General features: G+C 37.4%; 1 protein-coding gene across 1 annotated transcript; it reads right to left on the bottom strand.

Moving 5' to 3' along the window:
* Window positions 1–7,353: 7,353 nt before the first annotated feature.
* On the bottom strand, window positions 7,354–58,262 carry LOC150082907 (peptidyl-prolyl cis-trans isomerase B-like). The gene is made up of 4 exons (XM_090377667.1): window positions 58,140–58,262; window positions 38,906–39,110; window positions 17,875–17,997; window positions 7,354–8,007 (listed from the first exon to the last, which is right to left on the bottom strand). The coding sequence occupies exons 1-4, from the start codon at window positions 58,191–58,193 to the stop codon at window positions 7,784–7,786; spliced, it is 606 nt and encodes a 201-aa protein (XP_090233793.1). The 5' UTR covers window positions 58,194–58,262; the 3' UTR covers window positions 7,354–7,783.
* Between the last annotated feature and the right edge of the window lie 13,827 nt (window positions 58,263–72,089).

Consider the following 72,089-nt stretch of genomic DNA (forward strand, 5'->3'; position numbering starts at 1 on the left):
TTTATCTGTGGGTTGAGAAGGAGCTGATTGTTTTGTGACCACTTGTGGTTGAAGTTTTCTCCATGCAATCTGGATATGTTATAGGCTTTTATAGGTGGGGAGGGATTATAATTTAAATATGGAAATAGTCTTTTAGTAAAATAGCTTGCGCTAAATATGATAATTAATATTTACTTTCCCTTCACTCACCGTTAAGTGTATTGTATTATATGAATTCAAGTTGCTCATACTGTATTCCAAAATATTAACGTAAAAATGTACTCTTGAGTATAAAACATTTTATTTGGCACTAAGTTAATGAGTTACAAATTGTATTCAGGAATGCTATGTCATTAAAAAATTCTTAAATATACACTATACAATGCTTAAATTCATACAGACATTCCAAAGAAGGGGAAGTACGTACTCTAACATTTAAAGAAGCTCAAAAATTTTGGCTTATGTAAAAAAATAAATGATTTAGTGCAATTAAGAAATGGTAAAAAAATAAATGGAAATTATTCAAGGATCCTACCCGAAACTTTGGTTTCATGTACACTAGATTATCAATTCTGCAATAGATTTCGAGATTATTAATGCATTCTTGCAGAATATCACAAATATTTTTAACATGATTCACATCAGTTTTGGGAAAACAAAAATAAGAAAAACATTTTTTGGGTTTCACTCATTACTTTCAAGATGCAGGTCATGGGAATAAACATTGCATTACAACCCAGTTTTCATTGCTACAGCATGATTATTATTTAATTAATATCTCTGTCACTGTCTAAAGCTATAAAACTAAACATTAAACAAAAATCTTCATGAGTTTAAGTTATACATTGTGATACTGAAAGTTATTTTTTTTTACAGAATTCATTTAATGTCAGCATTATTGTTCAAGAATCAGAAAATATAATTATCCATATTTGGAATGTTAAAACTCCAAAAACTTCTCAAGTACTGCTTACTTTAACAAGAATGTCTTCAGTTTATGTTAGCTATCTCAAAACTGCTCCTGCATTCCTACATACTAATGCAAGTATAGTTCCTGCACAATGGTACTGTTCAAGGTAAAATCACTAGTACAAAAAACAATCTTATAAATGGAAAAATATATAGCAAAACAGGCATTTACAGTATTTCTTAAGAACCTGTTGTTTTTTATATATAGCTGCACACTTACAGACATAGGAATGATATGTGTCCATAATTTTTTTTTTTCATAAGAATAAATTCCTTTTTTGTATATGTATACAAATTTTCAACCTCATTTAAGATTTTTTCTAATCTACATTATGTAATTGCAAAATATTATTTACATTTTGCTTTTGTAATTGCAAGTATTTATTAACTATTCAGAACTTTCTAACGATGCCCTGCCTAAAATATTACCAATTTTCTGCATGTGTGAAAAAAAAGAAAGTGAAGGTACTCTTGGTTAATTGAGCTTTTCTGTATTTCTAGATTTCTTTTTTTAAAATATTTATTATTACAAAGCATTCTACAGAACCAAATAAGGAAATAAGATTGCAAAAATAAGTATAAAGTTTCTTTTCAGTAATGGAGCAATTACAATAATAATTGTACTCTGTGTTTATTAAAATCAAAAACATCAATATCTAAAAACTAAGATTTAACTTTTAACTAAGGTTAACTAGCAAGGATTACATAAAAGCGAATAAAAGCTTAATATAAAATCTCAATTAATACACCCTTTTTATTTTTGCTTGGGTTCTTGTTCAAAGATGTAGAAGAGTGGTCATTTTTTATAGTTAGAAGCAGAAAGAAGTTAGTTAGTTATTTGGTTTTTAGGAGCATTAGCAACTAAGGCCATATTGCTCCGGGATATGCGGTGGTCATTTCCTGACCTTTCCGCATCCTCCATATTTGGTCGTGACGGGCTCAAACCCCAGTCTAATCAAGAAGCGTGTGCTACGCACTGCTGCTCCTTCCCACCTGGCTACAGAGGCGCGGAAAAAAATAGTCTGTACTACTGTGCAGTAATTATAGGTAATTACAAAATCCATAGCATATAAATAAACTGAAATAAAAAAGTGAAGTTCTTGGCGATATGGTTATCCTCTTCCATGATAGCATAGTGGCTTTGTCACCTATCACTCTTTTGGAAAAGTTTTGGTTCAAATCCTGCCAAAAATTGGAGGAATTTATTAAAGGCTTTGGGGAGTTAGCCTGTCTTAGGCAAAGGAAGGTTTTCCCTGCGAGTTATTCCAGATTTTTAATCCCACAAACGTGTAAACTGGTCTGGACTAAACACATCTGTCTTCTAGAACATCATTGTTTAGTTGAAAAACAATAAATAAAAAAGGAAAATTAGAAAAAAATATATCACCAAATAAGATTAATCTCCATGCTGATTTTAGAAGAAGAAAGTATCCACACAACTACTACTGCAACCTTTTTGTATTTGTCTTGTAAGATGGTTCTGAATCTGTTGGTAACTTTTATTTTTTAAGAAAAAAATTCAGCACAACACAGAGGATAATCAGGTTCAGAATTTTGGTTCTTTGCTTCAAGCACTGCTCTTGGTGATATGTTATCAGAATTTCCAATTTATTGTTTAATAGTAAAGACCCATCATAATTTAATTAAAGGCCTTACATTTCCCTTTCCAGAGTAGAGCTCACAGATCTTGTCATATCTTTCTCCATGATCCTGCACATTCTCTCTCACCATCCATCCTTTACATGGCTCTACTCCTTCCTTCCACCTTCAATCCAAAATCTCTCTCTTTTTATTGAGTTTTCTCCTACTCTCTCTCTCTCTCTCTTCTACACATGCCCAAACCAATTTAATCTCATCACTTATAGCAAAGACTGAAACTGCAATACCTGTCTGATTTGGTTCAAGCCTTCTTCATGTTAAGAATGAATTACAAAGGTTATCTAAATTCATTTATTTGAATTCTCTCTTCCCACCTCCTAAAAAGTGCCTGATAATAAGTGAAATACATAACAATTTTTTTTTTTTTTTTTTTTTTCAGCAACAAAATTAGCTTCCATGGCAGGATAATGTCTGTCACTTGAATACTTATTTGGAAAAGTTGTTACATTCCATGAATGGCAAAAGGAATTTGCCACTGATGGTCCCAGGCAATGGTACAGAACTTTGAACCTTTTCTCAGATTTTTTTCCCGTAAATTGGCTTTACAGAATATGCAATGTACAATAGATAAGTTATACTAAACATCTATGGTGTAGCCTGGTCTGAGCTGCTTTAGAGCTAATTTCAAATAATCCAAACACCAGTATTAAAATTATCTGATGAACTTGGGCATCTTATTTGAAATCAAACTATTTCGTATTCTTTTAGCATAGTGGTTGCTGTTTGAAACCACTAATAACACCCAAAGGCAGCAGTTTTAAAAATTTAGAAGGAAATTTCAAAATCTTGAAACAGTTGTGCTACTATTCAGCTCATATGATGGGTAGAGAAAGTAAGCAGTGCTGGTTTTAAGGAATACTGTTAAGATATAAACAGTAGGTCAAAATAATTCATAGATATTGGAATTGCTAGTATCTATGATAAGGACAAATTAAAAAAAAAAAAAAAAAAAAGCAACAGTGACATTTTCTTGATCTACTATTATTTTGAATAATTTTACAAAATGAATTAATTTTTTGGCCCTCTGTATTGAAGCTGTATTAAGGTTCCACAATGCAAATTGAAGCTAGTTGAGGGAGGCAGTTTTTTTTTTTTTTTTTTTTTTAAGGATTTAAATTTGCAGTTTAATTTCTTAAAAATCTTACACTTTGCCATAAAAATTAAATTTTTATAACAATTTCATAACTGGGTCATATACACACTGGTTCTCATTACAATAATTTTTAATTAAAATCTGAATGAAAATTATGTTATGCTGAGAAACTAAAATGATACTGCTACCTGAATAAAACAAATTTGAATACACTTGAAACTGGAATGTCAGTTCCACAAACTTGATTAAAATACAGTCTAATGTAGTCTACATGAATACAGAAGAATATATATATATATGGCAATGTGCAGTAAACAAATTGGACAAAGAGTATATTCTTATATACATGTTTATAGATTTTAATTGTAATTAATTAAAATTGTAGTAGTTATAAACATTAAATATAGGCAGTCCCTGCATTATGTTGTTTCCTCTGTTATTCTTTTCACATTACAATATAATCATTCTTCATATTACACTTATCTTTATATAATTTTTTATGGCTTTTATATCTTACACATTTTGTGAAGTATTGTCAGATTTAGAAATAATCCCTGTTTCAGATTACATTAATACATATAGAAAATTCTGGCTTGATCATCTGTATAGGGTGAAAAGAGAAAGATATCAAATACAGTGAAACTTCCCTTTAACGGACAGCCATGGGGAACGAGAATTTGTCCGTTAGAGAGAAGTGTCTGCTAACAAGAAGTCCGAGGGAGAAAAAAAAAAAGAAAGAAAGAAAAATCGTTAAACGCTTAATGTAAAATTAAAATATATACAGATTTTGAACAATATTTTTGTAAATAATATACATACAATTGTGCTATGCATATTATGACTTTATCTTAAGAAAAATACATACAGTAATCACTTATTTTCTTCTGCACCTTCTTCCGGCTGATAATTTTGTTTTCAACATTTGTTTGGAGTGAAGAAACCATCGAAACTCCTTCAGTATCTTCTTCAGCGGTGAAAAACATTTTTAAACGATTGATTTGTATGAGCGCTTCTTCTATTTTCATCGGTGGTTCGTCGTTAATGTTCTTCGACAGAATGACCTCTTTCCATTTCTTCATCCTCGTGAGGAACTTCTTGAAAAATATCGATGATAATGTCGTTGATATCTAGAGCACCATCTTCTGTAGTGAGGTTTGAGTCTATATCTTTGTAGCCAGGGTCACTTGTAGCGGAAGTATCGTACATTATCAATAGATGTTGAAGTTCTTGTTCTTCTTGGTGCTCCACATTGCTGTTCACAACTTCAATTTTTGCGTTTGAGAAGCAAGACTTTACAAAACAGTTCACGACAGTTTGTTTTCTAATTGCGTTTACTGAAGAGGAAATCCATTGAATCGCATCTAGGATGCTGAGTTTCTTTGCAAGGTCACTCGCACATGTTACATCGTTCATGTTTGCAAAGAGATGTCTTAAAACAAGTTTTCTGTAGTGAAGCTTAAAATTTTTTATTATCCCTTAATACAAGGGCTGACACTCTGCGGATGTGTTTGGTGGCAGAAAAATGATTTGAATGTTGGACAATTCAATGTGCAGGTGAGATGCAGCATTATCCATGAAAAGAATAATTTTTCTGTTTTGACGAATCATGTTTTGGTTAAAGTGACTTATCCATTCGCTCATGATATCTTGTGTCATCCACGCTTTTTTATTCCAGTCAACATTCAAAAGATTCAACTTTATGCCCTTGAAACAACAAGGATTTTGTGGTTTTCCTGTAACAAGAGGTTGTTCAAAGTCTCCCAGCATATTTGTACACAATAGTACAGTCAAGCGTTCCTTAGAAATTTTTCCGCCCTGGCACTTTTTGTTTTTTAGACTCATTGTTTTTTCAGGAAGAGCTTTAAAAAACAACCCTGTTTCGTCACAGTTGTAAATATCCTTAGCTTCAAAATCACAACATAAATCTTCCAATTTGACGGTCCACTCTGTTACAACCCCAGTATCAACAGATCCACCTTCACCACTTACGGTTTTCCAAGAAATTGTATGCCGAGTTTTGAACTTGTCTAGCCATCCCACAGAAGCTTTGAACTCATTTACTCCCATAGATTTCGCAACCTCCAAAGCCTTTTCCCTAATAATAGGCCCATTAATGGGAATTTTTTTAGCATGTGTGCGACAAAACCACTCATACAATAACATTGTCAATTTGAAGTCCAACAGTTTTCGGGAATGATTTTTGAACCTGATCATTTACGTGTTGCCAAAATTGTTTGAGCAGTTCATTTTTTTTTTTTTTTTCTTTAGGATGTCGCTTACCTGCATCTTCACGATTTTGAATTTTGCAGCGAGATTGCGAATACTATTTTTTTTTGCCGATCATACGCATTAATGAGTTCGACTTTATCTTTTAAAGTTAAATGTTTACAAGAAGACATTGTGCACTTTACACCACACTGAACAAAACTTAAAACTGAAACTCAAAAGACGAAAGGCTGACAAATTCCCCCCCCTGCACACACCGAATTCATCAGAAGTTTTACACGTGCCTTAAAATTCTTGAAAAAGGGTTTAGAACCGCGACGTAAACCTTGATAAAATTCAGAGAATCTGAAATAGAAAATAAACACACGATTGAGGCAATACGTAGAAGAAACGGTCCTAGAAAAAGGGCCGTGAGCTCGCCTGCTGTCCATTATGGGGAGATCAAATTAAGTGCTAATCTAAACGAAACAGTGCAGATTGCCTGTCCGCGTCCGTTACAGAGAATGTCCGCTAGACAGAAGCTGAAAACAAGTTAAAACCAATAGAGGAGAGTTGGGGAATTTGAAAATGTCTGTTGTAGAGAGATGTCCGTTAAAGAGAGGTGTCCATTAGGAGAAGTTTTCACTGTAGTAATACTAGCATATAGACCCCTAAAAGATAGGAAGACTGTAAGAAGCTACTAGGACTGCTATTTTAGAGAAGAAGAATGTAGTATAATTAAAAAATACTGTTACACTTTCTCCTTGAATATGTAAATAAATATCAAAGTTTATTATAATTTTTGTTGGTTCATTTTTATTTATCCCCCAAAATCTGGCTAAAAATTTAACTCCTGTAATCAAGGATTTTGTGTTTTTTGAGTACAACTTAAAATCTCTTAAACAATGTTAGAAAAGGAAAAAATAATGCAAGACCTCATTCTCTAAGAAACTATGAAACATAGCAATACTGCTGAAAATGTAACTGGACACTACAAACACCGTGTTTTTCTTAAGTTTTTACTGACCATGCTGAAGTAGACAAGGGATATATTGGGCATGTTTTATCACTGCCACACTTAATGGTTAGAAACTTATGAGATCCTGATACATATGCATTTTATTAAGTGTGTGTTTATTTAAGTTTACAATTTATATTTATTATTTTTAAATTGCAATCTGTCTTCAATGCATCCTAAGTTTATAACATTTAAGTGTAAAGAAAAACATGTTATGGTTGATTTCTCAGAAATACAACACAAGTATAAGGCAAGGACTGCCTGTTATGAGTTAATGTTTATTACAAATGAGTACACAGATAATTCTAATGGTAAACTACAAACTCATACAATAAAGAAAAAATAAATTATTTAATTAATTTATTGAATTTAGTTAGCTGAGGAGCCAACATTGTCAGAATTCATACTTTTTATTTTTTTTTTTAATATTTAAAAACTTTCACTTCTACAGTTCAACAGGATGCAATTTTGTTTTCATGGCTTATTGTTAAATGGACTATAAAGGAAGCTAACAGTGCCAAAATTAATGGATGATACCATTTAATCAATGCAAAGAAAATGCAAATTAAGCAGTTTAATGAAAACTAGCAAAAATTAATTATTTGTTTATAATTTCAGATTTCTATTATAAATTTTTTATCACGAGAAAAGATTCTTATTAATTAAAAATCAGTCTCAGTCCTACTTAAGAGAACTCTCACTTCCCTTTTATCTTCTTCTAGTATTATCATCTATGTACTACAGATTATAATTACACGTATTTTGAAAAGATATGAAAACTGTTTCGGTTATGAATACAAAAAGTCTATATGTATATATACATATATACATTAAATTCATAATGCATACATGAAAAAAAATTAGATTTCAAGGGAGACATCAAATGGTATTGGAACTTCCTCAATACGCGATTTTTCAATCACAACATCTTCTAATGGTCTATCTTCTTCATTAGTTTTCAGGTTGGAAATTTTATTAACAATATCCATTCCTTGTAACACTTTACCAAATACAACATGGTGACCATCTAACCAGGGTGTGGGTACTGTGGTGATGAAAAACTGGGAGCCATTAGTATCTTTACCTGTTACCAAAGTGAATGAAAGATCAAGTTACATGAAAACATAAGAATACTGAAGCAAAAAATTACTTAAATTGTCACATTAATAAATAAAGCACAAACATCAACCTTGTAAAGCTTAGCATTCTCACCTGAACAAAACAAAGTAAATTGTATCTGATTTATGCCATCTATGTGAGCAGTTTTATGAAGTTCCGACTTCACAAACTACAATCTATTATTAAATATCATAAATTATTTTCTGTGACCTTTTTTCATTAGTCCAATTAATGTGTCAGTGGAGTGGAACGAAACTTTCACTTAAACTGGATTATCTTAACATGGCTGTAAGGTTTTAGGATCACTAAATCTCCGCCTTTATAATGCACAAGGAGTAACAATTTCATTTGCTCTCACTGTCATTTGACTACTGATCCCCACACACACAGCAGGGGTTCTCGAACTTATGTTAACCCCTTGGGCTTATAGAGTTGTAAGATTTCTATTATAATTTTTTTACCACGAGAAAAGATTCTTAGTAATTAAAAATCAGTCTCAGTCCTACTTAAGAGAACTCTCACTTCCCTTTTATCTTCTTCTAGTATTATCATCTATGTACTACAGATTATAACATGGATAACTTTGTTATCCATGTTATAATCTGTACCCAAACCATGACCCAAAAAATCTTTACCAAAATTCACAAGCATTTAGATAGGAGGGTGGGAGAGAGTCAGGAAACTAACATATAACAAGATAGACTAGTGTGACAAGCTTGAACAAGTATATGTACACTGGGCTGTACGTTTTCAAGTTGTTTTTACAAGCTGTTGCATTTTTGATGTTGAATTGTTTCTTTGTTTATTCACAAGGGTACTAGAATGCTGAAGCTAACTGACTTCATAAAACAAATTCCAAAAATAACAGTTTAACAGCTGCACAAAACTCAGGATATTCTGCAAGAGTTTACTCACTTTCATGAGTAAACTTCTGAAAAATCTTATCTTTGAGTTTTAAAACCCATTTTGATGAGCTTTTCCTGTAAATTAAGCTCCACATTTGCACTTCTCATTTCTGTGTCAAATGGAGAGAACATTCAGGAATCTGAATATTTTCAAGATATTTGAAACAAACCTTCCAAGTTTTCAAGGTGGGTTGAACAAATCATCTAAAACAACCTCAACTTTCCTTTTATAGATGTAAAAAGTTTTTAAAATACTAGAAGTCTCTGAATCCTAAAGCAGACTTGCAAAAGTCAATCTTTGCTTTGAAATCCAGTATAATATTTTGGGCTTAAATGAGTAACATCTTTCTTTTGCAACAGTCTTCTCCAGATTCAACAAATCTGGAACACAAGTTGCCTAATAAAACATATGATTTTTATACTAAAAATTATATTTTTAGTGTAATCATGCTTACTGACATGCTCCTCCAATCACAAGAAAATCATCTCACCCTCAAAGTTAGCTTTTAAATTTTTGGCAAACAAAATCATCACATTATGATAATAAATTTTTTCTCATATGACACACAAAAGGACATAAATTTAAACTAAAAAGGAAGGTTGCACAGAATAGATGTAAAGAAATTTGTATTCAGCCAAAAGAGTAATTGATTGTTAGAACGAACTTTTGCCCAGTGTTGTGGATTTTTTTTTTTTTGCTGGTGCTGTATAAGCTTTGCTTCATTGCATCACATTGCCATTACTAATGTCACAGTTAGTTACTAGCTAAAACCATGCAATGCAATTCCAAGGAAGATGTGAACACCATTTAAAGAATTTAATATATTTAAAGCTATATGTCTTATGAAATAAACTGATATATTGAGGACCATCTTGTCCAATGCATTCAGCAGAGTTTCAACTGTTGTAAATAATGCTTAACATTCAAGAGAAAAGACCAATGTCCACAAGATACTTTGAGAAACATTACTTTTGAACAAATAAGATCACCAAAAAGCCATTTTGTTATTTATTCCACTGCTCAAAAGTAACTATTCAATTCTGTCCTGAATTTCAACAGCTTCTATACCTCAACTACTTTTGGAGGTAATTTATTAAAATGGTCAACATGCTACCTGAAGGTGTTCATGAGTTCTAATCTTCTGTTGCTTCTTAAAATATATTTTTCCCCCCTTGTTCTGGTTTCACTTGTCAATGTGAATATACTTCCCTTGTTTATTCTGCTTATTCCTTAATAACCTCTATTAGGTCACCTCTGAGGTTTCTGGCCCCGAAGTTTGTAGTCCACATCACACTTAGCACCAATGCTGCCCTTCTTTGAACCCTCTAGGCCAGGGGTACCCAAACCATGGCCCATGAGGAATTTTACTCCCCCCACCGATATTTTCAAGGATGAAAAAAAAAAAAAAAAAAAAAATTGTTCAAGATTAACAGCAAATCTCAAACATATCATTACAAGCAGTAAAAAGCAAGTATGCTGCTCTCATTAATTCCTTTAGGTTGCAAATAATTCATCATACTTATCTACTTTTCTGCCATTAAGAAAAACTTGAATGATTGTGCCTTGTAATAGTATCAATAATAATTATTATTATTACTGAAAAGTTTTTATTTAAATTTATTTGTTGTTTAAGGTTAGGAATAATATATGTACAGTTGACTACTTAATAAAATAGATATAACTATGGATACTGAAGTTTGTCTTGGGTGTTAAGACCAGAGCATTATTTATGGGGGAGAAATCAAATTACTTTAATGGCACTGAAGCTTGTTACTCATATCTGCATTTTGTACTTGCTGATAAACTATTGTCCACTTGAGATCAGCTAACTACAGCCTCAACCAAATAGGACTTCAAAAATTCTTCCAGTCATTGACAGGAATTGAATCCAAACTTCTACATTTAATGAGTGACAGATGGTGGTTATTGATGCTGACTAGTAGCCACTGAGAGGAAATACAGAATGATTTCAAGTACCACATAATTGTCAGATATTTGCTAATCTAAACCCTACCCCACCATCTGATCAGAGATTAGTAAGTCATGAAAATGGGCTGTTAAAACAAGCTTGTCTTGTATTTTAAAGTAGTAACAGAATAAAGAATATCCAGATAAAGGGACCATTAGGTTTGATTATCTGAATACTTCCCATTTAGAATTTGCAGCTGATGTTATCAACTGCAATTTTAATTGGGAAGCATTCAGGCAACTAACTGTAGAATTTTTTTTATACCAGCTAAGAGATACTGTTCAAGATCTATAATTAAACAGATATCAGATGAATTGACAAGACTTATGTGTCAATAATATATAGGAATTTTCCAGCAGGGACAAGGAGATGATTATCTCATTGTGTAATATAATGGTTAGGGTGCACCTTGAGAAACAGAAAAGAAAAATTCGTGGGATAATTATAAACGGCATAAACTACTGATAATCCATTTCAGGTTGCTGTAAAACAATAAACATTTTGCATCTATATTCAGCATGAAGTTTTCAGGGATGGGAATACCAGAAGTACACCAGGTTATAACTGGGAGATAAATGATTTGTGATGAGAGAGAGGGAGGTGGAAGAGGAACCGTTAAAGCTAAAAGTAAATAAGGCACATGACGTTGATGGAATCTATCCAATTATATTAGAAGAATCAGCAAACCTTAAGCCATAATTATGAGAGCATCCTTGAATTTGGGAGAAGTCTCTTATGGACTGCAAATGTGTCAACAATTTGAAAAGGGAGATCAAAGGGTAAAGTGAGTAATTACAGATCAGATTCTAGAGAAAATATTGGAGTTGGTGGTTAAAGTAAAGCAGGATTTCTTGACAGGGATGCACTTATATGACAATCACAGCAGGAATTTGTTAATGGGGGATCTTGTCTAACTGATCTGATTAGCTAGTAGCATAGTAACATAAGAACTGGATGCAAAAAATTCTGAAATCGCACTTTGATTTCATTAAAGCTTTTGATACTGTCCCACATGAAAGACTGCCATATAAATTGGAACACTGTGGAGTTAGGAAAACTCCACAGTGTTCCGATTTATTGTTTAATCCAAAACAAGCTACTGTTTTGGATAAAGGAGTGATTGGGTGACAGAAGACAGAGGATGGTTATAAATGGGCACTCCTCTTCTTGGACTAATGTTATAAGTCCCTCAGGACTCAGTGCTGGTCCCCTAACTGTTTACAATATAATAATATTGATGGAATATCAAAATTATTATCTATATTTGCAGAAAAGATGATACACAGGTTGGCAAAGTGGTTAATAACAGGAATCAGGGTGCAGCAAGACCTAGATAAATTAGGCAGTTGAGGTTTAACACTGATAAATGCAAGCTACTGCATTTGGGTAGCAGTAATTCCAGAATAACATACCAATTGGTTGGTATCACACTCAAAGTAGTAGAAAATAAAAAAAAAGAACCAGGGATAATTGTACAATCCAACATGCAGCTCTCTGAGCAGTGCAGACATGCTTCCAGGACAGCCTGTGGGGGTTCTGTCAATAATACACAGTAATTTTGATAGCAGGGACAAGGAGATGATTATCTTGTTGTATAAGGCAATGGTTAGGCTGCATCTTGAGTACTGCACACAAGTCTGGAAGCCACATTTTAAAAGGATGTAAATCTGTTGAAATGGGTGCAGAAAAGAGCAACAAGACTATTCAGGAGGAGAGGAAAAAAAAAAAAGTACTCTTATCAAGAAAGACTTCAGTTCTGAAAACTGCAGCATCTTGAAACTAGGCACCTGTGAAGAGACCTGACAAACTTAAAGCCGTGGACACTGAAGTTTTAAGGTTTTAAACAGAATGAGTAACTAAAAGCCAATGGCAATTCTTACTCTTTCTTGGATGACACATATAAGAGATGAAATTTAAAATGAAAAGGGTTGGCTACAGAATAGATGTGTGGAAATTTGCTTTCAGCCAGAGTAATAGATTTTTGGAACAAACTTCCATCTGATTCTGCAGAAGTGAGATGTGGATATTATAAATAAATTTGAAGAGGAATTAGATTAGGCAAGTTATTAGAGGGAATTGGCAGATGATGCAGGTAGTTCATACTGATACTGTCCCCATCAGCAATCCATACTGATACTGCAGAAGTGAGACATGGGTAATTTGAATAAATCAGAAGAAAAATTAGATTAGACAAGTTATTAGAAGGAATGGACAGATGATGTGGGTAGTCTCCCTCCCATGAAGCTATATAGGTTTGCTCCCTAATAATACTCATACTAATGTGTTATGTAAAAGGCATAAGGGTTTTTGCACTAATTCAAAATTAGATAATAGAAACACTTATACTACAATACCTTCATAATTAGTTTATTGCAAACTAAACGATTGAAATACACAAAAATATTCATACATTCCAATGACTAGTATAATTCCATAAACTAATGCCCATCTGGCTATGTTTTTGAATCAACTTTGGGATTTCATCAGCAGCCCAATAAACTAAAGCAAATAAAAGAAAAGAGAAAAAGAGGGATCATGATATGATAAAAAAAAGTTTATTGAAGTTTTTTTTTTTTTTTTTAGTTAGTGCTTAGCAGTGCACTGGTTTTAATATTTCATAATCATCCTTTTGATGGAATTCATAATAACCCTGATGATGGAATTCTAAACATAGCAAGACAGTCAAAAGTACTGAATTATACTAGGTATTGGGATATATAAATAATTAGTGTATTTAAATTATTTAGTTTGCAGTAAACTAATTAGATAAAAAATGTATAAGTGCAGTGAGGGGTAAACAACTTTCAAAAAGTAGCCATTTGAACCTTATAAATATCAAAAGTTTGTTCTATCTTGACTATTCACTGATTTCTTGTACTCTAAGGCAGTTGTTATTACTTTTTTCGAAGTAATATGCTTTTGACTACTTTTACTTTCCAAAAAGTATAAAGTATAATTCTCTTGATTTGTAATTTACGCCATTGTCCAGATGGAAGTCACCATCTGTTTGCTTAGCATATGTTTGCCTTTGCCTAGGCTACACACACACACACACACACACACACACACACACACACACACACACACACACACACACATCATCATCATCCATATTTTTTGGAAGCCATGGTTACCTGCTGACCTCCATAAAAGTGGAAGTCAGCAGGTAATCAAACATTAAAAATGTTAAGAGATGAATTTTTCCAGAACACTCGAGAGCAACTATTTTATATTTTAATTTATATAAAAATTTGTGAGTAGAAAGTACATGCTGAATGATCTTTTTGTTCTGAAATAATTAGTATGGAAATTTGACTGGTGGTAGTAAGCCCTAGTTTTGGCCACTGTAGTGAAACCAAACTTAATGGGATGCTATATTGCTGAACAAGCAATGTAACCACATCATCATCATCATCAGCCATTTTCAATCCACTGCAGGATGAAGGCCTCTCCAGCAACTTTGCAGTTCCTTCTGTTTTGAGAACTGGCCATCCATTTACTACCCAAAAACTCATGAATTTCATCTATCCATCTCCGCCTTTGTCTTCCAGGTTTTCTTCTAGCTCCTCTTGGGTACCATTCTGTTATTTTCTTAGTCCATCTGTCATCATGTCTTCGAGCTGTGTCTTGCCCAAGACCATTTTAGTTCTTTAGTTTTGATAAGAATGTCCTTTACTTGAGTTTGCTGCCTAATCCATGTGTTTCTCTTCTTATCTAACAGTCTGATTCCCAATATAATTCGTTCCATTCTTCGCTGTGTAGTTCTCAGCTTCTCTTCCATTCTTTTGGTGAGTGCCCAAGTTTCACTTCCATAAGACATGGGGGGGAGTATACATTGATTCATTATTTTACGTTTCAGACAAACTGGGATATTGCTCTTCAGTATGTGACTATATTTCCTGAATGCTATCCATCCAAAATTTATTCTTCTCTTGACTTCCAGCCATTTATCATTATTACAGCTAATAACTTGTCCCAGATAAGTATATGACTCCACCTTTTCAATTACTGCTCCTTCAATCATTATTTCCCTTTCTGTGGCATACTTGTTCATCATTACTTTTGTTTTAGCCATATTCATCTTTAGTCCAAAATCCTTACTAACTGTGCATAACTGATTAAGATTTTCCTCTAATTCTTTGGGATCGTGGCTTATGACCACAATGTCATCTGCAAATCGTAAATGATTTAGGTACTCTACGTTCACATTGACCCCTCTCTGCGACCAGTCTAATCTTCTGAAAACTTCCTGAAGGGCAGCAGTAAACAGCTTCGGAGATATTGTGTCTCCTTGTCGAACTCCTTTCTCGATTTTAAATTTGCTACTGTCTTTGTCTAGTCTAATAAAGGAGGTAGCACTCTCATATATTTTCTTCAAAATCATAATATATGGGATATCTATGCCTTGTCTTTCCAGTGCCCGAAACATTGCCTTATGCTGTATGGAGTCGAATGCCTTTTCATAATCCACAAATGCCAGGCATAATGGTGTTTTATATTCATTTGCTTTCTCCATTAGCTGTGATATTACGTGAAGGTGATCCATAGTTGAGAATCCTGTCCTAAAGCCAGCTTGCTCTTTCGGTTGATTCTCGTCAAATATTCTTTCTAATCTGTTAGTAATGACCCTTGTGATCAACTTGTAGATGTGGGATAACAAGCTAATTGGTCTATAATTTCCAATTTCTGACTTATCTCCTTTCTTATGCAGCAAAACTATGATTGCATTATTCTATGATTACGTAATATGCAGTCTCATGTAACCACATGAGACTGCATATTACGTATGCAAATCACTAATGTCACTACCATGTTAAATTATTTTCAAAATATATGTCTATCACAAATGCCATTGCTTTGACTTACAATGCTGTTGTGCATTACAAACTCACGTCTATTGGGAAAAGTTACGTTATGATTGTTTTTCTTTGAACACTTTAAACATGAAATGTTAACCATATTATTTCTTACTTATAAAATACAAGTGTAACAAAATTTTTATGCAATTTTCATGCAACCACTAAATTGTACTGTTTTGTAAAATGAGACTATTTGGCATACCATTTCACATTTGTTGGAACAATGGAGCACTTCACTCAAAAAAAGGGATGCTGAGTCACTCTGGTATAATGACACATCAAACTAGCACATTTTAATTTTCTAACCAAACTTTCCAAAAATATCACTTCCTTGGCCCTGAAAACATTACACGCTCTCTTTTACCACGGTTGTTACTTTTTTTCCTAAAAAAACTGCTAACTTTGTACAAATCACTAACTCTCCCCCCCACTTGAGGAATATTCCATGTTATCCCCTAACCGCTCTAAAACTCAAACTCTATCCAAAAGAGAATTTCTTCTTAAGGTTCTGTGTTCAATTTGAATGTTGGAGACCAACCTTTTCCAGCCAACTCTAACCCTTGCTTTGTAAAAAAAATTCTTATTTTGTAAGATCCCCCCATCTATTCTCTGATGTTACTGAGCCACTTTTTTGTTTATCTTCCTTTTTCTCTTTTACCTTTAATCTTCCCTTGTAAGATTAGTCTCTGTATGTCATACTGAGGGCCTCTTATAATATGCCTGGGGTAGGCAGTCTTTCTCCTTTCAATTGTAGTTTGTGGTGTTGTGATCCCTGCCCTCTTAAGGACTTACTCGTTGGTGACTCAATTACCAACGAGCGGGTCCTTAAGGACTTTTGAGCATTCTTCTGAGCATCCACATCTCGAAGGCTTCCAGTTTCCTAATATCCACATGACCCAGGTCTCGAATCCATGTAGGAGAGTGTTCCATGTGTAGCATTTGGCCATTTGATATCTTTTCTGAAAATCCATTTTAGTGTCATAGAGGAAGCCCAAGTTTCTTAAAAACCTCTTTGCCATACCAATTCTGCTTCTTATCTCTGTGCCTTGGTCATTATTATTTGTAAAGATCTACCCCAGATACTTCAAGCTACTCACTTTTCAATGGGGGAGCTGCTGCAGCATTTTTGATTATAGGTGAGGTAACCAACTTTGTTGAGGAGTATTTGGAGATTTTCCTCTGATGTTGCAATGAGGGCAGCATTGTCTGCATATCGCAGGTTATTGATAACTGAACCATTAACAATAATTCCCTCTTTAGACTCTTGTATTAGGTCTATAATGGTTTCGTCGTAGAGATTATACAGCATAGGAGGCAACACACATCCTTGCCTCAGTCCTTTATGGATTTGTATGCGTTTGTGTTTTCACCCTCTACAGAGATTGCCACTTCTTGCTCGAGATATAGTAACTGTAGTATCCTTAGTTCCTTGCGATCAATGTTTAGTTTATTCAAGAGCTGGAATAGGTTGTCATGTCTCAAGCAATCGAATGTGTTGTTAAAGTCAATAAAGTAGACAAAAGAGAAAAGGACAACTAGGTAATTAACAACCACTCCTTTACACACACTCCACTCCCTAACGTACAGACATTCAGTTTATACAGATACATATCAAGTTGGCTAGTCAACATCCATTCACAATTTATCTCTTTCTATTTCTGTGCTCTAAGAACTTCTTTCATATATGTTTCCTGAAAAAGTAACTACATTCTCAGAAATTGAATGTCCAACATTAAACAATCTTCTACCTCCTAAACCCATAAAAAACATGACAGGTTCCAACAGAATTTCATTTTTGGGATTACTATGGGTGGGGGACTGTCTGCATATTTTTTATTATTATTTTTAAATCAATTCTAAGTCAGTAGTTTCTCTTTGGTAATCGCACTTTTCAACTGTAATGCTAGTGACCTGTGCCTGTTTCCAGAAATTAACTGTACACGTTTTTTTTTTTAAAATGAAGTTAGGATCATCTATTGTTTGTCTTGATAATGCTAAGGGTAGAAAAAATTCTGACATATGCAAAACTATTTATTAATTAGTCATTTAATTAAAAAAATTACATTACTCTAGTAGTTCTAGTATCATCTCTACATACCTGCATTAGCCATACTTAACACTCCAGGTGCTAGATGTTTGAGAACAAAATTTTCATCTGGAAAATATTTCTCATGATATATGGATACGGTACCAGATCCATCACCCTTCGAAATATCACCCCCTATTAAAAAACAAACGAATAAGGATTATGAATTTATTCAAGGCTTTATATTGTTCTAAACATGTTTTTCATATCATAATTACAGATTTGTGAAATAGCTTTTGTTTAAGAACTTAAATACTCATGCTGTTTGGTGGAGAAGCCTACTCACACATGAGCAGTTTACTAGACTACAGGTTACCAGTTTCATTGGCATTGATGAATACATATCTCAGTGGGAAGTTAAGGTTCAAATCCTGTCACTAACTGGAGATACTTTTTCTAGTACAGTCAGTCCTCGTATAGCACGATAGTTATGTTCCTAGAAACCCTCGTGCAATATAAACAACAGGCCCTATGGGAAAAATATTTCTGATTAGGTGCCGACCACCCAAGGTTCAATCTTAGGTGCCGACCACCCAAGATTGAACACACATTTGTAGCCAAAACATTACCAAACACAATAAATAATCGTAATAAAATACTTACGTATTTTATTACGACTATTACGTAATAAAATACTGCTAATGCTTTTGCTTCTATCGTAAGCAAACTTGTTTTTTGTTTGATTTCTATCCAAACAGATGATAGCCATTCCATCTCTTCCAATTCTTTGTGTCTTAATCTAATGAATTTTAATTACACTTTGAGTTGTTCCTGCTATGAAAATTGTTTTTATTTTCTCTGCATTCTTTGTAATTCTCGGCGTTGCCTCATTTAGGTCTGTAGCACGTGCAATATCACACGGTCTTTCATTTCGCTCAAAGCGTTTCACAATTTCATATTTTTTCTCTCTCGACAGAGGCGGACTGGCCATAAGCCTTACCGGGGAAACCCTGGTGGGCCGGACGCTGGTGTGATTTTGGCCATAAACCATAGTATGAGGCCACTACAAATTTTCCCGGGTAAGAATTTTTGACCCAGTCTGCCTCTGTTTATTGATATTGCTTTTCTTTTTCTCTCTGAATCTGCACTGTCTTCACCAGGACGCTTCCTTTTCACCTTTTAAGTATTTTACTCATTTTTAGGGGATCAAGCACAATTACAAAACGAGGAGGCACACTTGATACACATAAACAAAGCTGCGCACGTGTAGCAACTGAATAAACAACACCGTAAAGGCAGAGATACACTATTAACACCTCACATTTCTAGGGGTTACTACCATGAAACATAAAAACAATTTCCAGTTGCATTTCTGCTAGTGGTATCTGTTATAAACTGGTAGTAAACTCGATCTAATTGCATTTGCAATTATACCGATAGCTGGAATTGTGTTGGTTTTTACATTATTATGGTGAAATGTGTTTCCCCTTCACTGATATAAAAAACATAAATACATTTTCAGAATCTTCTCTTCGTTCCTATTGTGTTGTGTTCGGTTGGGGTGATTTTGCGTTCGACTGCCATTTCTTGTAAACACAAAGGCGAATCGTGCATAAGCGAATTCGGTTCATGTTATATAAGATATCAGTCCCCTATTTATAAATCGTGTATGATCGAATTTGTGTAGTGTAAACATGTATTATACGAGGACTGACTGTATTTTCATTTGTTGTTGAAAGTGAAAATAACAGTTTGTTTCAAGTTAGAATACAGAGTTCTACTAGGAACTCCAGTTTTACAAGATACTTCCCCAAGCACTTTTAAATACAACTGTTACAGCACAATAAAAATCTATTATGGGACAAACAGTTGTCCCTTAAAGGGTCATTAGAATATAAATAGATGGCAGTACCTACTAGTGTTGGGAAAAACAAGTTATTTGTCTTAGTTGAATTATTAAAGAAAAAAGTGACAACTTCCTTCAAAGTATGTCATCATTCAGCATAGCAGCAGCGTAAATGTTTTTAATATTATTATAATTAAAAAAAAAAAAAATTCAATTTTGGAAGAATGTTGAGAAACAATATCTCAACAAGTGTATAATATTCATTGTTATCAAAAGTGTACACACTGCTGCTCATAAAATGCTTGATTTTCAAAAGAGGTTATCAAGTTGGGTACCAAAGAATGCTGACACACACAGGCAAAAAGAACTGAAATTTGTAGAGTTGTAAGCCACTACGAAAACAAAAAGAATTTAAGTATATAGTGATTTGTGATGAAACATGGATTCCGTTGTTATTATTTTTTTTTCATACCCCAAAAGGTTACTGAAACCTATACTACTCTAGTACTATGTAAGAGAATAGATTAATTGACAGTTCGAATTTCTGTGCATTGTAATCTTTAGGAAATACAAAGGAAGGTGGTTCCAAAGGATAGAGATAGAACGGATAAATGAAAAGGAAAAAAGTTAGTTTGGTAAATTTTGGTACTGAATTTTGAATGGATATTGACTAGTTGATGTACATGTCCACATAGTTTTGGAAGGAAGCAGTAGAATTATAGATGCTATTTTGTAAGAGTACAGTCCATGGAAACATCTGTATGAAGGAAGTGGAGTGACTTTGTAAGGGAGGGATCATTTATCTTGATCGCTTTCCTATAGAAAGTTGAGGGGTTAGAGAGTACTGGAAAGATTGCTGCAGCCAGAGGAACACAGAGTGAAAGAAGGCATAGTTTTTCCTAATGCAGAGGAAGCAATATCTATAATATGCTTACACCAAGAAAGATTATCAAATTTAAAGAACTGGTGGATATTTGAGAGAATATCCAGATTTAAGATTTCTGAAACTAGAAAGTGGGATGTTAGCTACTATCGTCAGAAAAACTATGAATAGGATTTTCTATTAGTGGAAGATCTTTAATACAGCTTGGATCATTTGTATATGGCTGTTTTAATAATTGGTACATATAAATACAAGTTCACAAATTATAGAAACAATATATTCTCATGTCATCAACATCACTGAATGAAAATACATTATTTGTATGTGTGCAACAGTTGGACTTTTTTTTCTTCAAAACTACTACTGAACTTATGAAATCGTGGATCAGCCACTGCAGAAAAGATTTTACTATGGATGGCAATATAGGTATACCTTGCTTAATTGCAGGGTTAGGCTCCTTATAAACAAACTGCTAAGCAAATTGCAATTTTCTTTCATTCCCACATTACAATGACAGATATAATCCTTGGATTTAACCAAGGAATACATTGATTTAAACTTACACCAGCCAGGTGGTAAATGTTCAACAAAGCAACTTAATAAAAATATCTATTAAAGTGACATCAATGTTGACTATTGTATTGCTTCATTACTGGTTTGATTTTTGATCTGTATATCATTAATTCTTTTGTTATAGAATTTTGGACATAAAAATAAAATATCCAAAAATATCTTTGATTTTTTTCTAAATTTTCAATAAAAGGAGAGTTTATTAGGCTTCAGAAAGCCCGTTCTTGCATCTAATTATGAAGTGCTCTAAATCAAGGATTTAGCAGCATCTAGGGTCCAATAAGAGATGTGTTAGTGCAATCTTTTATCGGAAGCAAGTGAACAGAAATGCTCACTATAGCATATGTTATTTATGCCTGAAGAAAGCTTCTTGGTAGCTTTCAGTCACAGCAGCAAGTGATTCTTTGATTTTGTTTCTTTCAAGTTTCACTCACTGACACTGAAGATAACACCTAAATGTGGGCATTAAAAAACACGAAAAAAGCACATACGTAAAGTGTTGTTGGTGAGGTATTTTAAGAAAAATAATTAAAAATATACTTTTTCAATATAAAAGATGGATTTTTCAGTCATATCCATATCAGATTGAAAATGAAAGTGAACAATTTTGAATTATTCCATACTTTTATTCCAAGAATAAAATTGGTAGAAAAAGTCCACTAATGTGCTCATGAAAGGGTTCGGTAAAAAATTTTAAATATAGCAGTTGTTAGAGCTTAATATAGTAATAGTGAAAGAAGTAGACTTACCTATTTTGCATAAACGACAAAATAACAACCACCTAGTTATCCAACAGCTTATTTTTTTTTATATAAAAACTCTGAACGAGAGGTATCAGAACCTATAGTACTTAGAACCGTGCATGGACTGAAGATTGAGAAGATGAAAGAAGATACTTGTTGACATATAGACTTGAATTTCTGTAGATTGTAATTTTCAGGAAATATGTATTTACCTTTGAAATGTCAAGAGCAAATGCTTGAGTTTCACTAAACTTTTCCATTGATTTTGTCCATAGATGGGTAACATAAGCCAGAATGTCACCAATGGATCAACACTGACAGAATCCATAATGGCGATCGTTGATCAGATGGAAGGTTTCTAGATAGTTTTAATTGGCAGTTAATTGATTTCTCTATTACTTTAGAAAGACTAGAAGTAATTGCAATGGGATGATAATTGGATGGGAAGGAACTTGTCACCCATTTTTACAAATAGTGAATATGAGCAAATTTCCAAGCAGAGGGGAAAATGTCCTTGGAATAAGAAAAATGAAAAAAGGTGACACAGAATAGGAGTAAGTTCAGGAGCACAGGTTTTGAGAACAAGTGGGAAAATACCATCAGAACCTGAAGCTTTCTTAGCATCAAGATTGTTCAAAATACTTCTGACATCTTTTTATGCCTCTGTTAACTCTGTTGCTTCATGGTGTTCTTCATCTTTCTCTGCAAAAATAGCTAATGCAGCTTCTAAATGGGTAAACGTTTCTGACATTTCTATGTCATTAAGTTTCAGGACTGCAGCTTTAACACTTCTTCAACGTTGTTCTGCATTTTTAGATTTTTAAGTTCATGGAGTTTATCAACAATCAGATCTTTACTATGGGATGCTGGTATATGGACATCAGCTTCCCCCCATTATCCAAGACAATCCCTTCCCCCATCATGTTTCTTTGCATACAGTGCAGGACCAAGGTATTTCGGCACCCATTTATTAAGTATATATATATATACACAGTGAAACTTCACCTAACGGACACCTCTCTTTAACGGACATCTCTCTACAATGGACATTTTCAAATTCCCCAACTCTCCTCTATTGGTTTTAACGTGTTTTCAGCTTCTGTCTAGCGGACATTCTCTGTAACGGACGCTGACAGACAATCTGCACTGTTTCGTTTAGATTAGCACTTAATTTGATCTCCCCATAATGGACAGCGGGTGAGCTCACGGCCCTTTTTCTAGGAACGTTTCTTCCACGTATTGCCCCAATTGTGTGTTTATTTTCTATTTCTGATTCTCTGAATTTTATCAAGGTTTATGTCGCGGTTCTAAACCCCTTTTCAAGAATTTTAAGGCATGCGTAAAACTTCTGATGAATTCGATGTGTGCGGGGGGGGGAGAATTTTGTCGGCCTTTCGTCTTTTGAGTTTCAGTTTCCAGTTTTGTTCAGTGTCGTGTGAAGTGCACAATGTCTTCTCGTACACATTTAACTTTAAAAGATAAAGTCAAACTCATTAATGCATATGATCGGCAAAAAAATAGTGTTTGCAATCTCGCTGCAAAATTCAAAATCGGGAAGACGCAGGTAAGCGACATCCTAAAGAAAAAAAAAAAAAAAAAATGAACTGCTCAAACAATTTTGGCAACACGTAAATGATCAGGTTCAAAAATCATTCCCGAAACTGTTGGACTTCAAATTGACAATGTTACGTGTGAGTGGTTTTGTCGTGCACGTGCTAAAAAAATTCCCATTAATGGGCCTATTATTAGGGAAAAGGCTTTGGAGGCTGCAAAATCTATGGGAGTAAATGAGTTCAAAGCTTCTGTGGGATGGCTAGACAAGTTCAAAACTCGGCATACAATTTCTTGGAAAACCATAAGTGGTGAAGGTGGATCTGCTGATACTGGGGTTGTAACAGAGTGGACCATCAAATTGGAAGATTTATGTCGTGATTTTGAAGCTAAAGATATTTACAACTGTGACAAAACAGGGTTGTTTTTTAAAGCTATTCCTGAAAAAACAATGAGTCTAAAAAACGAAAAGTGCCAGGGCAGAAAAATTTCTAAGGAACGCTTGACTGTATTATTGTGTACAAATATGCTGGGAGACTTTGAACAACCTCTTGTTAGAGGAAAACCACAAAATCCTCGTTGTTTCAAGGGCATAAAGTTGAATCTTTTGAATGTTGACAGGAAGTCTAATAAAAAAGCGTGGATGACACAAGATATCATGAGCGAATGGATAAGTCACTTTAACCAAAACATGATTCGTCAAAACAGAAAAATTATTCTTTTCATGGATAATGCTGCATCTCACCTGCACATTGAATTGTCCAGCATTCAAATCATTTTTCTGCCACCAAACACATCCGCAGAGTGTCAGCCCTTGTATTAAGGGATAATAAAAAATTTTAAGCTTCACTACAGAAAACGTGTTTTAAGACATCTCTTTGCAAACATGAACGATGTAACATGTGCGAGTGACCTTGCAAAGAAACTCAGCATCCTGGATGCGATTCAGTGGATTTCCTCTTCAGTAAACGCAATTAGAAAACAAACTGTCGTGAACTGTTTTGTAAAGTCTTGCTTCTCAAACGCAAAAATTGAAGCTGTGAACAGCAATGTGGTGCTCTAGATATCAATGACATTATCATCGATATTTTTCAAGAAGTTCCTCATCAGGATGAAGAAATGGAAGGAGGTCATTCTTTCAAAGAACATATTAACGACAAACCACCGATGAAAATAGAAGAAGCGCTCATACAAATCAATCATTTAAAAACGTTTTTCACCGCTGAAGAAATACTGAAGGGCTTTCGATGGTTTCTTCACTCCAAACAAATGTTGAAAACAAAATTATCAGCCGGAAGAAGGTGCAGAAGAAAATAAGTGATTACTGTATGTATTTTTCTTAAGGTAAAGTCATAATATGCATAGCACAATTGTATTTATATTATTTACAAAAATATTGTGCAAAATCTGTATATAATTTAATTTTACATTAAACGTTTAATGATTTTTCTTTCTTTCTTTTTTTTTTTCTCCCTCAGACTTCTTGTTAGCGGACACTTCTCTCTAACGGACACATTCTCGTTCCCCATGGCTGTCCATTAAAGGGAAGTTTCACTGTATATGTATATATATATTTTTTTTTTGCTTCATTGTTCTGTTTTTGGCACCCCTTAAAAAATGGTACCCCGGGCAAAGGCCCTGCTAGCCCGTACCTTAATCAAGGTCTGTTTGAATACCCTGTGTGTGTGCTAGGTGCAGAATATCAAGAAATTAGGCACCAACTCAGTGTTCAGATGGGTGCCTATGAGAGTTTGAAGAGTCAGGTAGATGTCCTTGAAGTATTAAAGTGGGGGCCCCATCAAGCTCTCAGCTGCCCAACTCAACGCCAGAGCACCTTGTGCAATAGGCTACACAGTGGCAATCTCCAAAACAAAATGCACTGGTCCCTCAGGAGATAGTTACTGTCGGTGACTCTATTGTCAGGGAGATGGGTAATATATTGTGTAAAAAGGATAGGTGGAATAGGACCAGGGTACGTCAGCCAGGGGAAAAAGTTGATGACGTTGTAGAGCAGCTATCTTTTAAGGGCATAAAGGGTGATATTGTTGCACACGTTGGCACTAATGACATTAAGAATAAGAGATCTGCATACTTACTTAACAAGTATAGGTCAATGTTGAAAAAAGTTGTGATTTGGGGTTAAATTTGAAAATGTCTGCAATTCTGCCCAGACAAGATAGGAGGGAGTACATGATGAGAGGCTTGTCAATCAATTCAGCCCTGAAGAGATTGTGCAAGGCTCATGGGGTAGAATTTTTCTCAGCATGGTCTGTGCTTGTTAACAGGAGAGACTGCTTCTACAGGGGTGGAATACAATTAAACAGAAGGGATGTTGATGCTATCGAGTAAGTGTTAGGTGGGCTGGAAAACTGATAGCTTGGGGGGGGATTCACAGACTTAAAGATTAACAGTAGCCACTTGCAGAGGCGCAAGTGATTCTTGCACTGCTTCTATTAGATCGGAGGGTGGGAGTCATCACATAACAAATTAACACACGGGCTGTGTTAGAGTAACTAAGAATAAGAATAGATGCATGTATACTTGCACATACACCAATGCTAGGAGTATAGTAAATAAATTTGATGAATTTGAAGTGCTGGTCAAGACATCAAAGGCGAGGATATCGTTGATATATCAGAGACGTGGTGTCACACAGATATAAGCAGTGCAGAATTGGAATTTTGGAAGTACAATATGTTCAGGAAGAATAGGAAGGAGTTCTGCTGTTAGTTAACACAAAATCTAAGGAAGTGCATCCAGTTGACATCGATTGTCTATGCAATGTTGAGTCAGTTTGGTGTGATGTAAGCACTGGGAAAGCAAAAATGATAGTAGGAGTGTGTTATAAGCTTAATGATTCTGATGAGTACAATGAACAACTGTACAGAGATAAAGTGGGCCAGTAAATCAGATTGTCAAATAATGGTGGATTTTAACTTCCCAGATATTTACTAGAACTTGTGGGGTGATCACTCGCACAATAGCAAGGCTTTTGTGGATTTATTCGATGATTGTTTTCTACAGCAACACATTAGAGAGGCAACCACAGAGAGTAATACTCTTGATCTGGTTGTTAGCAGTGATTATTCATGCATTAAGAATTTGCAGATAAAGGAACCACTGGGTGGCAGTGATCACAGTGTACTGATGTGGGATTTACTTAAAGATATAAATACCATCAGGGGCAAAGGGAAGGGTTTTTGCTTCAGTAAAGGTGACCACAGTGGTCTCAGACAGTTTTTAAATTGTATACAGTGGGACCAACTTATGTTACCGGCAATGAATTCTAAATGGGAAGCATTCAAGGAAGTAATCGTGGAAACTACTAGGCTTTTCATACTGATTAAGAAATACTGTTCAAGGTTTAGGCCTAAATGGATGTCAGATGAACTAATGAGACTTGCGGCAGAGAAGAAAAATGCATGTAATGCATATAAATTATCAGGCGACACAGAAGCCTATAATAATTATAAGCTAGTCTGTAATTAAGTCACAAAGGAAGTTAGGCAAGCGAAGACAGATTATGAGAAATCTTTGGCAGAGGATGCTAAGAAAATCAGCAAGGACTTCTTTAGTTATATAAACTCTAGAAGGAAGGGGATGAATCAGATTGGTCCACTTGATATTGATGGTTTGACTTGATGATCCTGTTCAGATAGCTGATAATCTGAATGAGTATTTTACATCTACATTCACACATGAGGAGTTAAGGGAGGAAGATGCAAAAGTTTATCAAACTGTAACAGGGTGCTTAATAATTTTGTAACAACTGAGAACAAAGCGGAGAAATTGTTGAAGTTAAACATAAGAAAGGCACCTGGGATGGATGGGACATATCCAGTTATATGTTATATTAAAGGAAGTGACAAAGGAACTAAGCAAATCCTTAGCCATAATTATGAGAGCATCCTTGGACTCAGGGAAAGTCCCCAGGGACTGGAGATATGCAAATTTATCAAGGCATGTGATGCAAGAAAGCTTGCTTTCTTGCATTACATGCCTCGATTACTACTACTACTATGCTGGCTCTCCCAATCCAAGGTAATTTTTGATACGCTTCAGCCATAGTTTTTTCCAAGCACAATCATATTTAATGTCTTAACTTCCTTCCATGTTGCTTCTTCCTTTCATGAGCCTTTTGGATTCATTTTAAAAGGGACTATTAAAGCTAAATAAATAAATGATTCAAGTAAACACAGAACAAGTAAAAAAAAAGGTTATTGTAATTAAATAATTGTTTGCAGCTTAAATCCAGCAAGATTAGACCAGGGTTCGAGCCCATGACAACCAAATACGGAGGATGCAGAAAGGTCAGGGAATGACCACCGCATATCCCCGGAGCAATATGGCCTTAGTTGCTAATGCTCCTAAAAACCAAATAACAAACAAACAACAACAACATCCAGCACTAAAGCACACTGTAGAAAATAAAAGGAAAGCAAAACAGTTAAATTAAAGACCTACGTAGCTGAGTAGTCAGGAGTGGTAGTGCAGTAGTACATGTTCTTTGAGTAGACCGGGGTTCAAGCCCCTGAATGCTAAATACGGTTGATCTGCCAACCCGCTCTGGACCAGCATGACAGATTATGGTCCATTTTCCTCAACATGAGTTGTTGAGAAGGCTTCCATCCTGCAGTGGATTGATAATGGCTGCTGCTTACCCTTTTCTTACCTTATGCTCATTATTTGCGCAAAGTATAGAAAAGACATGTTTAAAGTGTTTCTTGAAGAAAAATGTTATTTATAATGGTTAGCATTGTTGATACTTTTAATTACTCTCCCCATATATTATGTATATATATTTTAGTTGTAAGTCAGTGTCCAGTTTCTTTTTATGTTACGACTTGTTGATGTAATAAAAAAAGGTTATCTGTTTAACTATGAATTGGATGAATCTATGTATATAAATTATAACTTTAAATTCCTGGAAACTAAAGCATGTTTCACTTATTACGGCTTCTTGTTTTAATTTATATTCACTCAATAAGAAGAAACAGTACCTAGTACCTTTTATATTAAATTGAAAGTGGGTGTTTCAAGCCTGTATTGTTTGAGAACTAAATTCAGTCAACAGAAACAGTTATACTGATAATTTTTTTTTTAATAAATACTTAAATCTAATACAGATTAAGGGCACAGTCACTTTCAGGAAACCTGTTGCTTAAATTGAATGTTGCATGCAGATGATTACTGTCCTCTTGTTTTAAGGCTTATTTCATAGTTTTATTTTGGAAGACGAGGATGCCAGCTGATGTTGTGGTAATTATTCATGAGTATTATAGTGTGAGAGAGAGAGAGAGAGAGAGAGAGAGAGAGAGATCTAATGAGATAACTATTCTTATTTTATTTCTTGATCACGCAACTTAATCTGTAATAACAACTATACTTCAACATATCTAAAGACCTTAGTACTTGGATGCAAAGTATGATGGGTTGAAGAGCTAGATTCGGATTTCATTTCAAAAATTGACATAACATTTAAAAGAAAGAAGAAAATTGCTTTGTTCATGACAGAAGAGAGGATCATTAACAGACTATCTGCACAAGTGAAGACAACATGCCTAGAATTATTAGCTTGCTTGGCCTGTTTAGGATTGCTTTCACCAGAAGTTCCTTCTCTTGAATTCATCAATTTGTTGTCTTTCAAAACTTTTGGTGGTTTGTTTATTTGGTTTTTAGGAGCATTAGCAACTAAGGCCATATTGCTCCGGGGATATGCGGTGGTCGTTCACTGACCTTTCCGCATCCTCCGTATTTGGTGATCACGGGCTCGAACCCCGGTCTAATCAATAAGCGTGTGCTACGCACTGCTGCTCCTGCACACCTGGCTACGGAGGCGCCAAAACTTTTGGATCATGAACTGGATTTGAACATGATTCAATGCCACTCACTACAACCACTTGTTGTAGTTTTCAATTTGAGGACTCTGAGAAGTACTCAGGTTTTTCTAACCTCTTGTTTAAATAGACTTGAGAAAGATTGACACTCTTCTACCAATCTAGTTACACGTTTAACCAAAAAAACCAGCCAATGTATACACACATTTCAAAATATTTATTTCAGTAGCATGCATCAGCATTGTTTAGATCTATCCTTCCTTTTAGCACTTCTTTCTAGGCAGTGGTAAATTTCCACCAAATATTCATCCACTTTCAAGGAAAGGCATGCAGCCTCCCTTTTCAGTACACAAATTAATAAGATTGCAAGGACAGCTTATTACTACCAAGTGCTCAATTCCCTCTTATAATACCCTTGCTACTACAGTTTTTATGCTTACTAAAACAGGCAGGGCCACGTTAATGCTACGGTCAAACTAGCCATGGCCGGGGGCCGCATTTTCAGTGTAAATATAAAAGCATACTTAAACTTAACTTGTTAAGTGTTTAAATTTTATTCTTATACCTTTTTATTGTACAATAAATAAGTTAAAAGGGCTAAGGTAAAGAAAGCCAACACAAGAACCACTGGAAACATCAGCTAACTTACCCAGAAAATTTGTTTCCCGATACAGCACTCTAGTGCTGCTCACTCGGTAAACAGACGGTAGGTCTTATCGGTCTGGAGCAGAAGTCAAGAACAATATATTGATTGGTAGTGGTGGGCGTGACAGATGACAAGCTACTGTGTAGTCATTGGTTGGCATTATGATGTGTATTTATGAGTAAAGAATGGTGCATAGTTAGTTTTGTAATGAATGGTAAACAGGTAATAGTAGTGATGAATCTTTTAAACATAGAAGAAATTTGTAAGGAAAATAAAACATTGCTTGATTTTTTGATGAAAACTAAATTAATAAGATCGAAATTGTACTGTTTTAAGTGCAATGATTATTTTAAATTAATTTAATCATGAACAGAGTCATGTGGAAAGTTCTGTTATTGTAAAAAATGTTCTGCGTGAGTTTCTTTATTAAAACAGTTTTATGGAAAATACAAATCTTCCATTAAAAAAGATAATGTATATCATATACTTTTGGTCAATGTGCATGCCAGTAACCATGACAGCATTCCATCTGGAGATTTCAAAAGTAACAGCAATTAAGTTTTATAAGAAACTAAGAGATATTTGCAAATTGCAGTTGTTAAAATACCCATCAAGTTGGGTGGATCGGAGAAAGCTGTAGAAGCAGACAAAACTGTATTGGTAAAACCAAAACATCACAGAGAATGAAATTTAACTGCTAAGAAGAAATGGGTGTTTGGAGTATTTGAAAGAGAATCAAAATTCGTCTTCATGAAATTCATAAAAAAATCGGAAAGAAAAACTCTTATGCATTATTAGAACAATAGTGAAGAAAAATACTACCATCATAACAGATGAATGGCATGGATATAGGTGTATTACGGCCTTAGAAAAAAAAGAATTACAAACATTTAATAGTGAAACACAAGGAACATTTTGTAGATCCACATAAAGGAACACATACAAATAACATGGAAGCACAGTGGAAGCGACTAAAAAGTGTGAGTAAAGACTAAATGGCAGCTGTAAAGATATGTTGATGGGTCACATGAATGAATATATGTGGCATCAAATTTATGGGAAAAATCATGAAGATACTTTTCAGAATATTATTACTCAAATTGCGAATGGCTATTGAGGTCCAACTATATGATTTGTATTCATGATTTTTCTTTTGAAAAAGTTCCGTTCTTTTCATTTTATGTTCTTCATTATGTTTTTTTCTCATTATTAAAAGCAGATTTTTGGAGGTCATGAGTGTTTTTACTATATTATTGATTTAGGTTTGCAGGGTTGTGCCGAGCCATTAGAGGGGGACAGGTATCCTGTGTGTTATCAGACACTCAGCCTAAAACACTGATGGATCCAATATCTCTCTATTACAGAAGATTTAGGAGACGTCCGGTTGGCCTGCCTCCCTAAAATCCACTCGTGCACACCTTCTCGATGGTAAGCCCTGTTACGTCACTTAGGTGGCAACGAACGTGTAGAGTGGTTCAAGACGCCTGGTCAGCGTGAAGAGGAAAAGACCAAACCCTCCAGCAATGAGAGCACAACAATACAAATAGCCCTCAGTCCCCAGCAGCTTTCACTCTCCCTCTTACGGCAGCGAGAGGATCAGAGTGGAAGCAGAGGGTGCTAAGAATCTCTGGGTACGACCAGGCTGCCATGCACGGAAATTGAACTTGGCCTATTATAATGTATGATCACTCATCGGTGAAGACAGGATATTAGAGCTGGAAAAGGAATTAGAAAATGTGAATTGGAATATCATCGGTTTGGCTGAAACAAGAAGAAGAAATGAATCACTTATAAGTTTATCAAGTGGAAATCTGCTGTACACCAATGGAAACAGTGAAAGGAGTGAAGGTGGAGTTGGGTTTCTGGTCCATAAAGATCTTAAAAACAATATTTTGGAATTCAAAAGTATATCACCAAGGGTGTCAAGACTAATACTCAAGATTTCTAAGAGGTACAAGCTAAAGATTATAATGATTTATGCACCAACATCGAGCCATGATGATGAAGAGGTTGAAGAAATGTACACTGAAATTGAGAGTCTTCTAGATGAGCAGAAAACCCACTACACTATTATTATGGGGGACTTCAATGCTAAGGTTGGAAAAAGGCAAAACAGCGCAGAAAGAGGAACTATAGGAAATTTTGGAATTGGTGAAAGAAATAAAAGAGGTGAAAGACTTGTGGAATTTGCAGAATCTCAAGGACTGTCAGTAATGAACACTTTTTTCAAGAAAAGGGTGAACAGAAAGTGGACATGGAAGAGTCCAAATGGATTAACAACTAATGAAATAGACTTCATCCTCACTAACAGAAGATATATTGTGAATGATGTTACCGTCCTGAATAAGGTAAATGTTGGAAGTGATCACAGAATGGTAAGATGTACACTTGATATAGATGTAGGAAAGGAAAGGAAAAAACTGACTCGAGTAAATAATACAAAGGTCTTTGAAATAACAGAGGAGGAGAAAAAGCAGTATGTACTGGAACTTAAGAACAAGTTTGAGCTTCTGCAGACTGCTCAGGACCAAGATATCGACGAGGAATATTACAACTTTCTGAAAGTGATAAAGCCCAAGAAACCTATAGGGAAACAGAAATCCAAAGAAGAAAAAATTAGTCAAGAAACACTTGTCATGATGAACCAAAGACGACAAATGAAGAGCAAGAAAAACACTGACAGGGAGAAAACTGAGTATACTGAGTTATGCAAAGCCATTAGAAAGAGACTCAGAGAGGACATAAGAAGATTTAACACAAGAAAAGTAGAACAAGCATTAAGGGAAAACAAAGGATTTAAATCAGCAGCCATGAGCAGTAATACAGAAAGACAAATGATACTGAAACTGAAGAATAGCGATGGTGTACTTATAAACAGCAAAGAAGGCATAATTCAAATAGCAGAAGACTACTATAGAGAATTATACAAGGAGAGAGGGAATGATACCAGAAGTGGGGAAGATGGATTGCAAAGTAGCAACACATACGACATACCCGATATTCTTCCTGATGAGGTAGAACATGCATTGAAGAATATGAAGAATCGGAAAGCCCCGGGGGAAGATGAAGTTACTGTAGAGTTGTTAAAATTGGAAGGAAGAGACATAACACAAAAACTGGCAAGGCTCTTCACAAAGTGCATTAGAAAAGGTGTGATGCCTAAGCAGTGGAATAATGCAATCATAGTTTTGCTGCATAAGAAAGGAGATAAATCAGAAATTGGAAATTATAGACCAATTAGCTTGTTATCCCACATCTACAAGTTGATCACAAGGGTCATTACTAACAGATTAGAAAGAATATTTGACGAGAATCAACCGAAAGAGCAAGCTGGCTTTAGGACAGGATTCTCAACTATGGATCACCTTCACGTAATATCACAGCTAATGGAGAAAGCAAATGAATATAAAACACCATTATGCCTGGCATTTGTGGATTATGAAAAGGCATTCGACTCCATACAGCATAAGGCAATGTTTTGGGCACTGGAAAGACAAGGCATAGATATCCCATATATTATGATTTTGAAGAAAATATATGAGAGTGCTACCTCCTTTATTAGACTAGACAAAGACAGTAGCAAATTTAAAATCGAGAAAGGAGTTCGACAAGGAGACACAATATCTCCAAAGCTGTTTACTGCTGCCCTTCAGGAAGCTTTCAGAAGATTAGACTGGTCGCAGAAAGGGGTCAATGTGAACGTAGAGTACCTAAATCATTTACGATTTGCAGATGACATTGCGGTCATAAGCCACGATCCCAAAGAATTAGAGGAAAATCTTAATCAGTTATGCACAGTTAGTAAGGATTTTGGACTAAAGATGAATATGGCTAAAACAAAAGTAATGATGAACAAGTATGCCACGGAAAGGGAAATAATGATTGAAGGAGCAGTAATTGAAAAGGTGGAGTCATATACTTATCTGGGACAAGTTATTAGCTGTAATAATGATAAATGGCTGGAAGTCAAGAGAAGAATAAATTTTGGATGGATAGCATTCAGGAAATATAGTCACATACTGAAGAGCAATATCCCAGTTTGTCTGAAACGTAAAATAATGAATCAATGTATACTCCCCACCATGACTTATGGAAGTGAAACTTGGGCACTCACCAAAAGAATGGAAGAGAAGCTAAGAACTACTCAGCGAAGAATGGAACGAATTATATTGGGAATCAGACTGTTAGATAAGAAGAGAAACACATGGATTAGGCAGCAAACTCAAGTAAAGGACATTCTTATCAAAACTAAAGAACTAAAATGGTCTTGGGCAGGACACATAGCTCGAAGACATGATGACAGATGGACTAAGAAAATAACTGAATGTTACCCAATAGGAGCTAGAAGAAAACCTGGAAGACAAAGGCGGAGATGGATAGATGAAATTCATGAGTTTTTGAGTAGTAAATGGATGGCCAGTGCTCAAAACAGAAGGAACTGGAAAGTTGCTGGAGAGGCCTTCATCCTGCAGTGGATTGAAAATAGCTGATGATGATGATGCCGAGCCATTTTAGTACCTGAGGTAAGGTAATAAAATGCACCCTACTGTTAATCATGAGAACGTTGGCAATTGTTTAATCTTTCTTTTGGTGCTCCCCTTTCAGCTTTTAACCTGAGGCAGGAGCCTCGTTCGCCTCACCCTCAGCACGGCTCTGTAGGTTTGGTTACGAAAAAAGTTTCCTTATATTTCGTCACCTAACCTTAAAGGTTAGGTTAGGAAATAATGGGAAAAGAAAGAAAGATTCTTTATATATATATATAATACAGTAATAAAAATACAGTAATAAAAATTAATATTTTGTTAATAAACAATTTGTGCGCTAGTCCACCCATGATTCTAAAGAAAAAAGGTCAGGTTATCCCCTCCACTTCGGGAGGGGTTCAATCTCCCATGAGATTCAAGTGGAGGTAACTGACCGTTTTTCACCATTATGGAAAGCTTTCATTAGGGCAAGTGACCATTAGTACTCCCGAGATTAGGGCAAGTGATACTAAACCGATGTTATCGTCTGTTGTTTTCACGCACCAATCAGCACATCGTTTGCCATGCCCACCTGTCAATCAATATGTCATTCTCAACTTCTGCTCCACACTGATAACATCTACTGTCTGTTTACCAAGCAAGCAGCGCTAGAATGCAGTATTGGGAAACTAATTTTCTGCATATGTTAGCCGATGTTTCTCATGTTGGCTTTTTTTACCTTCACCCTTAAAAGTTTCTATTAAAATTGTTTTTATTATCACTTTATTTTCAAGTCAAAAAACATAAAACATTTTTGACCTTTTATTTTTCATTTTTATCAAGGAATTAAAAATTTGTTTTTTGTTATTTCACAACCTGTTTTTTTTTTTTGCTGTTTCACTATCAGGAAACATATTTCTGAACACCTGCATAATCAGCACAACTCAGATGAAGATTGTTTTATGACAAAAAATGCAAATAAACATTTGTCACATATGTACACAACATCATCACTATGAAATGCTACATCTATTTTTGCATGGTATATACATTGAGTGATCACTGAATTATGACCACCCCTATGAAAACTGAATGCAACCCATTGACCACATGAGGTACAAGAGTGCAGAGTTAGTCGACCTACGTAGCATAGATAAGATGTCAGTGGTTCAGTAGGTAGTAAAATTCCGAGCTGATGGGTAAAAGGAAGGATTTATCGGACTTTGACAAAGGACAGATTGTGGGTGCTCAATGAGCTGGTGCCTCGATTTCCCAAACGGCTGAACTGGTGGGGTTTTGAGAGCCACCGTAGTTAAAGTTTACCAGGACTGGCAAAATGGTCAAACAACGACCCGATGGCAAAACTGCAAAGGTCAGCGAAGGCTGATATTAGAGGTGAGCGCCGGGTCTGACGACTCATACAGGCAAACAGGAGCAACACTGTTGAAGAGCTGACTACCCAATACAACATGGGCCAACCCGGAACAATATCTGGCATGACTGTGCATTGCACACTCGCATGTATTGGCTATACCAGCAGACGACCCCTATGGCATCCTCTCCTTACCAAGGTTCATTGGCATAAAAGACTCGCCTGGTGCAAAGAGCATACAACTTGGACGTTAGAAGACTGGAAGCAGGTGTGCTGGCCAGACGAGTCACATTATTTACTCCACACCGAGGATGGTCGTGTATGGATTTGGCATCAAAAGTGCAGGACGGTGGAGGCGGTTGTATGGTGTGGGGCATGTTTCACTGACAGAAACTTGGACCCCTGGTGCATGTGGAACAACGTATCAGTGGTCTCCACTATCGTCAACTGCTTGCTGACTGTGTACACCCTGCTATATTACACTTTTTCCCGAATGGCAATGGTATCTTCCAAGATGACAATGCACCGAGCCATTAAGCATTTGTTGTGCAGGAATGGTTTGAGGAACACAGTTCTGACTTTCAGCATATCGATTGGCCTCCGAACTCATCAATCCCATTGAGCACTTGTGGGACACTATGACAAGGCATATCAGGGATACTGGATACACCAATTGCCTCCATAGCCGACCGCATTACACACATCTTGGTTAGCCATACCTCCCGAACGCTTCCGACATCTTGTTGAATCAATGCCACGTAGGAGACTGCTTTACTGAGGGCAAAAGGAGGACCTAAAGGTCAAGTGCAGCCATTATCAACTCACTGCAGAATGGAAGCCTCCTCAACAATTCATGCCGAGGGAAATGGACCATAATCTGCCACGCTGGTCCAGTGCGGGTTGGCAGATCGACCGTATTCAGCAGTCAGGGGCTTTAACCCTGGTCTACTCAAAGAGCGTGTGCTACTGCACTCCCGCTCCTGACCACTCGGCTACGGAGGCCGTTCTACAAAGTATTAAGTAGGTGGTCATAATTCAGTGATCACTCAGTGTATATTAATATTCACAATATAAATATAAAAACCTATGTAGTATTTGTATTTATATGTGCAATATATATATATTAAAGGGGACTCAAATTTAAATATGGCCGGGGAAGGGACCTCAAATTTAAATATGGCAGAGGCCCATTTCATCCTTAATCTGGCCTTGAAAACAGGTATGCATTCTGAACACTAAGTGCAGAGAGTTTATTAAAGGAATCTTGCAAGCTGAAGTTTAACATTGACAAATGCAAAGTACTGCATATGGGTAGCAGTAACCCCAGAGAAATGTACCAAATATGTGGTGTTACACCCAGGGTAGTGGAGAATGAAAGAGACCTTGGGGTCATTGTGCAGTAAGATATGAAGTTTTCTGAGCAGTGCAGACAGGCTGCCAGAGTAGGTCAATGGGGTCTTGTCAATGACATATACAGGAATTTTGCGAGCAGGGATAAGGAGGTGATTATCCTCTTGTATAAGGCAATGGTCAGGCCACACCTTGAGTACTGCATACAGGTCTGGAAGCCTCATTTTAGGAAGGATGTAGAGTTGCTAGAACAAGTACAGAGAAGGGCAACAAGACTGGTGAAGGGAACAAAGGGATGCCCTTATGAAGAAGGGCTTAAGTTCTGCAAATTGCAGCTTCTGGAGACAAGGCACCTGTGAGGCGATCTGATTGAGGTGTATAAGGCCTTGAATGGATTGAGCAGGCTTAATGCTGAGGGGATTCTTCCTCTTGCTCAGATGCTTCTTGATTAGACCGGGGTTCGAGCCCATGACCACCAAATACAGAGGATGCGGAAAGGTCAGGGAATGACCACCGCATATCCCCGGAGCAATATGGCCTTAGTTGCTAATGCTCCTAAAAACCAAATAACAACAACAACATCCTCTTGCTCAGATTACAAACCTGAGGGGGCACAGATTCAAACTGAGGAAAGACAGTTGTAGAACAGATGTGTGGAAGTTTACCTTTAGCCAGCGGGTAGCTGATTGCTGGAACAAACTTCCATCTGTTGTTGTGGAAGTTGATAGCTTAAATAAATTCAAGCAGAACTAGACAAACATTTGGAATGAATGGATCAGTGAAATGAAAAGGGTGTTTTTTTTTTTTGTTTTTTTTTGGCTGATGCCGTAAAGCTTGCTTTCTTGCATTATGTGCCTCTACTAATGCTAATGCTTTCAGGTGGTTCAGAAGATACCCAATAATGTACTCATTAGAGATGACTTATGTTGGCACTGAGAGCAAACTGCTTTCGATTTGAAATTTTATTATTTTTTTAATATTGAAAGGTCACCACAATGGGATATAACTTGGAATTGCTATTATTACTGCTGTCTGTAGAAACTGAAAATGGCCCATTTCTCAGAGACATTACTTCTTTTCTTATCTTTGCAATTTTGCTAACAATGCCTGCTGTTTTTGTTATTTTGCAACTTTTTTTTTTTTGTTGCTGTTTCGGTATCAGGAAACATATTTCTGAACACCTGCATAATCAACATAACTCAGATGAAGATTATGTTTTATGACAAAAAATGAAAATAAACATTTGGTACATGACATCAGCACTATGAAATGCTACATCTATTTTTTAATTTATTTTTATGCACAGCACACTGTCCTTATACTTATTTGTTTGCAAATGTCTGAATATATAGTATTTCCTACCTGAAATTAAAAAATCATATCCACTTATAGTACAGAAAGACAAACATGTTACCTTTTTCAGATTTTAATATACAGTCTGATTTTAGCACCATTTTGGAAGTTTGGTCCTCTCAGGGTACCACTACAAGAAGGAAAGTCCCAGAGAAATGAAGTGAAAAGCAGTGAGGTAATTTTGAATTTTGTATTGCCAAGGATCAAAAAACCTTAACTAGTCTATTAATTGGATAATAATACCATAATGCTCAACATAATAAACAATTATTTTACAGTCATTTAAAACACATTCTGGATATAAGGATGTCAAATTTTTAATGTTTAAATGTGTTGTGCTGTATACCAATTAAAATGCAACAGCATTAATATTTTAGGGAAATCTTATACTGTCAGTGATACATTTCAAAGAAATAGTCTGCAGAAAGAGCTAAACATTAAATACTTTAACATACTTAGTATTTTGGAAAACTGAGTTTGAAAGCTCACCTTGTATCATGAAATCTTTAATAACTCTGTGAAATTTGGACTTTTCATACTTGTAACCTTGATAACCTTCTCCAGCAAAAGCTAAGAAGTTTTTCACAGTTTTTGGCACTGTTTTTCCAAATAGTCCTATAACAATATCCCCTTCAGGTTTGCCACCAATAGATATCTCAAAATGAACTCTATAGTCAACTGTAGTATCTCCGGCCTAAAAAAGAAACAAAAACATATGTGAAACCCATATATAAAAACAAGCTTACAAAATATCATATTACTGGGAAGCAGTGGTCTTGACAAGGGTATCTTGCCTCCCTAGGGCAGGTGAGACAGTGGCATTGTCAAATTGAAATTTCTGACAATGTATTTCATTTAAAAATTTTGAAATTAGAATAAGGGAGGTGAAGCGGCAAAACTGAACTGAAAGGAAGGTGGCGGCTGCAAGGAAAGAGAACTAAGATCTGGAGAGCTTTCTTGCTGGCAGTACTGAGTGCTTTAAAGGGGTTGTCACATATGATGAAACATTGCTCATCCATTATGACCCACAAACAAAACAACAATCCACGAAATGGGCACACCCAATATCACCTGTAAACAAAAAGTTGAAACTTTCCAAATTATCAACAAAACTTATGGCCACCATCTTCTGAGATCAAAATGACATTTTTATCAATTTCTTGAAAAGTGGAATAACCATAAAGAAAGATGTTGCTTGTCCCTGTTAAAGCTTAAACTCTGAAAACCAAAAGACCTGAACTGAATCAGCAGGACATCAAGTTTCATCAGAATAAAACAAGAAAAACAGCAGAGAGTTCTTTACTTATATAAACTCTAGAAGGAAGGGGATGAATCAGATTGGTCCACTTGATATCCATTTGATATCGATGGTTCCACTGTTGATGATCCTGTTCAGGTAGCTAACAAACTGAATGAGTATTTTGCATCAACATTTATACATGAGGAGTTATTCAGGGAGGGGAATGCCAGACATGTATTAAACTCTGGCAGTGAGCTAAATGATTTTGTAACAGCTGAGAGCAAAATGGAGCAGAAATTGTTGAAAATAAACATAAGAAAGGCACCTGGGATGAATAGAATAATATCCAGTTATATTAAAAGAAGCAGCAAAGGAAGTAAGCAAACCCTTAGCCATAATTATGAGAGCTTCCTTGGACTCAGGGGAGGAACCTATGGACTGGAGATCTGCAAATGTGATCCCAATTCACAAAGGAGGATCAAAGTGTTACACAAGTAATTACAGACCTGTTAGTTTAACTTATGTTCCAGGTAAATTAATGGAGGCACTGATTAAAGAAGCACTGCAAGATCATCTAGACAAGACTTCAGTTCAGACACATCATGGGTTTATTAAGGGGAAATCTTGTCTGACCAATTTGATTGGATACTATGATGTGGTCTCAAAGGAACTGGATGTAAAGAATAATTTTGATATCATATACTTGGATCTTAGGAAGGCTTTTAATACTGTTGCACATGCAGTGGCGGATTAAGGATAGTTTGGGCCCCTAGGCAAATTATATTTGGGGGGCCCCCCAAAAAAAATAATAATAAAAAAAGAATAAAAAATAAAAGTTAGGTGGCAAATAAATGAAATTTTGTACTTTTGAATTTTTACTTAAATTTTCGCTTAAATTATTCAAGATTTTCTCTTAAATTAATCAAAATTTTTATGTTTACTGAAAACATTAATTTATTTTAGAACACTATAGGAAAATGTCTTGGCTTGGGGGCACCCCAAAGCCTAGGGACCCTAGACACGTCCCTCATTGCCTTAATGGGTAATCCGCCACTGTGCACATGGAAGACTGCTGTACAAATTGGAGCAGCGTGGCATTAAGGGTAAGTTGCTGCTATGGATAAAGAGATGACTGAGAAGGAGAAGACAAGAGTGGTAATCAGTGGACACTGCTCTTCGTGGACTAATGTTATTAGTGGAGTCCCCAGGATTCAGTGTTGTTTTCTGTATTTATTAATAATATTGATGAAGGTATATCAGGCTTAATGTCTAAGTTTGCAAATGATACAAAGGTTGGCAGGGTTGTTAGTGACAATACACTACTGCAACAGGATCTAGAAAAGTTGAGCAGATGGGCTGAGAGGTGGCAACTGAAGTTTAACATTGACAAATGTAAAGTACTGCATATGGGTAGCAGTAATCCCAACGTAAAGTACCAACTGTGTGGTACTACACTCAGGGTGGTAGAGAATGAAAAGGATCTGGGATAATTGTGCAGTGCAGTCAGATATGAAGTTTTCTGAGCAGAAAGTCTCCAAGAGTAGCTCATGGTCTTGTCAATGATATACAGGAAAATTTCTAGCGGGGATAGGAAGGTGATTATTCCCTTGTATAAGGCAATGGTCAGGCCACACCTTGAGTACTTTATACAAGTCTGGAGACATCATTTTAGGAAAGATGTAGAGCTGTTGGATCAAGTATAGAGGAGGTTTGTGCTCTGGGGAGATGCGGTGGTCATTCCCTGACCTTTCTGCATCCTCCGTATTTGGTGGTCACGGGCTCGAACCCCAGTCTAATCAAGAAGCGTGTGCTATGCACTGCCACTCCTGCCCACCTGTCTATGGAAGTGTCAGTACAGAGAAGGGCAACAAGATTAGTGAATGGAACAAAGGGTTGCTCTTACCAAGAAAGGCTTAACTTTTGCAAATTACAGTGTCTGGAGACTAGGCACCTGCGGGGTGATCTGATTGAGGTGTATAAAGCCTTGAATGGTTTGAGCCTGCTCAATGCTGATGGGCTTGCCCAGATTAATTGTCTGAGGGGGACATAAATTCAAATTGAGGAAAGACAGTTGTAAAATATATGTGCGGGAAATTTGCCTTTAGCCAGCGAGTGGTTGATTGCTGGAACAAACTTCCACCTGTCGTAAAAGTTGATAGCTTAAATAAATTCAAGGCAGAACTAGACAATCATTTGGAGTGAATGGATGGTGAAATGGGAAGGATTTTTTTTTTTTTTTTTTGGCTGATGCCATATAAGCTTGCTTTCTTGCATCATATGCCTCTAATAATGCTAAAACTAATAATGCAAGGCTGCACACAGCACTGATTTTTTTTTTTTTTTTGTTTGGTAGACAGTAGGCATACCCCTGCATGGTAAGGTGTTTGAGAGTGATATGGAACTCATTTCTGACATTAAACATTAGTATAAATATCAGCCTCCTGATTTTACCAAAGTGTATCACTGCCTAGAACGAACACTGGAGAAAATGCAGCAATTGTGGTGGTTCCTACATAGAGTGATATTTTCACAAAGTTCAGCAATGTTATCTGTGAAGTATGGTTGCAATATCTAAGACAATAAAGATGTTACAGCTTATAGTGCATTACTTATTCACCTGCCTTTCTAATAATAATAAAAGTAGTGCTTCTCAAGGCGACTTGTGAACAACTTGTTGGCTGTTCAGTCCTCAATGTATTAATTTATTTCATAGGCATATAGCTTTTGGTATATGAAATTTTTTAACAGAGCAGAATTAACAAAATCTATCTAATACAGACTAGGTATATACTTCACGTGCAAATATAGATGCAAAATCAATTCATTAGTATGCTGTACATGTTCATCAATAGTAACACCATTTAATCTAGTAGTTCTATATGATTCAACAATTTCCTTCTAAGCATTAGCATATGCAGAGATTTCCTTACTACTTTCTTTGCATTCTTAGCCCAAAGACTCAACATGTCTTGGCTTGCCTAATTCCCTGAGTAACTTGGTTAAAGTAGGACTCTATTCCATGTATCTGTATCCACAGACAATTTATAATCATCTCATTTATTTTTCTTCTTTTCAACTAAGCTCATCAGTTAATTTGGCATCCATTTTTGCCTAAACCTTAATATCTCTTATTTTATAGAAAAAACTTAGTCATCTCTATGATAACCTCTCTGAATGCATACTATTTGGCATTTACACTTTTTAACATTAGTTGGTCCCAGTGAAAAGAGTTTAAAAAATGCCTGACCCCATTATAATAACCTTTGTAAAAACAAAACACTTCCCCGACAGTCGTTATTTCTTCAAATAAGTTTCATACCATTATACTATAATCACTGTCACCTGAAGGTTCCTTTACTTGAGAATTTTTAAAACATGATTAATCACTGCTCATAACCAGATAAGGGATATTGCTTTATTTTGTTGCCTCTCTAACATGGTGTAGAAAATGGTTATCCAGCAAATCAAGAAATGTCTCACTACTAAATGCGTTCTAATCAATATCTAGATAATTAAAATTCCGAGAACAAGGCACTCTGCCCCTTAAGTCATTTGGCCTATAAAAGGCTTCTATTCTCATTTATTTTATCCAGTACTTATGCCACCAGATGGATTCAACATAACACTGGCCTGTGTCTACTTAACTGTTTTAAAATGTGCTTCTTAACAAAAAAAAAATAATAAAATAAAATAAATAAAAAATAAACATAACTCCCCCACCTACAATGGAGGTGGGAGAATTATACCTACAATGTCAGCATTCAGTGGCTTAACCAATCTTCAAATTCATCAAGTTTATTCTTGATGAATTCTCATAGCATTAGTGTAAGCAAGTAAATGTGTTTTTAGCAAATCTTACAGAGCCTGTGTAATTGCAAGTCCTATGAACCCCCCCAGTAAGTCCTTTAATCTCCACCTTGCTTTCCACACTACTGCAAGGATCAATTTCATCTCTGCTTATGGATGCCATTAAACTTTTAGTCCCCACAAACTAGCAGTTTTCTGACCCACCTAACACTGTCTCAATTGCATCAGCAAATATTCTTGCATCATTTCTATTTAAGCGTATATCATCCCATTATTTATAATGATTAAATTATTTTTATATAGGATAATACATTTCTTTTATACTCCGAGTTATATAGTCATAGTTGTAAAGATCAAAAGATGCAAGGAAGTGGCCCTCTGAATTGGGGAGGGGGAGTTTATTCAAACCTTTTCTCCTTCATGTCATACTCTTTCCACTGACAAATTCAATATCATGCAATTTCAATTGTCATTTAATTTCATTGGACTACTAATCCAAACTACCAAGAAAGGCAGCCCTTCGAAATTTTTTAGATTTCATATATTAGTTTTCCCCAATAGTGTATATTTATGCATCTTGCTTTTCTGTGTTCCCTTTCAATGTGAAAATTCTACCATTGTTCAATATTGTTATTGGGTTTACTGAATGGAAAGATAAGCCTTGCAATTAGCTATTTGAACCAAATCCTGCTCCAGCAGGATTTGGTTCAAATAGCAATGAGGAATGACAAGTGCAATGAGGAATGACATGCACAGCTGGTATTCTATTGTCCAAGATCCAGGTTATCAAATTCTGAATGAAAATGAAATTTAACTACACATCATTACATCAAAGGAGAAGAACAAGGGGAGGCATCACATGAGAAAGAACTGATCCTATGTACAGGGACAATTTCAGCTTTTGAAATGGCTAGAAATGTAAAAATAAAAAATATGATTCAACCAAAACTTGTGAAGAAGCTTCCAGATTTAGCCACTAAGAAAATATTAAGTGGCTTCAAACAAAATAAATTATATTTTATACAAATAAAATTATGTACTCTAATTTGTTAAAAATCCATTTCCTCATAAAGCAATAAATATATATAAATGCAGTGTTCTCCTCAAAAAAAGTCTGCAAGCCGGGTGGGGAAGTGTAATACTTTGCAATATTATAAAATTTCCTGTTATTTTAAATGACTTAAAAAAAGCAGTTTAGAGAAAAAAATTAATTGCATAATTTAACATTATATGCTCCTGTCACATTTATGTCACGATCATATAGTATGTTCGAATTACTATTCGATCGAGATAAGTGAGCAGTACTACACAGTACAGTGAGAATCGCTTAAATTTTAGCCGGGTGGTCAGTTAAATTCAATGGGCGGTGAACCCATTCCCGGGGAGAACACTGTAACTGTATGAATTAATGGACAAATATATTACTATGTGCTGATGTACAAGCACATAAATAATCATTCATAAACATGTATCTTTTAGAAATGTCATAACTAAATAAATTAAAAATGCAGTATCATATTTTAAATATCACACATCTTGATAACATTTTCATCATTTGATTATCTGGCAAAATCGTTTCATCTGAAGAGGACTGATATTTCATTATACCAGATAATCGAAACCCTACCATATTTGTAAAAAAAATAGAAAAATGGCCACTCTCATTTTACCTTGAAAAGTATGCCTAGCAGAGGACATTTCTACAGTCTCTATGATGAGTACAACCCAAGTTAACCTAAAATTATCAAATTAGTTTACATCAAGAAATGCAGGATCCTACATCTCTTGATGTAAACCCACTGCCACCTAAATATTTTATCTACATCTTTTTTGAGGTAGCATATGCTGGTTACTTGGCCAAAACTTCTAATCAATGGTAAATTTTGACATCTAATTTGTAATACTGTACTTTCAGTACTGTTATTTCTTATCAGAAACAATACAGGGAGCCTGATATGATCCCACAAATGATATTAACTTATGCAATTCAATGGCCACATACAATGAGTAAAGCTTAGATATTTAGCCAAAATATCTTAAATGTCTACAGGAACTCTCCGACTTACGGAAATTTGACTTTACGTAAGTTTTTTTCCGGCCAGTGCAAACTTAAAAAAATCATGGAAACGTATTTTGCATCCCGAACGAATAAATGGAGGTATCGTGAAAATATCGTAATGTGAACCCAATAACACATTGTTTTATTATTATTATTATTTTTTTTTTTTGTAATTCATTCCAAGTCCTTGGAAGTTGAAAATTTTACTATATTACTAAGCTATTTATCTCTCTAAAAGGTCATATTTATAATGGAAATTGCACTACCCTTTCATCGTTATCATATGTTCCTGTTATAAGAATCAATTTTGAACGCCTTTGTGATATTTTTCTCAAGGATGTTTCTGAAGGTCACGACGAAAAAACAGTATACCTTTCCGGTTTATTGGGCTTTTCTGTTAGTGCATCTAATTATAAACAGGTAGTAAACTCAATCTTATTGCATTTGCAACAATACTAATAACTGCAATTGTGTGGGTTTTTACACTATTATGGTGAAATGTGTTCCCCTTCACTGAAATTTTCAATCATATAAAAAACAAATTTTCAGGAAATTCTCTTCATTCCTACTTACGTAGATGAAGGGAAAGTGACCAACGGAAAGTGCAAGTGCCAGGAAACGAAACAAAATTGATTTAGAAATGAAGATGAAAATGATTAAGAAGTACAAAGCAGGACAAAGTTTGTCAGCTATTGCAAGGGAATTTAGGTCTCGCTGCTTCAACAACGAATACTATTTTAAAGGACAGTGCGCGTATAAAAGAACAGACCAAAGGAGGATCAACACACTTAAGATCAGCAGTGATCACAAAACAGCGTTCAGATGCTATATGGAAGATGGAACAGCTGTTGATAATATGGATGGAAAATCAGATTCAGAAGCGAATGCCCCTGAGTCTAGTGACCATTCAAGCTAAAGCAACAAGTATTTATAAAGATATTAAGGATAAGTATGATGAACCCCAACCCAAGTTTGTGGCAAGCAACGGGTGGTTTAATAGGTTCAAGCATCGTGCTGGTTTCCACAACATTAAAGTATGCAGTGAAGTCGCCAGTGCTGATTCTGTAGTTGCAGAGAAATTGTGATGTGTTGGAAAAAATTATTGATGAAGACGGCTATTCAACGCAGCAAATTTTTAACACTGATGAGACTGCTCTGTATTGGAAAAAAATTCCGGATCAAACATACATTGCCAAAGAGGAAAATACAATGTCAGGTTTCAAGGTGTCAAAAGATAGGGCCACGCTCTTGCTTGAGGCTAATGCAGCGGGAGATGACAGATTAAAACCACTGCCTGTGTACCATTCTGGAAATCCTCGTGCATTTAAGGGCATCAATAAAGCCACCCTACCCATGCATTTCCGATCGAACCAGAGAGCATGGATAACAATATATCTCTCTCTCTCTCTTTGAGAATTGGTTTAAATGCTGCTTCATTCCAGAGGTTGAAAAATATTGTAAAGACAATGATGTTCCTTTAAAAATTTTGCATCTATTAGATAATGCTCCTGGACATCCTACACATCTAGATGATTTCAATTCGAATGTGAGAGCCATATTTCTACTGCCAAACACGACTTCACTCATCCAACGTATGGATCAGGGTGTTATTTTGAATTTAAAAGCATACTATTTATGCACGACATTTGCTCGGGCATTGTCTGCAGTAGACGATGAGAAAAATTTTACGTTAAGAGACTTTACAATATTATCTTACAATATTTACCATGCCATCTTAAACATTAATAAGGCCTGGGTGGATATTACTAAAAGTTGTTTAAATGGGCCATGGAAGAAAATATGCCCATGGCAAATAAAAGACATCTAAGGATTTGAAAAAGATGAATCGTATGAAGAGGTTACAGATAAGGTTGTAAAGGTTGCAGACCACAAACTGAGCTCCCTGCCACACCTCACCCATCTCAGATCAAAAGTCAAGAAGCTCTCTGGTTCCATTATTTGTATCTCCAGGAATGACTGGGGTCTTTCCAAGAGGATGCTTTGTCTTTACTATAAAGCAGTCTTCCTGCCGATCATCACATATGCATCCTGGTTTCACTGAGTTGGCTTGGTCAAGATGAGAGACAGATTGAGTTCCATCCAACGTATAATGCTACTGGCTACCTTTAGAGTTTGCAGAACAGTATCTACAGCAGCCATCCAAGTCATAGCTGGAACTCTTCCTCTGGATCTGTATGCCGTGTACAGAGGACTAGTATTTAGAATTAAAAACAATATCCCCACTAAGTTGCTTGACATCGAGCTTGATCTTGACACCGACCCAAAAGCTGAGAAAGCCAGATGCTATAACGAGTTAGTGAACATCTGGCAGACTTGCTGGGATACATACCATGTTGGAGTGGTTACTAGAAGATTCCTTCCTGATGTCACCTCTACATCCTCTAATTCTGTCCAATCCTGGCTTTCCCTCACCATGGAGACTTCCTTCCTGGTTACAGGACATGATTCTCTTAATGAAAAACTGCACCAACTAGGCCTCTGCACGACTGACCTGTGCTACTGTGGAGCCAAGGAAACCTGGAGACACCTCCTTTTTGACTGTATTCTGTATGAAGATTTGAGGCAAGGTTTAGTGAACACCATCCCGATATCTGAAAATCAATTAGACCAGTTACTCCTAACCCCTGAACGTGTATCTGCCCTTCACAACTTTGCTACAGAAGTCTTTGCTTGAAAGAGGAGATCATATAGAGTGGTCAACACCCCTGGCATTGGGCCTGAAGTGGATTAGATGGTTTTTTTTTTTCCTCCTCTGCTTCTTCCTTTATTTTTTTCCCTCAAGTGTAGCTTGAGGGAAAAATAAATAAAATAAATTTAAAAAAATAAAATTTTTAAAATTTTATTTTTCTGGTTTTTTTTTTTTCTCTCTCTCTCTAGTGTACCTATGCCAATATTCTCTCTCATGGGTAAATTTTTATTTTATTTTTTATTTATTTATTTTATGTATATTTTTTTCCCTTGCGTTCTGTTTGGAGTCAGCCACTCCAGACTTATTTTTATTTATTTTATTTTATTTTTTTATTATTTTTCATTTTATTCTATTTTTTTATTTTTCATTTTATTTTATTTTTTCTCCATAATCTGCACCACGGGTGTTTTTTTTTTTCTCTATTTTGTCTGTCCCTCTGGAATGGGCTCCCAGAGGATTCTGGCCCATCTGCTGGCAACATCAGGTGGGTCAGTCTCTTTTGAGACAGTATGTGCATTACTGGGACTGGCCCATTTCCCATGGTGTGGATGAGTACCCAGAATCATCTCTCCAGGTGACTGATGCTTCTGGGTAGCCAAGCGGCCTTATGTGTGCGTTCTGTTGTTGTAACAGAACACACATATAATACACACAAACCTACGTCACACACATATCTGGCCCATTTGTAGTGATACCGTTCTTCACGGAGATACGATGCAAAGTTGAACAGACATTCTAGGTGCCACCCTTTGCAAAAACACATGTCCACACATGTAAAGGTTGCGGAGCTACTTCAGTTGGAGGTTGATGCCAAAGACGTGGAGGAGTTAATAGAGGAAGAAGAGAAGGAATTATCTAACGAAGAACTTATTGACTTGCAGGTAGCGATAGTGAAAGAAGAAAATGCTGACAAAGCTCGAGATGAACCAAATGAGGAGCCGAGACGCTTCATCACCAGAGAGATGAAATGGCATTTCGTGAAATTGCATCAGCAATGGTGGATGAATCCTGACAGCGAACGATTCTTAAAAGTTAACAGAAGGGTGAATGATATACTTGCTTGCTACAAAGAAACCTACGATGAAAAGAAAAAAGCCACTGACTGTCCAGTCATCCATTAATGTTTTTTCGTAAGTTTGAGTGGCCGACCACTCCTAAATCTCCACAGCCCCCAACCTTTGCAGCGGCGTACTTAACAGCTGAAGACTGATTCTGGCAACGATGCTTAAGAGGTAAAACTTACTGACATTATGCCTGGCTCCTCTCTTTTTTTTTTGTAATTTTATAATTTTGAATTTTTTTTAAATTGCACACTTTTGTAATTTTTCCTGCGCATGAGATAAAAAATTGAATAAATACAATAAATAATTTTATTTACACATTCATCGAACATTTCATTTTTGATTCAATCAATTCAGTGAGCACAGTTGCAAGTGCACATTATGCCTGTCTCCTCTTTTTTTTTTTTGTAATTTTATAATTTTGAATTTTTTTTAAATTGCACACTTTTGTAATTTTTCCTGTGCATGAGATAAAAAATTGAATAAATACAATAAATTTTATTTACACATTCATCGAACATTTCATTTTTGATTCAGTCAATTCAGTGAGCACAGTTGCAAGTGCTACACAAGCATGAGGAAAATTGACTTACATAGCATTCTGCGGAATGCAACCCTTACGTAAGTTGGGGAGTTCCTGTATTTCCATATTTTTGAAAATAGGAATTTTCAAAAAATATGAAACAATTTAAATAAAAAAAGCAAAAAAAGCCCTTTGGTTTTAAAGAACCTCTTCTTCTATCATCATGTCCATCCCCCCCCCATACATTTAAGGAAAATTAGAAACAGGAGACTCCTCCCACCAAAGCCAAACCTTAAAAAAAAAAAAAAAAAATCCACTTTCTGTACTGGTACATCCTAAGTAATGCATATAGCTTTTCATAAAGTCATAAACAGCTATTCTCAAAGGAGCCAGAGAATAATCATTTAAGTCTATAACAGAATCTTTTGGAATTTTTAATCCCAATTTGTATAATAATTTTTAATTTAATTTTTAAATTTTTTTTGCATCCAACTGTTTTACAACTTTGTCATAAATAATTAACTGGATTGGTCAGGCAGGCAAGACTTCCTTACAAATCCGTACTGTGATTAATTAAGGATACCATTCCTGTCGAGATGGTCCTGCACTGACTCTATGATCTTACTCACCACCAAAGTCATACTCGCTGGTCAATAGTTGTCCATAATGTCTTTTGCAACTCCTTTGTGGGTTGGGGAGACAGCATTTCTCCAGTCCAGGAAGATTACCCTGGAGTCAAATGATTATCTCATTAACATCCCCAACAGTCTGATGCACCCAGTCTTTTTAGTATTACAGGATGTATGCTGTCTACTTATGGAATTTCACTTTCTGTCAGCCTCAGTAGCTTTTATAATAGCTCTTCTCAGAGATTACTATATTCCTTATTTTACAGCAATGACTCCTTGTCATTCTTCCCCCACGTGGTTTACATGGTCTTTCAAAGTGTAAATGTTACAATGTACCTTTTCATCTTGTTTGCCACTTCTGGGCTTACTCTGATTTGTTCTCTTCTTTTTTTGTATTTACATACAAGAACAACAACTTGTGTTCATTTTTATCTCTTTGCTAGTGATTTTTCACATTCAGCTTTCGCTCATCTTGCCCCATTCATGGCTTTGTACATGGTTATAATACTCATATAAATTGCATCTCACAATAATCTGTAAATATTTCATGCTTATTATTCTTTTGCTTGATTAAACCCTAAACCTCTCTTGCTTGCCATTGACTTTGGTAACTTTCTTTCACAGAACTTTTCCTTTGGAATGAATACATTTGTGCCTTTCAAGATAAACCCTTGAATACATCCCATAATAAAGACATCTGACAGCATATAGTTGTCTCTCCAGTTAATGGAGTTCAAGAAATACTTCAAGCTACTACATTCCACTCTTATGAAATTTTAGCCCTCATCTTTTCCTTTGGCTACAGAAATGGCTTTGGAAACTGTTTTTATGACAATGTGGTTGCTACCCACTATTGGTTCCTGCACTACAAAATGTCACTGGTTTTATTTATGAAAATGCCACTTCAGAGTATCATTTGTATTTTTAAACTATAGCATGTAGGTAAAAGCAAATAAAATTACATTTCACATTTGTATTTTCACCTGAAATTGTTCAACAAAAGGAGAGCCACACTTCTCAAACTACATATGACAATCATCTTCTAAGAAATAAAAAAAAAAATAATAAAAAAAATTGCAAAAGCACACTGCCAACATAAGTAATAACTGGCAATTCATTAGCAGTGCAAGTGCAGACTGATATTAGTTGAGGACTGCCTATACATTGATTTAATAAGAAAACTTCTGCAGCACAATTTATATTTCCTCTTCTTACATATAAATTTCCCATTTCTGTTATTGCTCTGAAGTTTCACTGAAAAATTCACCTGCTTAAATATTCTTTTAGTGGCATGGTATGCAGGTATTTCAAGAACTGGAAGTTGGCAAAATTAACGAGCACTTAAACCTGCGTGGAGTGTAATCTACCTTTAATTTCTTAAAGAATTTTGGATTATTCTCAGATATTTTGTGGTAACTCCTGTAATGCTATCCTTACGATACCATCAGATTCACGATATGAGATTGATGGTATCGTAAGGACAGCATTACTGTTATTATTATTAGCCATATAGTGCAAGGAAGCCTGAGGCTTATGCTGCACCAGCCGAAAAAAAAATTTCTGAATTACCCTGGAGAGACAGAGAGAGAAGTAGAAGGGAATCACCAAGAAAGAGAATAATGGTGATATCCAGCTCAGGCCTCTGGGTGTGTACCAAGCCCATACTCACCAGATGTGAGCCCCTGGGGTTATTTACAGAAGTTCACTGAAGAAGTGGTACAAGAAGTATCACAAAATATGAAAATAATCATAAAATCTTTAAGAAATTAAAGGCAAGTTGCATTCCACACAGGATTAAGTGCTCACATTATTTTGCCAGTTTCCAATCCCATCACTAGTTTCTGGAAAATTAAATTTTTCAAATTTTCCTGCAACTAGTGATGGGTCAAGTAGCAAAAAAAATTCAGAATTGTTATTTTTTTTTTTTTTTTTTTTTTTGCCACTTATATTTTCAATCTTTACACAACTGTGAAAAATCCATGTTCAATATTAAAAACATTTTTTTAATTTTTGAAAATTAAAATTTCCTTTATGAGCAAATGCAAAAACCATATATTTCAACAAATGCTGTGACCCAAGCTTATCAGTAATAGAAGTGCTCACTGCATGGACCATGCACAACAGTTTGATAAAAGAATGCATCAATGTCATGAAACCAGAGGGCATTACCAATTGGAGGAAAGCACATGGCAGTAAAGGGTGCACTATCATAAACTGCACATGACATATGTCAATCATCATGTGCATATCACCACAGCAAAGCAAAAGACTCAAGCTAATGGAAGTGCTGTGGCTCAGAGCAGAACTGAGGGGCGCAGCTGTCCTCTGACTCACAGCCTTATAAAATGCACTGTTTGCTTGATGTTTGCAGAGCAATCGGGTACGGGACATGATACTGCCAAGGGGGATGTCTTTGTGTGTGCGCGATGCAAGGAGTGTATCGATATCAAGCAACAACTCGGCATTCTTGTGGGCCTATATGAGAGCTTGAAGGACAGGTTGGATGCCCTCGAAGAAACTAAATTGAGGGGTCCATCAAGCTCTCAGCTGCCCACATCAACGCCAGAGCTTGCACTTGGGCATCGCGTGACACAGAGGCAACCCCCAAGGCAGAATGCGCTGGTCCTGAAGGAACTAGTAGTTGTTGGTGACTCTATTGTCAGGGAAACGGGGAACATGCTTTGTAAAAAAGATAGGTGGAACAGGACCAGGGTATGTCTGCCAGGGGCAAAGGTTGATGACGTTGTAGAGCGAATATCATCTTTTAAGGGCACAAAAGGTGATATAGTTGTACACGTTGGCACTAATAATATTAAGAGTAGGAGACCGGCAGAATTACTTAACAAGTACAGGTCACTGTTGAACAAAAGCCGAGAATTAGGGTTGAATTTGAAAGTGTCTGCAATTCTGCCCAGACACGATAGGAGGGAGTATATGATGAGAGCCTTGTCGATCAATTCAGCCCTGGAAAGATTGTTTGCTTCTACAGGGATGGGATACACTTAAATAGAAAGGGTGCAAGAATATTTGCTGATGCTATCGAGGCAGTGTTAGGTGGGTCGGAAAACTGCTAGCTTGGGGGGAGACAAAGACCAATAGATTGACAGTAGCCACTGGCAGAGGTGAAAGAGATTCTTGCACTGCTTCTATTAGAATGAGCAGAAGCCTGGAAAACAAGATGCATGGTATTTCAGAGACTGCTGGGAGCCATTGCGGTACAAGTAAACACATGGGTTGTGTTAGGGTAGCTAAGAATTAGAAACAGGTGCAGGTATACTTGCGTGTACACCAATGCTAGGAGTTTAGTAAATAAATTTGATGAATTTGAAGTATTGCTCAAAACATCAAAGGCAGATATTGTTGGGATATCAGAGACGTGGTGTCACACAGATATAAGGGATACAGAACTGCAATTTGGGGAGTACGTCTACAGAAAGGATAGACAGGATAGGAAGGGGGGAGGGGTTATGCTATTAGTTAAGAAACACATAAAAACCAAGGAAGTGAAGCCAGTCGACATCGCCGGACAGTGCAGTGTTGAGTCAGTTTGGTGTGACATAAGCATTGGGAGATCAAAATTGAGAGTAGGAGTGTGCTATAGGCCTAATGACTCTGATGAGTATAATAAGGAACTGTACAGGGAAATAGAGTGGGCCAGTAAATCAGAGAGTCTTATAATGGGAGATTTTAATTTCCCAGATATTGACTGGAATTTGGGGGCTGGTTACTCACACACTAGCAGGGCTTTTGTGGATTTATTGGATGATTGTTTTCTACATCAGCATGTTCGGGAGGCAACTAGAGGGAGTAATACTCTTGATTTGATTATCAGCAGTGATTCTTCATGCATTAAGAATCTGCAGATAAATGAACCACTAGGTGGCAGTGATCACAGTGTGCTGAAGTGGGATTTACTCAAAGAGGTAACTACCATTAGGGGTAAAGGGAAGGGTTATTGCTTCCGTAAAGGCAACTACGATGGACTGAGACAGTATTTAAATTCTATACAGTGGGACCAACTGATGATGTTACCAACAGCAAATTCAAAATGGGAAGCATTCAAAGAACTTATCTTGGAAGCTACTAGGCTTTACATACCAACTAAGAAATATTGTTCAAGGTTTAGGCCAAAATGGATGTCAGATGAACTAATGAGGCATATGGCAGAGAAGAAAAATGCATGGGATACTTACAAATTAACACATGACACAGAAGCCTATGATAGATACAAGTTGATATGCAACCAAGTTACAAAGGAGGTTAGGCAGGCGAAGGCAGATTACGAGAAATCCTTGGCAAGGGATGCAAAGAAAAACAGCAAAGAGTTCTTTACTTATGTAAACTCTAGAAGGAAGGGGATGAATCAGATTGGTCCACTTGATATTGATGGGAACTGTTGATGATCCTGCTCAGGTAGCTAACAAACTAAATGAATATTCTGCATCGACATTCACACATGAGGAGTTATTCAGCAAGGGGAATGCCAGAGGTGTATTCAACTCTAGCAGTAAGCTACAGAATCTTGAAATAACTGGGAGTAAAGTGGAGGAGAAACTGTTGAAGATAAACACAAGAAAGGCACCCGGGGTGGATGGGATCTATCCAGTTATATTAAAGGAGGCAGCAAAGGAAGTAAGCAAACCCTTAGCCATAATTATGAGAGCTTCCTTGGACTCAGGGGAGGTACCCATAGACTGGAAATGTGCAAATGTGACCCCAATTCACAAAGGAGGATCAAAGGCTGACACAAGTAATTATAGACCTGTGAGCTTAACTTCTGTTCCAGGAAAATTAATGGAGGCACTGGTTAAAGAAGCACTGCAGGATCATTTAGACAAGACTTCAGTTATAGCTCAGACACAGCATGGTTTTGTTAAGGGGAAGTCTTGCCTGACCAACTTGATTGGATATTATGATGCAGTCACAAAAGAACTGGATGCAGGGAATAACTTTGATATTATATACTTGGATCTTAGAAAGGCTTTTGATACTGTTGCACATGGAAGACTGCTACACGAATTGGAGCAGTGTGACATTGGAGGCAAATTGCTGCTATGGATAAAGGGGTGGTTGAGGGGGAGAAGACAGAGAGTGGTAATCAATGGACACTGCTCATCGTGGACTAATGTTATTAGTGGAGTCCCTCAGTGTTCAGTGTTGGGTCCATTATTGTTTTCTGTATTTATAAATGATATTGATGATGGTATATCAAGCTTAATGTCCAAGTTTGCAGATGATACAAAGGTTGGCAGGGTTGTCAAGGACACTACTGACACTATGCTGCTGCAACAGGATCTGGAAAGGTTGAGCAGATGGGCTGAGAGGTGGCAAATGAAGTTTAACATTGACAAATGTAAAGTACTACACATGGGAAACAGCAACCCCAGAGCAACGTATCAACTCTGTGGTACTACACTGACAGTGGTAGAGAATGAAAGGGACTTGGGGGTGGTTGTGCAGGCAGATATGAAGTTCTCTGAGCAGTGCAGACGGGCTGCAAGAGTAGCTCATGGAGTATTGTCAATGATATACAGGAATTTTTCCAGCAGGGATAAGGAGGTGATTATTCCATTGTATAAGGCAATGGTCAGGCCACACCTAGAGTACTGTATACAGGTCTGGAGGCCTCATTTCAAGAAGGATGTAGAGCTGCTGGAACGAGTACAGAGAAGGGCAACAAGATTAGTGAATGGAACAAAGGGGTGCTCTTACGAAGAAAGGCTTAAGTTTTGCAAATTACAGTGTCTGGAGACTAGGCACCAGCGAGGTGATCTGATAGAGGTGTATAAAGCCTTGAATGGTTTAAGCATGCTCAATGCTGATGGGATTCTTCCTCTAGCTCAGAAAAATCACCTGAGAGGGCATAAATTCAAATTGAGGAAAGACAGATGTAGGATAGACGTGAGGAAATTTGCCTTTAGCCAGCGGGTGGTTGGTTGGTGGAACAGACTTCCATCCCTTGTGGTGGAGGTTGATAGCCTAAATAAGTTTAAGGCTCAGCTGGACAGGTATTTGGAACGAACAGAGGGGTGAAGTGGAAGTGGGTTTTTTTTTTTTTTTTTTGGCTGATGCTGCATAAGCTTGCTTTCTTGCATCAAATGCCTCTACTAATGCTAATATAATTAGGGTTATGTTATTTATGTTAACACTCCAGGCAGTTTTTCCCCCTTGATGTTCTCCACATGTGGACATATTATAATTCCAACAATGGCAGAATTGTTATGTTATTGGCTTTTTTGGAGCATTGTCAACAATGGCCATGTTGCTCCATGTATGGTGTCTGTAAATTGCATGTTTTCTGAGGTCCGTTTGTTAGATGAAAAACTTGAGGTTCCGGGAGAAACCATGCAACCCTCGGCTGAGACTGATTAACTCAGCCACATTGTGAAAAAAACACATTAAAAATTCCTCCCATCACTGAAGGGATTTGAACTCAGGTCCTTTCCACTCTTTTATGTGGGGAAGATGGCAATCCTACCAACTGTGCTACCTACAAGGGCAATAATTCTTCATTTTGAAAATGCTGGCTTGTCCCTAATAAAGTCTGGAGCAGAACCTTCAACTCCCATTGATAGCTATTTGCTTATTATATATATTTCCTTTTGATAGCTAATTTCAGGTCCAAGCTCAAGCTGTGGTTTTTTTTGGCTTGTTGCTGCCATAGTTCCTTATGAGGCTCTAACGTGAATTTTGAAAACCCAATAATAAAGTGTTGATACATAAAATAATCACAGTTTCTTGCAACTTTGCACTTTGTATATCAAAGACTACAATGACAAAACTTCTGAAGTCAAATTACAAATTACTACTGGAGGAGGCTGTTTCTGACTCTTCTATGAAGAAATGGAAGGCTGTTTTGAATTAAACATAAGATTTACCATTACTACTTTATAGTTGATGATACTGACAAGGGAATATAAGGGATGTTAGTATTAGCACTGGAAAAATGATAAAAAAATAAATAATTCAGTTTTATTTGTCAATAATAATTTTATAATAATTTCTTTCTAACTAATAATTTGCCCAATCACCGTAACTTTATAAAACTACCCATTTCTACACCACCAGGAGAAAGTTTATTCCACCAACCAATTATCTTACTGAATGCAAATTTCCACATATCTATTCTGCAAACACTTTTTCAATTTAAGTCCCCTTTGTGTGTAGCTGAAAAAGAGCACATGCCATTTAATCTTTTCAAAGCCTTATACACTTCAATTATATCAGCGCGCAACGCCCAGTTTCCACACGCTGAATTTACACAAATCCAGTTTTTTTTCCAGTTAGCAAATTTTTGTCCCCCCCCTTCCTCCCACAGCCCAACTAATTTTGCTGCATTTCTGTGCATTCTCTCTGTCTATGTTGTTCCTAAAATGAAGTTTTCACACCTATTATATTATATATAGATCTATCTTATTCAGTTATCTTACTAGGGTTGCACTAGTAATCGTGCCTTTCTAAATTCACGTTTTAATTTCTGCATTTAAGCTAAACGCACAAAAGATAAGCATACACCAACTCGGTCATAGTACAACAGTAGGCGTTGACCTGAAATTCGACACTTGAAAGCAGGATACACCCGGCTGTCTCCTTTATTTTAAAATGAATAAAACTCTCAACAAATGTCCGATCGACAATCTACCAAACTCAAGATTTGGCTGCTTTTAACTTAGTACTATTCAAAAGAATCCAACCTGAGATAAAGTGAAGGCAGTAAACAACACAACAAGTTTCTCAAAAACCACCATGACTGGAAACAGGAGATGAACTAACGGTTGAGCTACACACTGTTCAAGTGGGCTGAGCAGCGGAGCAAATTTACAGATGGTAATAATCTACCCACTCCAGTAAAAAAAACAAAAAAAAAAAACAGACAACAAAAAAACCCTCTTCTCGCTAAATGGACGGAATGAACTCTTAAGCACATAAGGCTTATACAACATCCCATTGTAACAAAAAGGGAGCAACTTTTGTAATAAATAAATAAATAATTTTTTTTTTAGTACAGTATCATGTTTGCCACAGAAAAACTAGTCGTCTTAACTAATCTGTGCATTTTCGCATGGTGACGAAGCATTTAAAAAGTTTGTTTCTTATTTTTTTTAATTGCGAATCAGCTATCTATTTTATCATTAGTCATTTTTTCTGATTTCTCTGGGTTGGTTGTTGTGTAAGGTTTTAGGCGCGTCAGCAACTTAGGCAGTACTGCGCCGTATATAATATGTCTGAAAATTGCGTGTGTTCTGTGGTCGATTTGCTGTTTGCTGGAATTAAAACCCGAGTTCCGGGAGAAAAAGCTATGTTACGGTTCCCTGAGACCGACGAACTCAGCTCTGTCGCGCAAACGGCATATAAAAATTCCTCGTCATTGACGGTATCGAGCCGAGGTGCTTTCCATACGGTGTGGGGAGGATGTTGTTTATACCAACTGAGTGATCCACGAGGGAAGTTCTCTTGTTAGTGGCGAGAGGGAAATAGCACCAGGGCGTGTGATTTCCTTCGTATTTTTCTGCAAAAAAAATCTTTTGTGGTGAAATACAGAGAAGGAAAAAAATTCGATTTTTTTTATTTAAAATGCAAATAACTACGCGAGAGAAGTAAACATTGATTTAACAATAAAAACATAACTTTTATTAATTAAATTAAAATTATTTGAAAATAACTATATTTACTTTAGCTGTAAAATATGGAACAAATTTCTCTTCCCTAACTTGTGCTGAATGAAAAATCGATTTTCAGTTGGTAATAGCCAAGGGAAAATATTGGTATACATAAATTGCGAGATTAGACCCGACATAACTTGCGCGGATACCAGCAGTTCAGTTCTTATAAAAGACGTTTCACAAAGGCATGCAAGCCCTACCTTCTCGCTCCACCTTAAAGCTAAACTGTTGCCAAATTTAAGATTTTCATACTTGTAAGGACAAATTTAAATGCTCACTGTTTCGTGCTAAACCAGCCAAAGAACGCATGCAATTACAGACACATTACACTGACACCGCCTAGGCATAGTTAGATTCATGCTAATTCTAGTCGGTTTGCCTATTTTTCTGGATGAAAAACATGAGTTTCCGGGAGAAACACCTTGCTGTTCTCGCCCGAGACCGACAAACTGTATAAAAAAAAAAAAAAAAAAAAAAAACTATGATATTAGGGTCACTCGTAAATGATTACATCTACCCATATATTTATTTTGTCTGTAAATTGCGTGCGTTTCTCGGGTCGATTTCCCTGTTTTGCTGGACAAAAAAAAAAAAAAAAAAAAGTTTCTGAGGAAAAACCTTGCTATCTGCATGAGACCGACTAACTCAGCAACGGAATGAAAAAAGCCCATCGAAGTTCCTAGCGTCATCGACGGGATTCGAATCCGGGCCTTTTCCACTCGATGTGGGGAGGACGGTGACGATACCACTGTGCTACCGCGCAGACCAATCGACGAACTCGGCCAAGGATTGAAAAACGCCCATACAAATTCCTTGTATCATTGACTTGGTTCGAACCTGGGCCTTTTCTACCTGGTGTGCTATCCGCAAGGACAGAAAGCCTGGTGAATAACCTTATAATTCTGGAACCCATTGCAATAGCTAAAAGATTGTGACAGAAACTTACAATGCACACATCAAGTTTTAAAGTGTTATATACCTATCAAGTGGTAAGCTGTTTTGGCAAAGTGAACTTCTTATTACTTTTATTTATTATTATTACCACTATTTCGAAAGGGTCACTCACGAGCTGGATTTAGGGAATAATTTCGACATTGTTTATTTAGATTTCAGCAAAGCTTTTGACTCAGTCCCACATGAGCGGTTGCTTTATAAGCTGGAACAGGTTGGAATCACTGGGAAAATCCTTAGATGGATAGAAGGATGGCTTCAGGGCAGGAGGCAGAGGGTTGTGATAAATGGCCATTCCTCAGATTGGGTCGATGTAAGAAGTGGGGTTCCCCAAGGATCACTATTAGGACCACTGTTGTTTTTAATTTTCATAAACGACATTGATGAAGGGATAGAGGGCGTGATGTCTAAATTTGCAGGTGATGTTAAAATTGGTAGAGTAGTTAATGATCACTGTCAAGCTGAGCTTCTTCAGAGAGACCTAGATAGACTTCAGGAATGGTCAGAAAAATGGCAGCTGTGCTTTAATCCAACAAAGTGTAAGGTATTACACCTGGGAAACAGTAATCCCAAAAAAACTTATTCACTTGGTGGAGTTCAACTAAAGCCAGTACTGGAGGAAAGGGACTTGGGTGTTACGATACGGTCAGACATGAAATTCTCTGAGCATTGTAAACAGGTTGCAAGGAAGGCCCATGGTGTCCTATCGATGATCTATTTAACTTTTGCAAGTAGAGATAGGGACGTGATAATCCCATTATATAAGGCTTTTGTTAGACCACACTTGGAATACTGTGTTCAAGTATGGAGACCGCACCTAAAGAAAGACATCGAGCTTCTTGAAAGGGTGCAAAGAAGGGTAACTCGCCTGGTGAGATCGGCAAAAGGGCGTCCTTATGAAGAAACACTTCGAACATGTGGGTTGCACAGTTTGGAAACTAGACACCTTAGAGGAGATTTGATTGAGGTGTTTAAGGCTCTGAGAGGCATCAGTAAAATGAATGAGGGCAAAATTTTCAAGATTATAAATGATGCTAGAACTAGGGGACATAAATTCAAGTTACGGGGGGGGGGGGAAATGTTTAGATTGGACTGCAGGAAGTTTTATTTTAGCCAGCGAGTTATAAATTACTGGAATAAGTTGCCTGCATGGGTGGTAGAGGCTGACAGTTTGGGGAAATTCAAAGGTCATTTGGATAGTACTTTCGGGTAAGGGAAGCGCATAGGATGATAGGTTTAATTTCCTTTTTATTTTATTTTTTTTATTTATTAATTATTATTATTTAGTTATTTATATTATTTATTTATTTATTTTTTGTTTTTATCATTGTTTTGTTCGGATTTTTTTTTTTTTTGGCTGGTGAAGCATAAGCCATAGGCTTTCTTGCACCGTGCGGCCGTTACTAATACTAATACTAATACAATTAGCCATATGGTGCAAGGAAGCCTGAGGCTGATGCTGCACCAAGCAAAAAAAAAAAAAAATTCTGAATTACCCTGAGAGAGAGAGAGAGAGAGAAGTAGAAGGGAATTACTAAGAAAGAGAAGAATGACGATATCCAGCTCAGGCCGTTGAGTGTGCCAAGCGTGTACTAACCAGATGTGAGCGCTTGTCTTGTTTCCTTTGTCAAGTGTACTGGAAATGACGAAATTTCAGCAGCGTGCGAACATTAAATTTTGTTGTAAACTTGTGAAGTCAGCCAAGAAAACTCGTTATTGCAGTTTACGAGATGAGGCTATGACTGAAAAACCAATTTTAAAGTGGTTTTAAAGTTTTCGTGAAGAAAATTTTCAAAAATAAAAGCTGGTCATGCATTATCATTCCGAAACAATCAAAACATCAGCGAGGTCAACACAACCCTTCAATGGGATTGACGACTGATCATTCGAAAGATTTCTGAAGAAATGTCTCTTTCATTTGGTTCGGATCTTTTTTTTTTTTTTTTTTTTTTTTTATGTATGTAAAACCCAAACACGAGAGGTATTAGAACCTATAGTTCTTAGTACCGTAGGGCGCCTCCATGGCCAGGTGAGCAAGAGCAGCAGTGCGTAGCACACGCTCCTTGATCAGACTGGGGTTCGAGCCCATCACCACCAAATACAGAGGATGCGGAAAGGTCAGGGCATGACCACCGCATATCTACGGAGCCATATGGCCTTAGTTGCTAATGCTCCTAAAAAACCAAATAACAAACAAACTTAGTACCGTGCTTGGGTTGGAGATTGAGAAGATGAAAGAAGATATTTGTTGACATTGGACTTGAACTTCTGTAGACTGTAATTTTCAGGGAATATGTATAAAGGAAGGTTGTTCCAGAAAACGGCAGTTGAATGAATAAACGAGGAAGATGAAAAGTTGGTTCTGTGAGTTTGAAGTTGGACAGTAAATGGATGTTGGCCGGTGGTGGCACGTGTTCGGACTGTTTTGAAAGAGAGCGGGAATTATAGAAACCAATTCAGAAGAACAGTGCCCATGGAAGTATCTGTAGAAGAGCCATGCAGCAGAAACAGTACATCTATGAGACAGAGAGTGGAGAGACTCTGTTAGAGATGAATCATTAAATAACCTAACTGCCCTCTTCTGAATGGAATCAAGAAGCCTGAGAGAGGTTTTGGGGGCACCACCCCAGATGTGGGAACAATATTCCATGGCTGGGCGGATTTGCGATTTATACAGAGTGAGCAGCTGTTTGGAAGAAAAGTAACGCTGAGAGCGAAAGAGAAAACCAAGTTTTTTAGATGCAGAGGAAGCAATATTTGTAATGTGCTTGTGCCAAGAGAGATTACGAGTCAGGATAATCCCCAAAAGAGATATATCATTTTGCCTAGAAATCGGGGTGTCACTAAAGATAAGCACAGGAACAGAAGAATCCTTTTTGCGAGATATAAGACAAGACTGAGTTTTAGAAGGGTTGAAATCAACTACAAGTTGTCTTTGCCCCACTGCAGAATTACCCGAAGATCGGCATTTAAGGAATTGGTAGCAAATTTTCGAGAAGTTGAAGCTGATTGAGTAGGACAAGGTTTCTCAAAATGGAAAGTGGAATGCAATGTGCTATCATCGGCAAAACTATGGATTGGATTTCCAGTCAATGGAAGGAGGTCATTAATATACAAGAGGAAAAGAGTAGGGGAAAGAACTGAACCGTGGGGGACACCGGCATTAGTGGAGAAGTTAGAAGACAGAGAGCCATCTACCATCACCCTCAGTGAGCGATCAGAGAGAAAACTGGATAACCAATTACTAAAAACAGTTGGCAAACCATAAGGTGGAAGCTTGTTTAGAAGACCTTTATGCCAAACATGATCGAAAGCCTCTGAGATATCAAGAGCAACTACTTGTGTTTCACCGAACCTTTCCATTGAATTAGTCCATAAATGGGTAACATAAGCCAGAATATCACCAGTGGATCGATACTGACGGAATCCATGCCGGCGATCGTTGATCAGACGAAAGGTTTTTAGGTAGTTTAACAGTTGATTTCTCCATTACTTTAGAAAGAGTAAAAGTAATTGTAATGGGACAATAATTGGATGGGAGTGATTTGTCACCCTTTTTAGGAACTGGCTGGATATTGGCATTTTTCCAAGCAGAAGGAAAAACACCTTTGAAATAAGAAAATTAAAAAAGGCGGCAAAGAATAGGAGTAAGTTCAGGAGCACAGGTTTTGAGAACAAGTGGAGAAATACCATCGGGACCTGGAGCTTTCTTAGCATCAAGATTCGTCAAAATCCTGACATCCTTTTGATGGTAGACCAGAGGAGGCATTGAATGGAACGTGTTGGGAATGGTGGGAGGTGTTTTATCAAGATCATTAATACATCAGTTGGAAGAAAAATGGGATGCTAGCAAGTCAGCTTTATTCTTGGCTGAAGTGACAATAGAATCATCTGGTTTGGACAGAGGTGGGAGCAGAGATGGGCAAAAGTTGAGGCCAATTGCTTTGGCAAAAGACCAGAATGCTCGGCTGCCATTAGAGCAAGAAGCAAGTTTTCTACTCTTAGCCTGTTCAAACTCTAGTTTGGACTGATTAATAACTGCTTTACAATTGTTGCGAGCTTTGGTGTAGGCAGAAAATGAAACTGGGGAATTAGAAACAAGCCAATTACGATATGCAACATTCTTCTCTTGAACAGCCTTAGCACATTTATTGGAAAACCAAGGTTTAGATAAGGGACGAGATTTTAAAGTGGAGTGTGGGATAAAGGATTCCATTCCTGCTAGAATAATTTCACTGACACGATCTGAGCAAACGTTGACATCAGAAGTTTTGAAACAGTAATCCGACCAAGCAAAAGAAGAAAAGAAATCTCGCGGGTCATCCCATTTTGCATTTTAACGCCAAACAACACGAGGTTGGGAATAGCCATGAGATAAAGGTTCCATTGGAGAAGAGAGAATCACCAAGTTGTGATCTGAAGTGCCTAAAGGACCTCTCACATCGACAGTGTACTTAGAAGGGTTGTTTGTGAGAAAAAGATCAAACGTGTTGGCTGTATGATTAGGATTGTCCGGTATTCTTGTAGGTAAATGAACAATCTGTGCTAGGTCATTAGTAATTGCAAAACCCTCAGCATCTCGACCAGCTGGGTCGGTGTGACTAGAAAATGGAAGCCAGCTGGAGTTGTGAACATTAAAATCACCAAGAAAAATTACCTCACTGTTAGGAAAGTTGGACTGAAGAAAGTCAAGTTGCAAAGAGAGGAAGTCAAAGAGACTTCAAGTGATTAGTGGAGTTGGGAGAATGGTAGAGACAACAGATGAATTTGACACAATGAGGTAGAGAGATTTTAAGCCAGAGAAGATCAAAGAGAGGAGATTCCAAATTGCCAAGTCTCTGACAGGGAATATTAGAACGGACATATGCACAAGTACCACCTTTGAGGCGAAAGGAATCATACATCGAATAATTTGGGCATGTCAGATGAGCAGTAGTGAATCAACCGATAACTGAGATTCTGTCAGAAAAAGAACATGGGGTTTTGCCGACTGCAAGTGGAAATGGACATCGTTGAGATTAGAATTGAGAACACGTATATTTGTGAAATGAATTAGAAAGTGCTTGGGAGGTCTAAATCTTTTTGCAGATAAGCTTTCTCTATTAGTTTGCTTGCTCTAGGATCGCGATAAGCGTGCTCTAGGATCTGGCCATTTTTACTGAGGATTTCAGCTTGAGGAGAGTGAGCGCCAAATTTGTTCCTTTTCTTCTCACTCGAGATCAAAGACAAACTCGAGTCCTTATTTCAGCTAACTTGTTCGAACCGTTTTTTGTTATGTTAGTTTGTTATTTGGTTTTTAGGAGCATTAGCAACTAAGGCCATATTGCTCCGGGATATGCGGTGGTCATTCCCTGACCTTTCCGCATCCTCCGTATTTGGTGGTGACGGGCTCGAACCCCGGTCTAATCAAGAAGCGTGTGCTACGCACTGCTGCTCCTTCCCACCTGGCTACGGAGGCGCCTTGTTCGAACAAGCTGTGTCGAATCTTGCATAATGAGTGTCATGGGAGATGACTCTTGGATGTATAAATATTTTGATTAATCTTGTTGATGATGAGTGAAGAATTTTGGTCGGAGAGCCATGCCCAGCCATTTAAGTACCTGAGGCAAGAATGAAAAATTGCGCCCTACTTTTAATCATGGCAACGTTGGCAATTATTTAATCTTTCTTTTGGCACCCCTTTGAGCTTTCAATCTGAGGCAAGAGCCTCGTTGGCCTCACCCTCGGCATGGCTTTGTGTATAGATAGGACCCAAACATCAAGCTTCAAACACCCTATAGAAAACACGCCAGAGGAAAAAATAGAGAGGTAGTCAAAATCAATTTTGAAGATCATGCTGATTGCATTTTTTGACAACAAAGAAATGGTCCTATGAAAATTCATTCTGCAAGGTATCGGTTTTGGTGCAGTCTACTACCTAACTTTAACACTTCTGTGAGTTGCTATCTGCCAGCAGTTTTAAACGAAAACGTAAAGTGTAAAGTGTAAAGTGTGTTTAGGGTCAAGCGGCACCAGGGGTTTCCCCCATCTCCGCGTAGTTTACATTGTGGGTGAACCAGTTGACTGGAAAAGCCAGAGATTTAAAAGTGTATGGACTTTGTATATATTTGATGCCTTGTACCGTTGTTCATCTGGTCATTTAGCCGCCAGACCGCTACTGAGGCCCGATATTGTCCCACTTTAGCCCCGTGGAGGCAGACCAGGTACTCACTAGTATATAGTTCACTCTGGCAGGTCCTGCCACCTAATTTCCTAAGATTTCAGTGGATAGGACCTTAAAAAAAAAAAAAAAAAAATCGCGTACGCATCGCGGGGAGCGCTAGAAGTCCAAAATGTTGGGCAAAAGTAATTTAGATTGGTGATTTTAGATTGTGTGGGGCGTGTTCACGTTTTTATCAGATAGAGTGGGGTGAAGGCTGAAGACTGGGGGGCAAATAGACAGAAATATGGAGCCGAAAGGGAAGGCAACTCCAGTTTACAGTGGGGCATGCCCATGCCCCACCAGAGGGAAGAAATAGGGTGGCAGGGTGGGGAGGGGACAGATTACTGTCCTCTCCCCACCTGCCAGGAAGAGGTGAGACAGTGAGCCAGACAAGAGAGCTGGCTCAGGTTGCCAATGTGGCCTGTGTGCATGGGTGGGAGCAAACCAGACCGCAGGGTCAGGTCCGCACCATCCAGAAAAACTTGAGGCCCAGCAGAGGCGATCCAATGTTGGTCTGGCTGAACAGGTTGTGCAAAATGTCACAGTTGGGAGTTATTCATGGGACTGTTGTCCCGTCGGGTAGTTAATGTTCTGGGAAGTGGAGTTTTCTCACTTCTCATAAGAGTTCCAGATTTGTCTTGCATGAAGGATCAAGCAGTCAAACCTGACATCTGGTTGGGGGTCTCTGAGAAGCTTTGTTTGACACATCTATTCGAAGTTTGCAGGCAGAGGAATGGTCAAGCGTCTAGCATACAGGTTCTGGGCAAACTTGGTGAACGCTATATATGAGGCTTCATCTTCCAGTAAGTAGTGTTCCCGGTGTTTGGGATTAAGGCGCACTTGGATGATTAATTCAACACGAAGATCTTCATAAAATTCGCAGTCATACATCTGGTGTCCCCACGTCTCCACAGAGCCACATGCACACATTGGGTTGTTTTCGAGTCCGAGAAGGTGTAATTTGTGGCGGATCGCTCCATGTCCTGTTAGGAGATACGTGCTGTACAATCCAGGGCAAAGCCATACCGAATACTGTGGGTATATTTGTTGTAGATCGGGGAGGAACCTCCGCGTGACTTCCCCTTTTGTGGAGATCGTCCAGCGCTGCTGCCATATCGATCGCAAATAGATCTGGAGTCTTTTCTTCTCCACTGTCCGATTTGCAGTTGGGTCTGTGGTGTGATCCTGGAAGGTAGTTGGATATCCGCGTCTAAGCTGCTGTAACATGCCTAGGCGAATCACTTCAAGATCAAGAGGGAGGGGGGTCCCAGTGAGTACTTGCAGGGCATGAGTAGATATAGTGCGACACGCTCTGGTGAGGGTTAATAAAATCGGTCGGTGAATGATGTTGAGTAGCCGACGATTTACCGCCGTAGAGGCCTTATGGTGCCAGACACCAGAAGCATATGCAATCGGAGGGATGATGGCTGCTTTGTAAAGTATTGCAAGGGTTCTTCTTTTCAGCCCCCAGTCGCGGCGGGTAATCCTGGCAAGCATGGCAGCATAGTTTTTCATTTTCTTCTGGATGTATTTTAAGTGGGGTGTAAATGATAAATTTCGGTCCAGGATCACTCCTAGGTACTTGAGTTCTGTGGCCAACTTGATCGTTCTGTTGTAGATTTTTATCTGCGGTGGTCTGGTAAGAGTTAGATATCCCTTTAGTAGGATAGATTGGGTTTTGGTGGCAGAGATATTAAGGTGATGAGTTTCGGTCCACTCTCTTAGTGTAGAAAGTGCTGAGTTGGCAAGCGTTTCCAGTTGTGCTCTTGAATCAGCAGAGAGGATTAGGGAGAGGTCATCTGCGTATGCGAGCGCTAGCACACCCCCCAGTTCCAGGGAGAGGAACTCATCCAGCACGTAATTCCAAAGGAGGGGACCCAGTACAGAGCCCTGAGGGCAGCCCCTGTGTACCTGACGTTCAACCTTGCAGTAGGGAGCCTGCACTAGGACCTTCCTATTGTTCAGGTAGCTCTGAATGCATCCATATAGGTTTGATGGCAGGTTGGCAGCTCTTAGGCTTGCGAGGATGCTCTGCCACCAGAGGGCGTCGAACGCCTCTGCCAAGTCCACAGAGATGAGAAGAAGGTACTTTCGTTGGCAGTTTTTGACGCGGCATTTATGATATATTCTAGTGCATCCAGAGTGGATTTCCCCGTTTTGAATCCGAATTGTTTGTCTGTTGTTAAATTTGCTGCAGTGTAATGTACTTCAAGCCTCTGTCTAAGAAGTTGTTCCAGGACTTTGCTGAGTACAGACAGGAGGGATATAGGTCGGTAGGACTCCGGTATATGTTGCTGCTTTGATGGTTTTTTTATGATTAATTTTATGCTGGCTACCTTCCAGTCCGAGGGGAACCAGCCCTGACGAAGACAGTGGTTATATAAGTCTAACAGCAAGTTCGGGACATACTCCGCCACCTTTTTTACCAGTTCTGGTTCAAGCATGTCCAGTCCTGGGGTTCTTTTGTTTTTTATTTTTTGTATGGCAGTTTGTAAATCTTGCAGAGTGAATGGTTGTTCCACTCGGGCCGATTGGCAGGTTTTGTTGGCGTGGCACAGCTGATGCTGTTGAGGTGTGTTGTCCTCTTCGATGGGTTTGAAGGTGGCATTGAGAATGTTGTTGACGGTGTCGTGCCAGATTTTTGTCATGGTGCCTTGTGGGGTGATGGTGGAGGGCGTGACCTGTCCCCTTGGTAACTTGTTTGTGGTTATTCTATATATGATGCTCCATGGGTCTGTATTTCCGACTGTGGAAACCAGATGTTACCAGGACAGTTTCTTCCGCTGCCTGATCAACGCAGTGTAGTTATTCCTGGCCTCCCTGTATTGTTGTCTGAGGGGTTCAACCTCAGGAGGAGGCCAGGACCGTCTGGCTCTTTGGAAGGCACGTCTTTTCCTGTTCATATCTCTCCTAAGTAGGTCAAGTTCCTGCGACCACCACGGCACAGCGCCTGGCCGGGGGGCCCTTCTCCGGATCGACTGGTCCGCTGCTTGTAGGATGGCATTAGTGACAGCACGCTGGTGTTGATCGGGGGTTTGGTTGTGGAGGTTATTGGAAGACAGGTTCTCTGTGTTCCTAATTATGGCTTCTTTAAAGTTGTTCCAGTTGGCCTTATCAACGGCATATCTGTTGAGTTTGTAGCTGTTTGTTGGAGCCCGGTGAAGCGATCTGTGCATCGTGAAGGTGATAGCCCTATGGTCTGAGGAGGTCCAGTCTTTCTGTACCTTCCAATCATTTAGGTGCCCAGCAAGGGATCTGGTTGCCATTGTTGCATCTATAGTGACCTCCCAGAGAGTGGAACTAAATGTGGGGAGATTGTTTGGTCGATTTAGGACAACGAAGCTGCTGTTAGCCAGGAATTCCTCCATATATTGGCCATTCCTAGTTCCTCGACGTTCAGGAGTCTCACTATGCCACAATGGCGATCGACAGTTTAGGTCCGCAGATACGAGGATCCTAGAACCCACAAGTTCTGTTTGTACTTGATTTAGGTATTGAATGGCTGGTTGGATGTCTGCTCCTGGGCGGCAGTACAGAGAGATGATATATAGCTCTCCCAGTGGAGTTACAATGTGAGCGCAGGCCGCCCACTCCAAGCACAGGTGTGTTATTCTTGTCACAGTTATGTCGGGATTTCTGACAGCCACCGCAGCCCAGGGGGTGGCTCCCTCTACCTGAACAATTTTGTAGCTGAGTGGGTAACCCCAGACAGCACCCGCGCAGGTGTAGGGCTCCTGCAGCAGAAGGATGTCCAGGTTCTCTTCTTCAGCTTTTTGTCTAATTTGACCAGCTACGCAATAGCCCGCTGCGCATTCAGTTGAAGAAATTTGATACAGTTGTTATTTTACCTTTTAGGGAGCGTTCCCATAATTTATTCTTATTTGTTGTGCACTTCTTGCTTTTACATATACCGGACATTTGTTGTCTCGAACAGAGTGCGTGTGGGGAAGCTTCTGCCACTTGCAGTTTGCACAGGCTGGTTCTTTTCCTTTGTTCGGGCAGTTAGCATAGTTGTGCCCCTTCTCGGCACAGTGTCCGCAGATTGGTTCCTGTTGGGCACATGTGTGGGTGGTGTGACCGAATCGGCAACATCGGAAGCAACGAAATTGCCTCTTTCATCTCAACTAACACGTCACTGGTCGTCTAGCAATTACTGTATTCACTACAAAAAATATTTCCTTCGCGCCGCATTCACCTTATTCATCTGTTTGGCAAAATGCGATTTCTTGGTTGTTCCAAATATGAAAACAGGGTATGAAAGGAAAACTATTTGAGTAGATTCAAGAAATAAAGGGAAGGGTTTTTGCTTTCGTAAAGGTATATTGGTCACAGAGAATTTTAAATCTTGGAAGCTACCAGGCTTTTCATACCAACTAAGAAATATTGTTCAAGGTTTAGACTTAAATGGACGTCAGATGAACTAATGAGGCTCGTGGCAGAGAAGAAAAATGCATGGGATGCGTTTAAATTATCAGGTGACACAGAATCCATGGCAGATATAAGCTAGCATGTAATCAAGTCATAAAGGGGGTTAGGCAAGTGAAGGCTGATTACGAGAAATCCTTGGCAAAGGATGCAAAGAAAAACATCAAGGACTACTTTAGTAATATCAACACTAGAAGGAAAGGGGTGAATCAGATTAGTCCACTTGATATCGATCGTTCGACTGATGATGATCCTGTCCAGAGAGCTGATGATCTGGATGAGTATTTTACACCTACATTCTTACATGAGGAGTTATTCAGAGTGGGGAAGGCGAGAAGTTTATCAAACGGTAAGAGGGCGCTTAATGATTTTGTAATAACTGAGAGCGAAGTGGAGGATAAACTGTTGACGTTAAACATAAGAAAGGCACCTGAGGTGGATGGGATCTATCCAGTTATATTGAAAGAGCAGTGAGGGAAGTAAGCAAACCTTAGCCACAATTATGAGAGCATCCTTAGATTCAGAGCAGGTCCCCACGGACTGCAGATGTGCAAATGTATTCCCAATTCACAAAGGGGGTTTAAAGGGTGACACACATAATTATAGACCTGTTAATTTAACTATATTCTGAGGAAAATAATGGAGTCACTGGTTAAAGAAGCATTGCAAGATCATCTAGACAAGACTGCGGTAATAGTTCAGACACAGAGTGAAGTCTTGTCTGACCAATTTAATTGAATACTATGATGTGGTCACAAAGAACTGGATGCAAAAAATTCGTTATCAAAAATAATTTTGATAACATATACTTGGATTTCAGGAAAGCTTTTGATACTATTGCACATAAAATACTGCTGTACATATTGGAGCTGTATGGCATAAGGGCAAATTGTTGCTGTAGATAAAGAGATGATTGAGTGGGAAAAGACAGGAGAGTGGTAATAAATGGACACTGCTCTACATGGACTAATGTTATTAGTGGAGTCCCCCAGGGTTCGGTGCTGGGCCCATTATTGTTTTGTTTATTTGTCAATTATTATTAATATTATTAGACATATGGTACAAGGTAGCCTGAGACTTATGCTGCACCAACCAAAAAAATTCCCGATTTACTCTGAGAGCGAGAGAGAGAGGAATCAACAAGAAAGAGAAGGATGATGATATCCAGTTCAGGACCCTGGGTGTGCCAAGCCCATACTCACCAGATGTGAGCCCCACGGGTTATGATATCGATGAGGGTATATCAGGCTTAATGTCGAAGTCTGCAGATGATACAAAGGTTTCTGCAGGTTGCCCAACACTCGCAACGTGCAGAAAACCCATGGGAAGAAAATCATGAAATACACGAACCTAAGACAGGAGATCAAAGGGATATGGCATATGCACCAAGTAACGACCATCCC

This window comes from Mastigoproctus giganteus, chromosome 7, assembly GCF_048544385.1.
Source record: "Mastigoproctus giganteus isolate SK-2022 chromosome 7, ASM4854438v1, whole genome shotgun sequence".
In the NCBI taxonomy this organism is placed as follows: domain Eukaryota; kingdom Metazoa; phylum Arthropoda; class Arachnida; order Uropygi; family Thelyphonidae; genus Mastigoproctus; species Mastigoproctus giganteus.

Bases quoted from the DNA above. Each gene is read 5' to 3' on its own strand.
- LOC150082907 (XM_090377667.1), bottom strand. From the start codon at position 58,193: ATGGTGGTTTTTGAGAAACTTGTTGTGTTGTTTACTGCCTTCACTTTA. The intron at 39,111-58,139 runs GTTGGATTCTTT...TTTCTTTTTTAG, and splicing joins CTGCCTTCACTTTATCTCAG to GCCGGAGATACTACAGTTGA. The intron at 8,008-17,874 runs GTATGTAGAGAT...CTTTGGTAACAG, and splicing joins GTTAAGTATGGCTAATGCAG to GTAAAGATACTAATGGCTCC.